Here is a 72,089-nt window from a genome sequence, read left to right as displayed (position 1 = left end):
CATGCAGTATGCAGTGGTGGAAAATGTCAAAGTATCAATACTGGTAAATGGTAAATGGTGCATTTATATAGCGCCTTTATCCAAGGCGCTTTACATAGATTGTGCATTACATTCACCCATTCATACACAGATGGCGACGGAAACCATGCAAGGCACCAACTAGCACATCGGGAGCAAATAGGGGTTCAGTGTCTTGCTCAAGGACACTTCGACAGTAACTCTGGGGGAGCCCGGGTTCGAACTGGCAACCTTACGGTTACCATCCAGGCACTCTACCCCTGAGCCACCGCCGCCCATAATACTATACCTATACTGCAATATAGAACTACGTTGTTACAAGTAAAAGTCCAGAATAAACAAATTACTTGAGTAAACGTACAACAGCATTGGTATCAAAATGTACGTAAAGTATCAAAAGTAGAAAGTACTATTTATGCAGAATGTCTCATTTAAAGTTTTCAAATGTATAAAAAGCTTTTGATAATAGCAGATCTACAAGCTCACATCGTGACACATTGTGAGCTTGTAGATCGGCAAATGGCCGAAATGTATAGGGCTGAGGTGGTTACTGTATGTTTTGCAATATAATAATCCAAATAGTAATCCAAATACAAAGTAACTACAGTAACTAGTAACTAAAGTGTTCAAATAAATGTAGTGGAGTAAAAGTAAAAAAATCTTGACCTGAAATGTAGTGGAGTAGAAGTATTGGAAATTGGAAATACTCAAGTAAAGTACCTCAAAATTGTACTTAGTACGTAAGTAAATCTACTTAGTTACTTTCCACAACTGGCAGTATGTAAGCAGAAAAACAACCCTCCTGGTCATACTGCAGCGTTGTGGACATGATATACTGTATTCTGTACATACATTATACATGTACGTATGTCTTGTGCATCTGTGTGTGTCTGTGAGGACATTGCCTTATCTGTATGAGTGCATATATGCATGAAGACGTGACTGAATACATGTGCATGTTTAGTTTTCAAATGGTGTGTGTGTGTGTGTGTGTGTGTGTGTGTGTGTGTGTGTGTGTGTGTGTGTGTGTGTGTGTGTGTGTGTGTGTGTGTGTGTGTGTGTGTGTGTGTGTGTGTGTGCGCGCTCGCGCAGGCGTGCGTGCGCAGAGAGAGCGAGAGATAGATTACATTTTATTGTCAAATTTCAGGAGAGTACAAAAAAAAGAAGAAAAACATGATTTAGCTGTGTATTTAGAGGAGGTAAGTGCCTATAGGCGGTAAGTGCCTCCATTATCCATTATCCAACATAGTGTTCGACATCAGCAGAAAAATGTAGCTAAAACCGTTCAACTCTGAAACAGACATGATGGCTATTGACTCAATGATGTGAAGCCTGCGTCAGGCAGGCAACCCTTGAGCGCGCCTACCTGATCAGGTGACTAGTCTCATGCACTCTTTACCTGATCAGGTGACTAGTCTCATGCACTCTTTACCTGATCAGGTGACTGGTCTCATGCACTCTTTACCTGATCAGGTGACTAGTCTCATGCACTCTTTACCTGATCAAGTGACTAGTCTCATGCACATAGGTGCTGCCACACTATCTAAAGAGCCGTGCACGTTCTCGGCTGTGCGCAGCTTCTTTTTCCGGGTTTTTAGACAGCTGGTGGATGGAAATTAAGCTCCACTTCCGCAGACGACTTGCGCGACGGCCAGATTCCCGGAAACGCTCTCCTCCGCGTCAGTCGTCCGCGGAGGTGGAGCTTAATTTCCATCCACCAGGTGTGGAAACAGTGTTTACCTGATCAGAGGGGCTATTTACTGTAAACCTACCTGCCTACCTGCTCATTCCTGGCTTCTCTCCTGCTGTGCGGACGTGCGCCGCTGCTGCTGCTGCTGTCTCCCTGCCTCGCTTGCTCATGAAGTTTTTGCAAATCCCAGCCTCCCCAGCATCCACCTGTATACAGGCTCTGTTTCTAAATCCCCCCCCCCCCCCTGCATGGGGGTCTTATTCATTCCCTGTAATTCTACTCGGTTTATAATTTAACTAAAATGTTAATGTTACAGGGAATGAATAAGGACAGAGCCCTGACGCCAATCTATGCTTAATATATCTATGCTCAATTATGCTCAATAAATATATATTCTAAATTCACTCTTAAGAGTTGTCTGACTGAACAACCATTTTCTTTCGTTTGCTCTCGTTAGACTCACACAACTGTACTTGTTCTGCCCTTTAATGGCAAAGTGTTACCAGAGCCACTTACTGGTCATTCAATTCATTATATAGAACAGTACAGGTGTGCTGTGTATTGCCCTGATTAGGAGAAGCACACAGGTGTATGTGCTGTTAATTATGTGTGTGCTCTGAAAACCCTCATTACACCACCTGTTGTTGTGCAGTCGACAGCATTGTCTGTAAGTGGGAACTTTTCATGTTCTTATGTCAGTACATGTAGTTTCTGAGTGATTTGGCATGCAACTTTATAATAATAATAATAATATTAATAATAATGGATCTTATTTATAATGCACTTTACATTCCTCTGAATCTCAACGTGCTACAGTAGGCATTAGGCAAAAATATGAGGCAATAGGTAAAATACAGGAAAAAAAACACGATTACACGATTAAAAGCATTAAAAGAAAAGGAAACAGTGTTATTGGTCAGGGAATAAAGTCAGTGGGTTTGGGGGAAGGCCTTATTAAAAAGGTAGGTCTTTAGTCCTCTCTTGAAGCGGTGGATTGACTGTGGCGCTCTCAGTTGTGCGGGGAGAGCATTCCACAGTTCAGCCGGGGCAGCTGTGGATATAGTAAAAATTAATATAATAATATAAAATGAATATAGTTATGATGTGTTCATGCATATTCGATTTATTTTTACTGTTTTGGTATGCAGACTTTATAGTGTGTTCATGCATAGGCCTAATTGTTTTATTTACACATGCTATGATAGATTGAGATTTTGTGTACCGGTAGATTATAGCTCAGTGTGTTCACCTGCTTGTTTGATGGTTGTTACAGCCTGTCTTTTTCTTTCTTTTTTATGGTTTTACTCCATTTATTGGTGATATGAAGTGTGACATTAAATACTGGAGCTTGGACGCTACATCCTGACTCCCATCTCATTTTTAAAGTTTGGCTGACTGTCTAACTATGTACACTAATGTACACGTAGCGAGGACAGTAGCCTACAGTACTTTCCCCCCTCTTTTTGTACCACTGCAGCAGTTTAATGTACACCTTGAAAACGTGTTATGTACGTATGCAATATTTATTAACTCATAAATCCATAAATCATGGTCAACTATAATACCTTGACCATGCTCTTAACATGATTCATTTCCAATTCCAAGTCTACGATAGCATTGAAATACATTCCCCAAAGCAGGTACAAGGCATCTTAATTTAATGCATGAAAGTACTGTACATGGAAATGCTGGTGAGAGTTCTCTGAGAAATGTGCTGGTGCCATTATTGAGCTCAGAAAGACTAATCTCACACACACACACACACACACACACACACACACACACACACACACACACACACACACACACACACACACACACACACACACACACACACACACACACACACACACACACACACACACACACAAAACATACATGCACACACGTGTCTGTCTGTCTCTCTCTCTCTCTCTCTCTCTCTCTCTCTATCTCTCAGTAACTTGAAGTGTCAGGCATATTTCAATGTGCCTGTCTCTCCATTTTATTAAGAAGCAGACTATGGTTTAATTAATCAGTCTCTGATTCTCCAGAGGGACCAGCATTCATCTTCTGCATTTTCAATTAACAGAAATAATTGCTGAAGGAATTGAGGGATAGAAATCAAACAAGAGTGATCTTGTGATCACACCCAATCTACTTCTCGGTCTACTCTTGGCTACATATAATATGCCTTTGACCACCCATAGGGAAATACATAAATATGTTAAATAGAGAGATATCTATTTCTATTTGTGTCCATGAAAACATTTATATAGGGTATATTAACAAATCATGACGACATTGATGGGTTTACAGGTATTTGAAATGGTCTTTGGTTAAAGGTCTGTCACGCCTCACTCCTCTGCCTTTGTATTTGAGCCTTGACTATATGGCTCCAGACCCTGAACTCTTATTATGGCGTAACCATTTATGACATGACCATTTTGTGTTTACTTCATGTTCTGTAATGCCTTGAATGTATTGCCTTGAACGTTAAAGAAAGCGCTTGTCATGTGTGTTGCCTTTGAACACTTATGACAGTCCTAAATCCTAATTAGGTTTTGGACTTATTCTGTATGTTCTGTATTTTGCCTTGTGGTGTTTGGTTTTGGTTTACTGTTACTCTGTTGTTGTTTTGGTTGTGTCTTGTTTTGTAGTATTGTTCTGTGCTTTCCTGCCTCCTCTTGTTGGTGTTTCCTGTTCTGTCTTACCTACCTGATTATTGTATCCTACTGACCTACTGTATAGTCACCTGTGTTCTGTTTGCCTTTTAGCCTATCCTGTGTTTGATTTTGATTTTGAGTTCACCTGTGTCCTGTTACCCCTGTCTATTTAAGCCCTTTGTTTGCGGTGTCCTTGTTGGTCCGTAGACCTATGTCGAGTGAGTTTTGTGTCTGATGTTGCCTATGTTTTTCCTTTTGGAATAAATACCCCTGATTTATAGTTAAATAAATAAACACCTTGAAGATAATCTACTCTGCATCTGGTTGCCTGCTTTTGGGTCCTACTCCGTAACTCATTCCTGACAAGGTCTTTGGTTAAAGGTCTTTGAAATGTATTTTCTCTACACGTTGGACCTTTGTAAAACAATTAACTCACAAGGATATATATCCTCCTTAGAAGATTATGCATTAACAATTAAAATGAAAAGACACAGTCTGTCATTACCCCAAGGACTACTGAACTCACCCTACAAATAAAAGAAAGGGTTTTGAAGTATATTTCATGCTAAAAGGAGACAGCTCTTTATGCTATGGAGAAAGGAAGCCTTTTCTAACGTATGAGGACTGCTGCATTAAATGAAGAAGAGGAAACTCCATGGATGATTGAAAAGCCATGAAATGTATGTTGTCACAAATACTGTAGCCTCGGAAACCCAGACGTTTTATTTACAAATACTGTGTCTCATGTACCGCAGCTTCCATATACTGTTTCTGTGGTAAAGTATTTAGACTAATACAATATAAAGATTCTATCAAATTACCAGTCTTACTGTGCGTGTGTGTGTGTGTGTGTGTGTGCGTGTGTGTGTGTGTGTGTGTGTGTGTGTGTGTGTGTGTGTGTGTGTGTGTGTGTGTGTGTGTGTGTGTGTGTGTCTTTCTTCCAAGACATTATTTGGGGCATTTCATGCCTATGATTTAATCGATAGATTTTAGTACAGAGACAAGAAATCCAGGGCAGAGAAAACAGGGGAAACATGTGACACATGACAGGAGTTGGATTTGAACTCGAGTCCTCACAACTTTATTATAGTTGGTAGCATGTGGTCACTGGTCACAGCACTAACAAACTGACTAGCACTAATTAACCTGGTGTACTCAATGTTCTCCTATAGCGCTTTCATTGTCTGACTTCTGTCTATTGTTCTTTTTTTCTTGTTATACAGTACATTTCCGTCCTCTCACTGTCCCTGTATTTTATCTGTATTCTAATGTTTAAGATCTGTATGTTCAATAATTATGATTGTTTTTTTCTTTAAACAAACAAAAACAACTATGAATGTATACAGTAAACATGCCTGGAGAAGCCACTTGCAAGCCCCTAGAGGGTTTTTAGGCTTTCTCCTTCTCCTTCACGTGTATCATTTCCGAAATATTTTTGTATGTGAAAATGAACAAACAAACAAACTAACTTACTGGCAGAGCCACAACATATTGTTGTTGGCCAGAAACCGCATACCTCCATGACCACATTATTGTTTTTTTTTTACTATACAATAGTGTCAACAACAAAAGAAAAGTATTATTAAGAGCTTTTGACTGAATATGATCCATTCCAACCGACAGTGACCATGTTTTAAGGTGATAAATAAACACAAATAAATTCCTTGGTCAAACCATATATTCAGAAATGTTTGTATTGTGATGCTCAAACTAACCATGCAACCACCCCATTTATGAAACAGAGGCTAAAATGTAGATTTCCTTGTGCAAGCACATACAGATTAGAGTGTCGTCTTCAAGGTGATGAAGTATGTACCTTCAAGGTGAGGGTATGACACAAGGAGCTGGGGTTAGGTTGTAAAAAGGTGGCCAGCTCCAGGGTGATCAGCCCTGAGCTTGCGTCGTTCACAATAGGCTCTATACCATAGACTGTAAAAAATATGGACAAAGCGTTCCCCGGGTCTAACATGGACGTAAAATGAAGCCTGTTATTCCTGCACTGTAAGTCGCCATCTTTCTAGATCCGTTTGGGCCCAGCTGGCCATTGGCTGGCTCCGTTTGGGCCCAGCTGGCCATTGGCTGCCCAGACAACGAGGCGGGACTTCCCCCCTTCTTCTCCGTTGGTTTTTATTTTGACTCGAGTGGGTGGGGACTCCCAATCATAGACTGTAATGGTAGCCACGCCCCTCAGAACATACGCAACTTTATGGTCATTTATTTTATAAATGGGACCATAATTTTCCAAAATTAGAAATGACTTTAAACTAGTGACTGGAAGCAGAAAGTATTCATGACCATGTTTATTAAGGTAATACAGTCTAGGTGAAGTTGGGCCCAAATACATGGACTTCTATTGGGCTATGGGTTTTTTTGGGTCCAGTGACAGCGACACAACAGGCCATTATATGAACTTTCAGGAGTTTCAGGCTTCACAAAATATCTGTCTGACTGCCCCCCTGCTCTATACACATACATACGCTATTTTGGAAAATAACTCAAGGTTCAAGGTTCTTTATTATTTGTCTCCAGAGGAAGAAATTTGTCTTGGCATGCAAGCGTAGCCCTTGTATCTGGCGCAGCGCCAGATACATCTTTCTTGCATCAAAGCGGGTGAAGGTGGCGTGTAGCCGTGTAGTGTAGGAGTGTGTGTGAAATGTCAAGATAAGTTCATTGTTGATGTAAGCGTATCCTGAGCAGCCCTCCCAGATTTGGGTCCCATGGTCGCGTTGTCTCAAAGTCCAGATAGTGAGAGGAATATTAACACAGCATGCTGTGCAGACAGTGCAGCCTTGGTTTTCAGCCTGGAAAGCACCCTCAGTTGATTGTGCGACCGCCTTGTTCAGAAGCCAGAAAGAACTCTTTTCTACTTCTCTGGTTTGACCAGAATGGAACAGACCCTTAATTAGTATCATCTGTAACACCTGTGAAGGAAGTCGGAAGAGGCCCGGAAGTAGGAAGTTATTTCCAAAATGGTGTATGTGCATAAAGCCTATGTCCTAGTCATGACAGTCGCCTTGAGTGGCAGACTTCTCATGGGACTATGCATGGCAGGGTGCCGGGGCATCCTTTTCCCTGAGGCAAGCCTAGGCTGACTGCATATGGCTCGCTACTTCGAGGCCCAGCAGGGCTCTTTCCTCTTCATAAAAGGCCACTGGCTCCTTCTTTTGAGTGCTGATCGACTCAGGTCTGCCTGCAGTCTGGTAAGCGAGGTAACTGGCCTAGCTCAGATGGTTTAGACCCGTTCCCAGGGCTGGACTGGCCACAGGTTACCGGGCATATTCCCGGTGGGCTGCCGCCATGATTAAAAAAATAAAAGGCAGGCAGGCAGGCAGGCAGGCCAATAGGCGGCAGGCCACCAGCAAAGGTCCGGGCGTGCTGCCATTCTGCCAGTGCCATCATGATAATTTCACTGTACCTGTATCACAGTGACAAATAAACCCTCTACAAAGGGTTGTGTAGTTGTCTGTTGGTTTGTATCATTTATGTTGTTCTGTAAAAGTGGTGGTATTAGGGCTTGTTTGTTTGTGTGTGCCTCGGCGGAGTGGGCGGTAGAGTTTCTGCTATCTGCGCGCTGGTTGTGGTGGGCCGGTCTGGGCCAAATTTACACGAAAATGATCGGGCCGAATTTTTGTCCCAGTCCAGCCCTGCCGGGCCTGCCCGTTTCTGGTTACCTTAGCCCCCTAATGTGGTTGGATGGTGGTGCTAGGGAGTTGGTTGCAGCTTGTTTGTCAACCAGGGTGGATGCAAGGATCTTTAGGACTTCATTATGAATTTATGACGCAGCTGACGCCACGTGTAACGTCCTTGGGTGAGACTTAACTTATCTTCTTATTTACAACTGTCTCAGTGGGGTGAATGGACAACTATTCTATAAAACTGATAACAAAAGAAAGTAAAAGAAACTACTGCTTACTACATAAGGTTTGGGTAGCTCTGGTCCATAGCCAATGCTTCTATGAATCATAGAAGCATTGGCTATGGACCAGAGCTATAGGTTTGCTCTCTCCATTGTTTTTAAACGCTGCAGGTCAAGTCAATAAACATCACAAGATCAATATACCACCAGAACAAACTCTTCCAAGAACATCAGTTTTCACAATCTCTCTTCAAACCCCAAACAACAGGGGATGATTGCAAAACATAAATCTGAATGTCAATCGATGTGTGTGTGTGTGTGTGTGTGTGTGTGTGTGTGTGTGTGTGTGTGTGTGTGTGTGTGTGTGTGTGTGTGTGTGTGTGTGTGTGTGTTAGGGCCTAACTGAGTGGAAGAGTAACTGAGCAGCTTGTGTGTGAGGGCAAGATCATGGTTGTATCAAAATCAATACAGTTTTGTTTTACCACAAGCAATCTCACAATCCTGACAATGCGGTCTAGATCTCTTGCTTGTATTCCTCTGCTGCCTCCAATCACGTGTTCACTTCATCTCTCTTGGAGAAGCTGTCTTCGTTAAGCATCAATACCCTGTTTTCCTGACAGCTTGCTCATATGAATTGAAAACAAACAACTCAGACATTCACACATTTAGAGCTGACAACCCTTAGCCGTTGCTGTGAAAGTTGAGGGTAACATCAATGATTTAAAGAAAGTGAGAGGTGGGGGTTTTTTTTTATGAGAAAGCAATGTTAAAAAGTTGACATAACAACATCTGGTCTTCGTGCTTTTGGGCAGTGGTGAGAATGCAAATAGTGTAATAACTAGTGTGAGGGAGGACCCTCACGCTAGTTATTTTTCATCACACCCGCTGGCGGTGGCTTACTAGGTCCTTTATTGCATTTCTTTCCTAAAGAAGATAGGACATATTGTGCTGCCTCACACAGCCATCCGACCCAGCGCACACCCACCCACATCCACAATGGAGAGAGAGAAAGACAGACAAACAGAGACAGACAGGCACACGCACGCACACGCACACACACACACACACACACACACACACACACACACACACACACACACACACACACACACACACACACACATTCAATATTGTTGCATTCGCCCTGGTTTCTTCTGACAGGAAATGAAGAAGGCCCTATCAGTGCAGTAATAATGCCACACTGGTGATGAATCTCTGATCAGGGATACTGGGAGATGGAAACACATTGTCACAGAAAACACTCACAATCCAATCAATATAGGCACCTACTGTATGCAGCTATGCTACTACTGTTGACTACACCCAGAGAAGCGAACAGTCTAATGTACTATAAGCTTTCATTCACTGCTCACAGCGCTCAGTTTTCCCTCTCCTTTCACCTATGATAGAGATAGCCTATATAATATAGAAATGGAAATTACATTTTACAGCAACATCAATTTGACTACTTTCATCCCTCAACCCTCACTTAATTCTCTCTCCCCTCTCTCCATTTTCCAGGTGCATTTGTGATGAGTAGGCCTACCAATTTAATGTTTTCTTATTTTATTTTTGATTCCTCTTATTCATATTGTCGTTGTATGTTGTTGCACAACATCGTTTTGAGGAAACGATCGACTCGCCCCTTTACCAAAGTGAAGAACGCATCCTGACTCCTGAGGACCTCACACAGCCTGTCGGTCGATTGTAATTGCAGGAGTAATTAAGTGACATCAATGATCTTGATTCTTGTATTAGCCTAATTTCCACCATGCAGGCTGCTTAGATAGACGGTTTCCTTCAGTAGGCTGCATGATGTTTAGTTCAGGAAATGTGATTAATGAAATCAACATAAAACCTAGAAAACCTGAAAGCATGTGCATTAAAATGTGCAACAGGAGGTACAGCAACAACAGTTTGAGAAACAGCTCAAACTTTTGAGCCACTGACTCTAAAGTCTCCTTGTACGTTAGTTATACAACTAGTTTAACACCTGAAACTTGATAAAAGTTAAAGAAAGTGGGCTGCATGCCTTCTTCTAGAAAATCCCTCAAGGGAAACGTAACCCTTAATTTAAAATGCATACAGCAGTGCCACCCTGTGAAGATCAGCGTTTATCACAGCCACAAACTAAAAAGTCAACGCAGTAGGCGAATATATTCCGACACCGACGCAACACCGCCATCTTGTGGTAATGTATACACGTTGCAACAAACGCCAACTCTTAAACCCGGAGAGGTAATAGCTGAAAGTGTGCTGTATGTATGGCATTGTTGGCAGTGGCTGTGGCACCACTAAGTTGCTTACACAGCGAACCCTAATCCATAGTTTCGGAAACTAACAGCTGGGACTAATACACGAAAGCGTGTATTATGATACGCACCTATTACAGAGGCGCTAGGAATCTGGTGAGATCGCCTTCAGGCTGAATGGAAGGAGGCAAGGAGCTGTCACATGATGTGGGTAAGCGGTGTGAAACACACATCGCATCAGTGACAGACGAGGCTTCCTCTATCAAAGGGCGAGAGGAGGAAACCGGGAGCGAATTGTGTGCAAAGTATCTCACCGACAGGCCTATCCTGCGTGGGGGTCCCATCTCAGAATGCCTCATAAGAGCAAGAAAGATAAGGTAAAGTGGGGTGGGCCAAGGCTTATTGTACTTACATAGTGAGCTGGATAAAGAATCTAGAGCAATGTTTCTTTTACGTTCAAATGTTTTATTTTGTATTTTGTGTTATACTTGTACAGGATTCCTCCAAGTCTGGAAAATCGAACAGATCTGGAAATAAAAATGGACTCGACCAAGAGGTAATGAGTTTTTTTAAATACTTTTTATAGTTTCACTTGCCAACAGAGTAATATAATAGCCTTTACTAAAGCAGCCAATTTTTTTCGGTTTGTCTTAATTGCAATTAACTAAAGGCTTTAGTTGCAATTAAGACAATTGGTATCTGGGTGGTAACAAAACAATACACATTTTTGAATATATTGAATATTTGTAGCCTATAGCATTATTAAGACATTTGGCCCAAATTCCTATATTGACAAATATCAGAAAGAGGCAACAGATGTTGGATATAACAATATTTGTATTTTACTACTGTTTTCTTTGTATTTTAATAGATAATTTTTGTTGTTGTTTTATTATACTTTGTTCTACTTGGCGACCTTTTAAGCCCCTCTCGCTCCCGAGTCCCATGCAATCATTCACTCAATCTCTCTCTGAAAAGCCTTTATAACCATGGCCAGTACTTGAGATCAAATCCTATTTTAACCTCACCTTAAACTTGATCCTATAGCACTATGTGTTTTTAACCTTTCATGGACAGGGTTAGAGTTTTAAAATATAAAGTAGTGGAACTCTATCCATCTTAGCACACACGCACACACACGCACGCACGCACGCACGCACACGCACACACACACACACACACACACACACACACACACACACACACACACACACACACACACACACACACACACACACACACACACACACACACACACACACACACACACACTTCTTTTTGCTATTGTAACCTCAGCCAGTGCCTAATGCTAAAACTTAAATGCCTAATCTAAACCTGACCCCAACCTGAATCTTTTATTGTAACCGTAGATCTACAAACTTTCTTATAGCCACAACCTGAAGAATACAAGGTGCATTTTCACAGTTCTTACTTTCCACGTAGGATTGTTTTGTCCTCCACACACAGATTGTTATGCACACGCACGCACACACACACACACACACACACACACACACACACACACACACACACACACACACACACAACACACACACACACACACACACACACACACACAAACACTAGGGCATTAAGCAACTAGTCGACTACTAGTCGACTAGTAAATCCACTAGTCGACCTTGCTGGTAGTTGATAAGAAAAAGATTTTGTAGGCCTCAAGATCAGGTAGATTATAGTTATAGTCACCAATGTACACAGTTTTGTGTATTTCTTTTACATAATAGGTGGTTAAACAACTAGTCAACTAGTAAAAATGACTAGAAGTGAATGCCCTAACACACACACACACACACACACACACACACACACACACACACACACACACACACACACACACACACACACACACACACACACACACACACACACACACACACACACACACACACACACACACACACTGGAGACCAGTTTATATTGGTTTGTCTGACAGGGCACATTCCCTGGGGATGTATTGAGTAGGAGTTTAACATGGCATTATTCGATTTTCAAAAAAAGAATCCTCACATGGACCACAGGACCAGTAAATTGCTTACAGCAAACATAATCTGTATTTTTGGCAACTGCCAGCTGTAGAGTCCTCTTCACTGCTCTTTAGGACATTTAGATAAAATGTAGTCTTTGTTTTCTCTGTGACATTACAGAACATTCTGCTGTGTGTGACTCCTCTGAATAGCAGTAACTCCTAGCTCTAAATACATCTTCAATGTTTGTGCTACTCTTTTGTACTTTATACTTGTTGCATACTGTATCATGTATGCTATCACTGACAGGTTGTACCGTACGTCTTGTCCACATATTGTACTGTACAATACAATACAATACGTGGACAGTTCATGACGTCCAACTGAGATGGATTCTGTTCACTGCTGGACTTGCCTCCCAGGCTCCGAGAGCTTTATCGCTCTGATCTGTTCTCAATCATTCTTTCCATTGAATCCCATTAAATGTGCTGTCAACAGAGACAGTAGGGTACGCGGTCGGATTGGGATCGGGTTCCCTTCCCGGGAATCACCTGATCTGATTCGGAAAGCAACGTGACCCTTAGCCACACAGCAATGACATCTCTCCTGTACTCTTCTTTCAATTTGTTCACTCTCCAATCCCCCCACCCACCTCTTCCTTGCCTCTTTAAAGTATTTTTGTCACTGAATCCGGGGACCATCTGATTCACAGACGGCCTCTCTACCCATCCAGCTATAGCCACCCATAATGTGGTCTGGTCTAACTTAGTATCTGCTCCAATGTAAGTTATTGACAATGTTTCAAGCCATCGGGTCAAACTCGAGATGTGTGTACCTCACCCACATAAATAGACACCCACAGGTCACGTTATCAATCAGTGGGTGGTACAGCACCCACAACAAAGATATCAGTCAATCAGTGTTTAACATTTACACATCCACAACACAAAAGCATGATTAACTTGGTTTTCCCACATAAATAAAAAATCAATCAATCAATTAATCAGGGGCAGGAAGCATATACGGTATACTCTTTCTCTGTTTTTGATCTATTAATATTAAAATATGCACATTTCACAGGCCTTGGGCCCTGCCCACCACACAGCTGGCCAAAGCAAAGTTTCAGCTTTCACCAAGTGGCTAATTTGTAGAAGCTCCCTGGTCCCCACCTTTAGTGAGAGACTGAGCATGCATGACTTTTGCACCAGAACATTTGGCAACCAATCCCCGTTGCTGTGAGTTTTCTTATCCCTTGATAACAAGGCAGGCACAGACAGCGAGGCCTTGAGGGTCATAAGGACGGAGCGCCTGAGTGATCCGGTCGACGGCAACGCAGAGCAGCTGATGGCTTGTGTGTTGATGTGCACGCCTTCTGACATGCACACATTAGTGGGCTAGCCAACTAGCTACTTAATGTAAACAGACTGGCTACAGTATGTGTGTGTGTGTGTGTGTGTGTGTGTGTGTGTGTGTGTGTGTGTGTGTGTGTGTGTGTGTGTGTGTGTGTGTGTGTGTGTGTGTGTGTGTGTGTGTGTGTGTGTACGCGCGCACCTGTGTGACTGTGCGTGCATGCGTGCGCGTGTGTATGTTTCGCAAAATCTTCTTTTGCAAAAGGCATACATGACTCTAGTGAAAGAATGTGAAAAGGTCACTCATGGTGGCAAGTTCTGCACATAATAACAACCTGTTTGAGTGGAAAGCAACTTGGATCCTCTCCTCTCGCCATTGTACTCTAAAAGGCAATTTGAGTAATTGTGAGTCCTGTGCGGTTTCCTTGGGGCAGGAACAGCCTTGCCCTCAGCTCCAGTAACGGGAACCCTTCCTCTGCGACTCTTGTTTCTGCAGAACTCCAATAAGAAGGTGTCGCCCACAGCTCAGATCATGAGGGTAAAGCAGTCGGGTGGGAAGAAAGAGAAGAGGTTCAGCACTGCCATCTTCCCCCTCAGTACAAACCGAGAGCTGCACAAACTACCTGCGCTAGCCGGTACAACTCTCACATACAGTACACTCTTTAGTTACACCTCTTCTCTTCTCTTCTCTTCTCTTCTCTTCTCTTCTCTTCTCTTCTCTTCTCTTCTCTTCTCTTCTCTTCTCTTCTCTTCTCTTCTCTTCTCTTCTCTTCTCTTCTCTTCTCTTCTCTTCTCTTCTCTTCTCTTCTCTTCTCTTCTCTTCTCTTCTCTTCTCTTCTCTTCTCGTGCTTTTAGAAACAATCCACATTGTATCTGCCTCTCTCCCATCTAGCAAACAGATACGTAGCCTTTTGCTCTGCTGCTATTGCCCCCTCTACGCATGCTATACATTTCATCTCACCTCGTGAAACTGTGAACTGTGAACTGTATCCTATAGTATACACATAACCTGAGCTTCCTATTGTAACATCCATGTTACGGTAGTATGCAAACAAACCTAATTACCATATGTTATAAATTGAGTGTTTACTGACACTGTGGGGAAAAAAAGATAATAATTAGGTCATTTGCACAAGACTGCATGTTTTTGGCCTGTATGGGTGAATAGGGTCACATTAATTATTAATTGCCTCGGTAGATCCTCATAACCGCCTTTTTAACCTTGAGGTCATGGTACACTATATAATTTATAAAGCCCCATGGACTGCCCAGCAAGTTTATCTGGAATGCTAATCTTGTGCGTTCAGCTGTATCTCCAGTCTTAATGCCCTTGCACAGCGTCCGACGTGTTTTGTTATTGGCCAATCATGTTTTAACGCATCCGAAATACGCAGGATTCAAAATTGGTTTGATTGGAAAATAAATGACGCTCCGTCGCAATTTGGGAGTAGGTTTGCAAGAGGTCATTTGGTCATGTGTTTTAAAGCATTTTAAGTTTTCATGAGCTATTCTTTTTGTCAGAAAAGAAAATCTTGGCTGTAACTCTGACTCAGGTACACAGCAAAAAACCCTGAGTGATAATTTAACAATGAGAGTGTGAAAAGTTACCCAAGGGAGTGATGGGACAGGTTCATTGATACACTCTTAGTTTGATTAATACTTAATTCAATTATCAGGATTTTTCTGTGTTCAAGAAGCAGAGAGGTAGACCATATAGAATCTACATGGTTCAATTATATGGAATGTAATTATGTATTTTGATTGTACAATCTATATTATAGATTGTACAATCAAAATGTATTTTCCCCTGGATTCTGGATTGGATCATGCAACAACGTATATAGAACACAGCCATTCCTGCCTAACTAGATTTTCTGCCATTTTGTATTTTCTACACAATACACTTACTTACTTTACTACTCCTCCCAAAGATTTTATCCAAAACTCACACACATCGCTACACATTATCTCTGCAGTCATGGTCTATTTCAGTTGGCTATAATTGCTTTCTAAAGTTTGTGGGAGGAACCTATTTAATTGCAAACAATGCTAAAAATCATGGTTTTGTGTCCAATCGAACTCAAATTTGAATCACTTATAGAGCGTCACAGTCCCGCCCATGCAAACACTGATCAGAAAACTATAACCAAATAACAAGCCATAATTTCAACTACATACTGTATTTACAGTGTATAGTATAATACTATAGTAACGCATTTATTTTTGTTTGAATACAGTAAGTATTGTATTGTACTGTATTCATTGTGTTGTGCCCGAGGACCCCCTCTAAAACGAGATGATGCATCTCAAGGAGCTATCCTCTAAATTAAATTAAATTTCAATATATATATATTGATTTTTACCAGACTACATTTATTATGCCCCATTTACCTAGCCTTGCATAGCCAGCTTTCATCTGCCTTTGCAATGCATATTGCCCAACGCAGTGATACAGTATTAGTATATCGCTACGCAAAGCTACCCAATTCCTGCTGTAATTGGTAGTTTTTCCACCAGATGCTAATGATATAAACGGTTGTTGTTATTTATGGTTCCACATCGCTGGCGATCATGCAAGGACGAGACAACACAGTTGAGGTTTGCACGTTTACATTAATCTTTCATAGGTTCTTTGTTTACATGCATGCATTACAGGCAGGATCTGGTGTAAGTGGTTTCCTGTAAGCTATACTGTGGCATGACGTGCTGACATGCCGTTATACCTGGATGTGTTGGATGACGCCACTAAAAGCCAAAAGTCTTGAACAGATGAAGGGCTTTGGGTGTTGGAGGAGGGAGATATGGAAGTAGGAGACAACTTAAGATAATTGAGGAGGTGAAGGAATTATTCATGCTTGTCATCTGTTCTGAGTGTAGATTACATACTTCATCTGTTTATATTTGTCTTTTGAGTAGAAGTGGACGAGGTATAGAGGACTAAAAGACGGCTACTTTTTTTGACCAAAGGAGGAGGTCAACAGGAACTGTCTGAGTAAACATGCATCACACAAATGTGCCTCCTCATTGCCAAACCGAGGGCCACAGAGCCAACCTATAGTGGCTTAGCACATGTGTTGTCATGTGATGTTCTAATTGGCTCGCTGACAAGCTCCGAGCTCTTTTCTTGGTACATTATCTGATCTGAGCTTTGGGAGACCGGCATTGGGGGTCAATAGGGCTGGCTATCGTTTTCCTGGTACTGGTTTACTTGTAAAATTGTTGCATTTATCAAAAGTTTGGAGACACTTTGATACATTAATCAGTGGTAAATTACAAGCATAACACACAGCATTTTAATAATAATAATAATAAAATAAAAGCTCACTTAGAAACACAATACTAAGCCAGATCCTGGCCCCCTTGTCACCTCTGATGTGTGCTTCTTTGGCAAAGAGCCCATGTCTTGAACCCAATGCTAATAATGATAATGATAAATGAGCTCTTGGCTCGAAAAACAATTGTTGAGTGACGTGTGCGCACTGTGCCATCGGTGGTAGTGAGATGCCTATAGTCTCTTAATTCAAACGTTGAATAGGCGGCAGAACAACATTTTAGATGAGAACTAATGGAGGATATCGGTGAGCAAGCTGGCCTTGTACCTGTATGTGTAATACCACTCACCGGTGTTGTATTAAATACTAGTGTGAGAAATGGATCAGGTGTAACATGCAGAGGCAGCAGTGGCTCCGGATGTAATGTGGCCACCGTTGAACCGGAGGTTTCCTGGTTTGATTTTTAACTCTTTATTTTAGATTTTCTGAATTTATGTAAGACATACAAACAAATAGTACAAGAAAATATAAGAGACAAGAAACCAGTAAGACGCCTGAGGTCTCGTTGGCGGAAGATTCCTTGGGCGAGCACTGGTGTTATTTGGTATGGGGGGTCAGATCAGGTCTTGAGTGTACAGGGTTTGATGAGGTCAGATCAACATATGGAATGTCAGAACAGGTCAGCTCCATACACTATATGGAGATCTAAGGGTGGTAGCGGGGACATTCTCTTGAGTGTACAGGGTTTGATGAGGGCTCAGGTAGGGCCGGGCCCACCGCTCACACAACACATCTCTCTGTTTTTACTAACCACCTCTTCACCGAAAACTGGACAATGAATAGGCCTTTAGTCCATCTAGGATTTGTCCAATGATGTGAATGTAGTACCGATTCTGAAACCCAGAATGTTTGTGATAAGTGTTGCTTCTTCCTTCCAGAAGCGTTTAATTTTCAGGACAGGACCTTATACATTATTAAGGATAACTCTAAGCCTTTCCATTCAACAATATAGGATAGGTTACACCAATATACCACAGAATGTTAAAGTGTCCTTGAGCAAGATTGCATGGTTCATCCAGGTGACAGCCCACCCATTCCACTGACTGGACTGGATTCTGTTCAAATGTCGATTTGTTCACCAGTTCGTTCAGTGCTTGGGTCTTGGCTGTCGCACACTCAAAATATGCTTCATATTGAGTGGACCAAACTACACAGTTTATGGAGAGGACCGGATACGTTGATCTGTTGTGATTGGTTTATGGTTAGGGGAAAACCATAAACCAAGGCAGCGGACTGACCTCATGCTCCCTTCTATGCATGAGGAGTCCAAGCTGCTTCTTTTCACCTGACAGGGGAGAGTTTCCCCAGGCCGGACGTAACGCGTGGAAGGAACACGTTATTCCTACCGGTTCCTTTCCCCTCCATCAGGCACCCCCCGGCTGGTCAGGGGGGTGCATGTTTTTTGTGAGGGTACCTACCCTAGGGGACACGGGGACTCGGGAGAACATGCAAACTCCACACAGAAAGGCCCTTTCGCCAACCCCGACTCGGGTATGGGCACTGATGACGCGGAGGAGGGAACACACCCCCTGCAGCGCCAACCAACAGCCTCCCCAGCGCGAATCGAATTATTTAAGCTGGAACCAAGCCATGCAGGCTCCTGGTGAACCATGACCATAAAACATTTAATTATGTGTAAAAGGGATATTTGATAATAGTAAATACCCTTTTTTCAAATAATGTTTTAACACAGAATAAAATGTTTTATGGTCATGATTCATCAGGAGCCTGGAGGGCTTGGTTCCAGGCTGAACATAATTAATACAAATATTATTTTTTATTTTACAAATAATGTTCTATAGGGCAATTAAATTAATGGGCTTTCGATCTGTGGCACCACAAAATGGCTGGCACGGCTATGCCCTATTCATGAAGTAAGTGTATGAAGCAAATTATAGCCAATGGTATTATTTAGCCACCACAACATTTGTATTTGTAATTGTCTTATGGCAACAAACATTATGATATCACTATACTGTTCATGACTCTGAAACTAATATATTTCGTAATTTTTGACTGGTTTCTTTGAGCACGCTGGTTCTTTTGATTGATTGAATAGTTGTTTATTAGTCGGAAATGAGGTTCAGTCAGACATTTAGGCAGCATAACAAAAAAGTCTTGTTTCCATTGTGGTCCTAAATGTATTCAATTAATCAACATAGCATAAAAATAACAAAAATACATATCATCAACAGATATGATACACTATATGATTATGTACAAAGGAGAAAAAGGGGGATATAATTTTTATCCCACGATTTTGTAACCCATTTTTCACCCCTGTGTCAATTATCTAATGTGATCCCGGGCTCTACACCCCCTCCGCCAACCTAGTCCCCATATATGGGGGACAAGGGGAGAGCAACGGACTTGAACTCATGCTTCCTTCATGCATGAGTGTCCAAGTTGCTCCTTTACACCTGACACCTCGAGTCCTTTCTATGTGAATTTCCCTCTGATTGCCACTTGTCATCGCATGTTGCATCTGATCCATTTGTCATATCAGACAGCGGTTCTTCTAGCAGGCTTTATTACACCAGAGATATCTGCTTCTCACGTTGATCGCCATATCGATTTGGTGTGTTAGAACTCCTTTATCACTATGCAGTATGCACATGTAACATTAATGCTATGCGTTTCACGTCATTCACACAATTCAAAGAAGCTTTAATGCAATGTGTCTGGTCCAACTGCTCTGTCCTTATTTCTGATCAGAACAATGAAAAACCCAAATCCATCTATAGGCTTCTCTCTTTTTACCCTAGTAATAGAGAGTAGTCCAGCCAAATACTAGCTTTTATTCCAGTCTTGTTTGTATTGTCAGTGATCATACTGGAATATATGTGCTGCCATCTTCTGGTTAAACGTGGTACTGCTGAGTGGTCACCCCAAGTGGAAAAGAGGAAATGGTGTCACTGAATATTTAAATTAAACCTAGTCAGAAGTATTATGTTTTGTTTTTATGATGAAAACCTTTGGTAGAAGTCATGCCCCCCCCCCCCCAACCAACACACACACACACACACACACACACACACACACACACACACACACACACACACACACACACACACACACACACACACACACACACACACACACACACACACACACACACACCAAAATGTTATGTTGGCAACCATCAGAATCTTCTCAGTGTGTGTGTGTGTGTGTGTGTGTGTGTGTGTGTGTGTGTGTGTGTGTGTGTGTGTGTGTGTGTGTGTGTGTGTGTGTGTGTGTGTGTGTGTGTGTGTGTGTGTGTGTGTGTGTGTGTGTGTGTGTGTGTGTGTGTGTGTGTGTGTGTGTGCGCGTGCGTGCGTGCGTGCATGTGGTTGTTATGGCTATGGAATGTAATGGCACCTCTTTGAGAGGGCTTGGCCTCAGCAAGAATGCCCTGAGTGAAAATTGCTCAGTGATAAATTTGGTTCTCTCTCTCCTCTCCTCACCCCAGTTCCAATTTTGGTTGCTCCCTTTTTTGTGTCATCACTTTCAATTTCAATTGTTTATCCTGTATCCTGTAGGACAGTGGGTTTCAACCCTTTTCATATCAAGGGCCATTATCTATTCTGTATTTGAGTCACGGACCACCATGATGAGACACACCATTCGATCTCGGACACAAAACAATTCCATGCTGTATTATGGTACCAGATAGAGAGAGATAACAGGCAAACGTTTATCAAAATAACAATTCTTCTAGAGTCTCTAATTGTGTAGACTTCTTGTAAATTAAGTAATGCAGATGTTTTAACAATAATTAAAAAAAATTAAGCAAATGGATTTTACGTTCTCAAGAGTTAAAGATCTAATAAGAGTATTTGGTTAGCAACTCTCCATCATTTGTTGGAGACCACCTGGAACCCCTCAAGGACCACTGGTGGTCCGGGGCACTGGTTGAAAACCACTTCTGTAGGAATTCACTCTCCGGATTGGATCAAATTAGTACCTCAACCTTGTTTACTAAAGAGCTGTAGAGAGTCAGACAGAGATCTGTTAGTTAGTTAGTTTATATCTATGACTGCTATCATAATATAGTTATTTAACCCTTATTTAACAAATCTATCTATCTATAAGTTTTAAGGTACAACATTTCAGACAGCACAGACTAATTGGTCAGTGCTTCAACCATTTCCTGAGCAATGTTCAGTCACACATTAATTTCCTTCCTGTTTATCATTAGTGTTGCTGAGCACATGTACATTACCCAATACAGGATGCTATTTTAGTCCTGATAAGGGTATTAACATCTATGTAGTTCTGCTTTGAATGTATGATATATGCTTGTCTGTCTCCTTCTGTTCCCTACGGAAACAAAAGGACCCTCCTTTCTGACCTTCTCTTCCAATTCCTTTCGAAAAAGAACCAAGCAAAGAGTGCACAAGGAAACAATCAAACACTTTGAAGATGCAGCCCCTCTCTCTTTCTCTCTCTCTCTCTCTCTCTCTCTCTCTCTCTCTCTCCCTCTAAGCACACATAAGTAAGTTACTCCTAGCCTCTTATCCTGGATCAGATCATGTTTTAAGCCCCGCCAGTGGTTAACATGTGAAATAGTCTTTAGTAAAGCTGATCTAAGATCTGTAGCAGACAGTCAGAGCGTCATCAGAGAGCAGTGAGTGAGCTTTGAGGAGGCGGAAGGGGGCAAGTCCAAAATTCCTCTGCATGTCCCGCCCTGTCCGTGTCCTCTCAGCCAATCACCCTCCCCCTCTCTCAGCAGCCCTTGCCTGTTCTGCTCAACTCTATGGTTCTGCTCCTGCTCCACAGAAGCCTTGCGCTCAGCCAACCAGCGGGCTGCCTCCCTGCTGACATCACTAACTAGCCAGTTCCCTCCAGCAGCAGAGAGCTTCATTTTCTGATCTGCCTTTGTGCTAAAATGGAGGCTGGCCTCTCGCCCTGAGTGGATCGCCTTCCTGGTCGAGGTTTAGATGTTGACATGCAATAAATCGGGGGACAGGATGGTTGTGGATGCACCTAATTCCAATGGGCCTTTTCAGCCGGTGGCCCTTATGCACTTCAGAGGTATGTAAGCACAATGTATTCTCTATTGTCCCAGGGAATTAGAGGGAAAGAGAGCTATGCTGCTCTGCTCCTCCTGTTCCCATCCACTGGTTACTGCCTGGTTAGTCAGCAATCAGGTGTTTGATGTCTTTTGTTTCTTAGAGGACCGGTCGATTAAGCTCTTATATATTGTGCTTTAACTGTAACTGGGGAATGCTCATTCACAAGGCTTGTATGCGTAGCTGTGAGGACAGGGAGCTGCATAAAAAGCTGGTTTTACTAGCTAGCTCTCCTCTCTGTGCCCATCCCCCCGCCAGGCTAGTGATGTCAAAGGAAGTGAGGTCATGGACTAGGGAAGGGTTGTCTCCCCTACCTTTTCATGTTAATGTTTGTGTGTCTTGTCTCGTTGGTGTTATGTCATTATGTAGTGCTTGTAGACAAATTAATCAGACAAATCCATATTTCATATTTGTCTTCTCTGTCTCGCTGGTAGACTGTTGCCCTGGGGTTTTTCCACACTCCTGTACATCTCTGCACAAATCAGTCTGAGTCTGAGATAGATAAACTGTTGTCGGTCGAAATGGATGTTACGGCCCAGGTCTCTGCTGTGCAGAATGTGTTTTATATTTAGGGTTCATCTAATGTTCTTTTGGCAGCAGGAACACTGCCTCTGATACAGGTAGAACAGAAGCTAGCTTGTTGTAAACTGTAAAGGACATGCCTGCATTTTACCACTGTAGTCTGTGGTGCATCCCAGTGTTGAATGTAGCCATGGGCTGTTATTGATTAGGCTCTTGATTGAAGCCAGCATGGACCACTGCATTGAATGACATCCAGTGAACAATCAAACTCTCTCTTTCTCCTGCTCTGATGTGATCTACTTCTCTATACAATTTTAAGATGGAAGGCGTGATAATGGTAAACAGTATTTCACCCTTTTGTTTGAAACGTTTGTTTTGAGGTGTTTGTTTGGGGCGTTAAAGTGGTTAATAGTAAGCTGAGTTTGGAGCTACTTCATGTACCTGACTGTACACAAGATGTAACGATGAAGTACAACCTTGAACTTGAACAGTATCAAAAACAGCCCATCATCCATCCCGTGCTGTCACTATAACAATACAGTGCTGCCAAATCAATATCAGCCACAGGTGGGACTGGCATTTCAGTGTGACTCCTCTATTTTTTATTATTATCTTCCTTCCATAACGGGGACAAGAAGCTAAATCATCCTTCTGTCCTCTTAGGAAAACACACACACACACACACACACACACACACACACACACACACACACACACACACACATCTTTTATCAGGCTACTGTGAATGGTATTAATAGGATGTCGGTCACCTTGTGATTAATGTCAATATTGGCATCACAACAACTGTGGGCCTTTTAGCTGTTCGTTACACAACCTAGTCTACTGGATATGTTAGGTGTGTACATACACGTAACACACACAGGCAGGGGAAGCAGAGGGTTGTCGTGGTCAAGGTGTGTACGAGAGTGCAAGTCACCGGGACACATTCCAGTCCAGTTTCAGTCCTAGGATGAATAAACGAGACCTCTACAGACCGTCACCTTTTTGAGAATGATGTACACATTTGGCTGTATTTGTTGCCTTTGCCAATCATCAATGCAAGGTTGAAATTGAAAGCAATTCCATTTTCCTGGAAGAAGGGAGTTATCTAAAGATTCCGTTCTGAATGGAGTTATCTAAAGATCCCGTTCTGAATGTAAATACACATTTGAAATCACATGCTGGTTGATATTCATTACGATTCCAGGCATATTTAGAAATACTATATCATAGCTGAATTTCTTTTGTAATGTCATCTAATAGTGGTTCAGATAAACAAGTTGCCCCAGTGTCCATCTACTGTAATTGTTGAAAAAGTATAAAAGTATTTGTTGCACAACAAAGTTGAAAATGCAGTGATTAATTACTCGTAAGAAGCATAAAATTTGTTTTACATGATCACTGGTGCTGGAACGTGATGGCAACTTCTCCAGAGCCTGTGTGGATATTCTGCTGTGGTAGGGACAACACCTTTCATTGTCATACTTAATGAAAATTACAAAAACGTACACTCGGCCCCCCCCTCACCTCTGGAATTCCCAACCTCTCGCTGTCATCAAGATAAATTGGCAGACGTGTGTGTGTGTGTGTGTGTTGGTGGGGTGGGGTGGCCAAGTCTCCGTTGTCTTTATAGGATATCTCCACTTACCCAGAATCTGCCCGTCTGCAAGAATGTCAAGGAGGAGCATGGGTGTCCTCTATTCTGTCTTATAGTGTTTGCCAGTCTTTGTGTACTAGGCCTCTGTGAAATCAGGGCATTTGTAGTTGGCACTATGGCTTTTATTTCCTAGTGTGTACGTCCAATTCTTTCTGTAGAATGTTTGCCCTCTCATATTATATTAAGTTCAACACTGTGTGACTTTCCACTGCAACACCATTTTGTGTAATTATGTGCAATATGATGGATCTTGGCTGGTGGTGATTGTTTTCTTCAGAGGCAAAGTTATTTATCGGAGGTGTTATAGGCTAGCATATGTGGTAAATTACAATAAGAATAAATGTTGCACCTTCATTTGTCAATGTCCTGTTGTTGCAGCCTTGTCACTGTTGAACTCTGTTATAGTCTCACTTGGTTATTAACTCATTGATTATGTCAGGACCACAGGTCCCAGCATAATCAGAGGAGCTGTATGAAACGGCTTCATCATTCTGATGTGTTTAGCCATTTTGTTTGTGTTTGCAATCTAATTTGGCCCAGGAGTGGCGCCATGATCTACAGACTCAGCCTCAGGGCCATGCCAAATGATGAGGTTCAGTGAACACAGTCCTCTGTGCACTGGGTTTGTTGGTTTGTTACCTTTTTGAAACCACAGACCTCAACCTTTCTTAAGAGGAAAGAAAGCGTTGCATGTATTATGTCAGCTAAGGTTGATGCAACTCTGAATGCCAGTGTCCTTACTTTGAGCTTTAAACCACATTAAATACTATGGCAACATTTCATCTTGGTTGATTTTCTCAACAATGCTGTCAGTCCATTTTGCAGAGAGATATGTCTCAGCCCCAAATTAAGCATATGTTTTTTTCTCCTGTGGGCATTTTAGGGTCGATGAACATTTTTATATTAAATCACATCTACAGTCCACATTTATGTTTGGACGACTAAGGATGAATACATTCTATATATCTGAGTCAGTGACCAATGTGAGAAACATTCATATTATTATTTTAATTAATTGATTTAATCATTGCTGCCCTTGGCTCCTTGCTTCCACACCCATGACCCACTCCACCTCACTCACTCGGCTCAAACAAGATATTGACCTAGTGGGTAGTGGGTACCAGTTCTAATTGAGAGGCCTGAGTGTCCTGTCATGTATCAACACTCCACACAACCATACCTGGACACACTCTGGAAAGGGGAGGGGGGGCTTGTCAGGGCTCGTTGCCAGGCAACAGACAGCGGAGCCAAGGAGCGCATGTTGATTTGACAGGCCTTGTCTCTCTGTGCCACATGCAGCTCCTTCTGTTTGTGAATGAACCGAAGCTATGCCACACCCTGATGTAGTTCTACAAATCTACACCCTCCACCTGCCCGTTAAAGGCTTTGTGAAGAAAAGACATGGCATTCCTTCATCACCATATACTGAAAAGAAAAGTTTCTAATGTTGACCTTTTTTATTTAACTGGACAAAAAGGGGTGGGTGTCCAGCATGTTTACATTTAGCATTCCTCATAGAAACCGAATAGTATATTGCTAGGTGTAAGCTAGTTCATTGGCTAGCCACTATCGGCACCAATTCATTTGACAGATTGGCTCTTTTAACGGGGCAAGAATGAGCTTTTCCTGTGAAGACAGCCAGTGGACTCAAAACACAGCGAGACACAGTACTGGCAAGTGTTTGAGTGAGGAAAAACTACTGCACTGATGTCCTTTTGCTCATTTTATTATAGTGTCACACTGTACCACAGCTGCACCACATTGGGATGGGATGGGAACTGCACAAAAACCTTTTTACTTGTAAAACTGATGTGACATGACAATAAAGCTTATTCATTGAAAGTAGATAGGACTTTTCAGAGCAATACGAGAGGTTAGTTGCTCTTTGCGTTGTCTTGTGAGAAGTGGCGCTGAATCTAGATTGTCAGTGCATTCTGAGCACTTGGAAACGAGAATGAGGAAGTGTTTAAACCACTGTGTATAAAAATAACAATGTGGCCTTTGTGGCTATGTTTTTATATGCGCTACAAAAATATATTTTCTTTTTTGAAGTTCAAAGGCATTGGCTATTCCAAAAGCTCGACTGTGATCTCTCACCTACTTCCACAATTCCTCTTCTTCCCATCGTCGTCATCATCATCTTATTTTTAATCTGTTCTTTTCCTCCTCTACATCCATCATCCTCATTCACACTCTGCTCTTTACATCTTAGCCTTTGTTTCTTCTTTCTCCTAATATTTACATGAAAATTCTGTTCCTTCCGTCGGCTGCTCATTGCTGCCTGCAGTTCTGTTCCATTCTTCCTCTGTCTTGGATGCAGCTTTGAATACAGTTCAAGCACGGAACTTTCCCACCATTTTCATGCCCACAATCCATCAACTCATTTCATTCTTCATATTATAATTGTGCTCCCTACAGCCTGATTTATACAACACATATGGTGTTGCACAAAGTGTGCAACACCATTGTGTGACGAATTCTAAATCGGGTTCCTTTTGGTCCGTTCTAACTGTTCCTCTCTACCTCCTCAGATGGCGGTGGCTCAGGGGTAGAGTGCCTGGATGGGAACCGCAAGGTTACCAGTTCGAACCCGGGCTCCCCCAGAGTTACTGTCGAAGTGTCCTTGAGCAAGACACTGAACCTCTAATTGCTCCCGATGTGCTAGTTGGTGCCTTGCATGGTTTCAGCTGCCATCGGTGTGTGAATCGGTGTGTGAATGGGTAATGCACAATCTATGTAAAGCGCCTTGGATAAAGGTGCTATATAAATGCACCATTTACCATTTATTCTAACTGTTCCTCTCTACCTCCTCAGATGTGGCCCCGGCGGAACAGGAGAAGCTGTTTATCCAGAAGCTGCGGCAGTGCTGCGTCCTCTTTGACTTCTTGTCTGACCCGCTGAGTGACCTGAAATGGAAGGAGGTGAAGCGTGCGGCGCTCAGCGAGATGGTGGAGTACATCACCCACAACAGGAATGTTATCACAGAGCCCATCTACCCAGAGGTGGTGCACATGGTCAGTAGAGCTACTCTATACGGAGCTGCTTTTCAGATGATGAGATAAAACGCTGTTGACGGCAAAATGTTTGCCGATTAACTAATATTATGTGCACACTTTTTGTAAATAGAAACGGACCGCAGAATTGATTATCTTGGTACAAATTATCTTAAACGGGAAAACTTTTGTTCTCTTTTTAAACATCCAGGATTTTAGCACGTATAGAGCGTCTCATCAAAGGTTAGACTCTTGTAAAAAATAAGACACAATTTCATAACATTTAAATGTTAGAATGAGGGAGAAAAAGCAGCAGGTATGCTATGCACTGTGCAAGCTGCACACATGTAGTGCCAACATGTGTGCAGTAAGTTGCAGATCATGTTTACAGTATGACCAATAATACGTAGACGGATCAAACCGTTTCAATTGTGTTTTGAGTGCTGCAAACATGGTTAAACTATGTACATGTATGTCCTTGGTACAGTATGTACTCTACAAGCAGATAAGGATAAATATCACTGGAAATGTTAAAGGACCACTTTTCAACATATCTTCATAATGTTCATGATAAAATACCACAATTGTTTTCTACTCAGTTTGTTTCTCATATGAGGGCTGTGGACAGTTCAGAAACCCATATTTTCCTGAATGGAAGTAAATTTCCTTGATTCAATTCCCAGACAGGTAAAAACAAAAGTGGGTAAATTAGCCAATCTACAAGCTCACAGCATTTCGTAGGCTATAAAATGGAGCATTCATTTATTTAGATTTTAGAACATAGATAGAATCCATCCTGTGAGATGGACTGCTGTGGTGGAGTGCAACATCTACATAATAACAACTTGGTTATCCAAGCCATGATATTTAGTAGTACTCATACAGTAGGCTGAGTTAGCGGTGCCCGGGATTGAACCCAGAACTCGTGTTCAAAAGTCGGTCCGACTAAGAAACCTAAACCTGATGTTAAACTTCGCTTAAGTGCAAGCACTTGCATGTTCCTATGCAAAAGGAGTGGACCAAGTGGAGCCAACTCTGCTCAGGTTGAGCAAGAGAAATGGGTTTTACTTTTAAGTGGAAGCTTGTCAAGTGTTCATGTGACATGTCCTTGACTAAGAAAGGAAAAGAGGCCGCACAGCTCGTATAGTCACGATGCTATAAACTTTATTAAACCAACGTTTCGGCAAGTAGGTTGGCCTTCTTGAGGGTATCAAATAATGCACAGACAAGTATCATAACTACAGCCTGTTCAGAGTTATAGACTTATAGTACATCATACACTATAAAATCTACCTAGAAGCCCTTCTTTACAAACAAGGGTCCTAGTGTTTTTTAGTAGGCCACCTGCACTGTCCCATGATCTGTGTGACTGGGAATAGCAGCCCACAGGGGAGTCAGTTGACACTGAGAGAGGCCGAGAACATAACGCACACTTTGATGATTGTGGGGCAAAGCCCGTGTAAACCTAAGGGCCAGTTGCCAGGATGCAGAGCCAGAGGTACGATTTTTTTATTTGGTGGATGGCTAAAGATGGACCATTTTGAAACATTCATGAACATGAAAGTTGGCGTAATTATTTCAGTATCAATCAATCATGCATTGGGAGAAGTTATGACTGATATTAGAGTGTCGGCAAAGAATGAACACAGGAATAAGTGATTTAACGTAACGCTCTTCACATCTTTAGCGATACTAAGCTTTTCAGTGCATGCTCAGTGGCACAGCACTGTTGGAGGTGTCTCAACAGAGCAGATGCTGTAGCTTTTGCTAGCATGAATGACACAATTTACAATTAAGGCATTTAGCAGATGCTCTTTATCCATAGCGACTTACAGTAAGCAAGGTAAACACATATATCAAATGCAGAGATACAGTGTAGTGCCTCAGTAATATAGGATCAAGGTAAATCAGACTAAACAATATAATGATATAAAAAAATAAAGAATCTATACGTGGAAAACTATAGGATGCCAGAAAAACCAATGAACCTAGCATCTGTCTAAATAACATGCTAAATTCCCTTGACCAAACGTCAGTGAATAGCTCGGCCCAACCATGCGACCACTGCAGACCAGAATTTAAGGAAAACTGGAGATGTCTAGTAAACTTTGTAAAAACGAATAATAATTCATCTAATGCAAGTCATCTATCATGCTGGCATGCACAGTATTTACTTTTTCTAGGCAGAAGATATTTGTGCCCTGAGAGGAAGTTACTGTATAATTAGCCATATTAAATTCAAAACACTATTGCTTGCTGGAGGATACTTTCTCAATTTGCCTTAGTTCAAACTATAGGTGCTGACAATAAAGACCTAAAAGTATTTTATTAGGACATATTCAAAATTAGCAAAAGAGGCAAAAAAAGGTATGTAAGATAGCATATTATGTAGACATTCAATTATATACTGTATATTTATAGTTTAATTGTACAAATATTGTACTGTTAGACGGATGGTTCTTAGCTTACTTACATGATCCTTGATGACTATGTATTTGTATTTGATGTATTGCCATGTGTTCTTGCGTACTGTAAGTCGCTCTAATGCCTAAATTGTAATTCCTCTCAATTCTGATTGTTTTTGTCCCTTTCCTTTCCAGTTTGCTGTGAATATGTTTAGAACGTTGCCTCCATCGTCCAACCCCACTGGAGCAGAGTTTGACCCTGAAGAGGATGAGCCCACACTCGAGGCTGCATGGCCACACCTACAGGTTAACCACATTAAATTCAATTCAACTTTATTGAATAGGGATACATACACGGGGTTAAAATACAAGAGATACAACGGGCAATACAAATCATAATTTTACATAAGTATATAAGTTAACCCACAGGCAGAACATACAGGCATTTTAGCCAGTGTACCCTTAATCTAGATGTATAACGTGAACAGCTCACTGAGGGGCTTGAAAGCCTTTTCATAAATTTAAACATTAGATTTCTTAGAAGTGCTTTAAAAGTCCTCACTCCAGCAGTGATAAACATCTGGCTTGCACTGCCTCCTCTGGGTTGTTTAAGGAATATTAATATTAATGAGCCATCACTATTTTGGGCAATTCTTCAAAATGATAGTTCAGTCAGACAACTCACGAATAGATTAAACAATATTTATTGAAGAATGAGTAATGAGTGTGCATATGATATTTGACTTGGCGTTCGGCTCTGCTGGATTTCTCCCTGCTCGGCATGATTAAGCAACATCATAAAACATAAGAGCAGGGAGATAGATATACAATAACCCCCCCATGGGGAGCATAGATAGCAGAGCCCACCGGTGGTGCTGGGGTGGTGGTGGGAGAAAACATCACATACAACCGGGGAACCATGAGCAGAGGAAGGCAGGAAGAGCATGGAGTCTAGTGAGCTTAAGTAGCCTGCCCACTTAGTCAGCTGACTGCCGCATCAGCGAATGACGTGAGAGACTTGCACACACGTATACTCCCACATAGTAATGCAGCATGTTAACCCCTTGAGCATAGTATGGGCCTTTGAGCAAGCAAGAACCTCCCTTGAGGTTGACTGACTGAACTGACTCCGCCGCTCCGCGTGCTGCGTTTGATTTCAGTCAGACAACTCACGAATAGATTAAACAATATTTATTGAAGAATGAGTAATGAGTGTGCATATGATATTTGACTTGGCGTTCGGCTCTGCTGGATTTCTCCCTGCTCGGCATGATTAAGCAACATCATAAAACATAAGAGCAGGGAGATAGATATACAATAACCCCCCAACACACATACCTTTCGGTGAACTCTCACCGTCGATCCGGGCAGGTGACCCACTATGAATGCACAGTGACGAAATGCAAATATGCATTTCTGGAGCCTGCACGGATTTCTAACCCCCCCAACAAAGCAGAACCGAGAACGCCCTACGGGCAGATGTCCCCCGCATCCGGGCAGATTTCCCACACGATAGTGACGAAATGCAACGGCTATGCATTTCTGGATCTTGCGCGGATATTTTAACTTTACGTGAGCTATGTGTAGCCATGACTGCGAGCCGTGAGGCTTATCTGTGAGAAAGTAATGTGTGGGGTGAAAGCCGGACTCAAAACCCATTGGTTTGGAGTACAAGCATATACTAACCTTAAGCTTAAGCTGAAAAAGGCCTGCATGGCTGCGCTCGCCGATAGGCCATTCCTCTATGCCACTATAGAGGAATATTCTACGCTGCTTTCGCAGGGCTTACGTGTAGTGCAACGCCAATGTTCCTCTACTGCCAGTATGAGGACACACCATTGGCCCAATTACGCCGACGTTCCTTATGAGGAAACGCCATCAGCCTACGGGAATTCTCAACCGATACACATCCGGGCAGATGTCCCACTCGATAGTGACTCGAGAGTGCAAGCTATGCATTTCTGGATCCTGCACGGATACACGTGAGCTACGTGTAACTATGGCGCATGCCATAGCCGTGAGGCTTACCTGAACTATTTCACAGATCTTACATGTAGTGCAACCATTTATGTTACCCCAACTTTCCTCTAACGCCAGAGTGAGGAACCACAATTACCCCGATGTTCCTTTAATGCCACTGTAGAGGAACATCAACAAACCATTATTAACATTAGCTTGTGACATGCCACCAATTGAACTACCCCCAGCGACCACCGTATATGAAGGTAATAAGATTACCATTCCTGATCGAATACAGTACTTGCACTCATTACATCCTGAATAAACAACTGAAAGCTCTTCCGATTAGATGCACATGATGATTCATGGGCAGATGAGGACCATGGCCTGAGTTTCAGGTGGCGACTGGTGCATCAGCGTGGCAGTAGAATCGGGAGTAGCCAGGGAATGTGCTGAGGAGACCGATAGCCGATTAAGCAGGGCTTACGCCACCTTACGGAATCCGGAACGCAGCCGGAGCAGGTTGCCCAATGTAGAACTAAAAGACACGAGCAGAGACAGAGTTACTTATACTTCATCCTGACTGAATGAATTAAAGAGTGAATAGGGGATCCTAAGCACGGAGAGACTTCCCACACCCACGAGCCGAGATACCAATACTTAAAGAGAAGCCTTAGATCTTAATCCTAAACTATTTAAACACCCAAGGATAATAATAATAATAAACTTTATTTGTATAGCACCTTTCATCCATAAATGCAGCTCAAGTGCTTCACAGGGCAGGACACAAAAATATAATACAATAAAACACAAGTAGTTAAAATGATAGAACAATGGCAAAGAACAAAATTGAATATAAGAACATAAAATAAATAGAAACAAATAAAAACACCACATGCAGCAAATCAGTCAGGGCAGGGTAGGAACGTGCATAGTAAAACTCAAGTAAAAGCAAGAGTGAAGAGGTGAGACTTGAGTTGAGATTTAAAAATGTCTACAGAGGGTGCGTGTCTGAGCTCGAATGGAAGTTTATTCCAGGCTGTTGGGCCGTAAAAGCAAAAAGCTGCCTCTTTTTGTGCACATTCTTTTAGGCACTTCAAGTAGGCCAGCATTGGAGGACCTGATAGAGACCCTTTATGAATTAACTTACATGAGCGGCATATGCTCTCAAGCGGCCTTTGAGCAATTGATTCTGAGCTTTAAAGAAGTTAAGCTTCATGTCATGCAGACCCGAGAACTGTTCGATACCACTCTCGTCCAGAACTAAGATGAGATGACCCATGCAAGCAATCTATAATGCTGGAGGATCGACGGCGCTGCAGCCTGCACATGGGTGATGGTGATGGACTTACTTCTTCGCTAGATACTAGAACCATCACTTCCGAAGAAACCCCAACCGGCCCACGCCGGCTGAAGAAGCATTGGTGAATCTCCTGACTGAGCGACCCGGGACATCTGTGATTGTGCTGAAAGAAAGCTTAGGACCAAAAGATCTGGGGGTCATGACCTGATGAACGAATGAGCCACAAATAACAGATAAAACATGATATGCTTTGAGAGAAAGCATGCCTATATATGTGCCTGTCCTGAATAGCCACTTTTTTGTATTAAATATTAGTTATTATTAATAATTAATTAATATTATTAATTAATTTAACACAACGTTAACAGCTTCTATGAAGAAGCAATGACAAAGGCTACAGTTGATTGACAACATCTATGCAAATAACTATGAATTGATTACTGTCATCCAATGCCATTAGTTGCAATAACTAAGATGAGCAGAAAAACAGCCTTGCCGAGTCATGAGGCCCGAGGGCAGGAGCCTAACTCTTGTTTCAGTAGAGTGAGCAGATGATGTACACGTACAGCCCCTGGACGTGACGCTAGTATGACGCAGGGACTTACTCCATTCCGACCATTGGTGCCGAGTGCAGAGGATCGAAGGAGGCACTGGTTCCCATTTTTTTAGTCTTTGGAATGACCCAGCCGGTGATCGAGCCGCAACCTCCCAGTCCGGGGGCGGACACGTCTAACCACGAGGCCGCTGAGCTAGTGCCAGAAAAAGTAGGCTTACAGTAGGATTCCACCTGATAAAGTAGCTACCAAGCAGCCCCAAGAGAATCTGCCCCATCCCTACTAACTGCGACGTTGAATAGGTTAACAAGATATACTGGCCATCTTGCACGACTATAGACTACTTAACATAGACGTTTAATGAGCACCATGAGCCAAACATTTGGATCCGTCGTCCTGATGACACACTGCATGAGGTCACACAACTAACCAGGGGTGGCCTTAGGAATCTGGAGGCTCGTTTCGAGACCAGATATGAGGCCTCCATGTATACCTATGACATAATTATCCTGTTGGGTTAAGGTTAGGGTTAGGGTTACATTTTGGTTACATTTTCCTAATGCTGTTACTCAATACTATATAGTGGCACTGAGCGACATCAAATCAATTACTGATCTGAATACAACTGGCAGAGTACATTCCCCAGACTGCACCGGGGAAACCACAACCGATAGGTCGCACAAGCACTGCGACACGGAAGCCAAGCTTGCTGCGAACATAGACATAGTCTATGGCTGCCTTCCTTCAACCCGGATCCTCTCACGGATAAGTGATGAATTATTGCTTAGGAGTTTCAATTTAGAGCTCCTGGCAGTGGATGTTAGCTGTGCAGAAATGAAGCAACGCAGCGAGCTGCTAACCTACCACCTTTTGAAACATCTTCAGTCCCACGAAACAACTGCCATTACCTAATCCCACTCAAGGACTGATCAACAGAACATACAATATGAATCTGAGACATTAAAAGTGACAAATGGGCAATGGGACGCACGGTGACAAGACTCTATATACGTATACGTATATATTGATCTGAACTTCTGACCTCAAAGAGAGTGAGGAGGGTATACACTAGACTGAGAGACTAGACCGACAGCTAGATAGGCTTGAGGGGCGGACGGAGGCAGCAGTTTGTTAAGGCTTTCAGCTCTTCTCCAAGACAGCTCAACCCGTATAGAGAAGCTGAGACATGATACCACGACAAAGGAAGCACTAATTAAATGCCCATTAAGAAATACATCCAAAATAAACAGCTAGAAACAAATCTTACAGAAGTAAATAAACTAGACAGAAGGCTATGACACTTGACATGAGATTACTGCAAATGCAATTTGCAATCTTAACCTACTTTAATATGACACTGCACATAACTGAATCGATTGAGATGAATTAACAATAACTTATGTTATGATGTCCTGAATGGAACATGGAAAACTTTAAGAATAATAACTATGCCACATATAAATTCAAAACTGAAACATAATAAATCACAGGGAGAAAGGGTGCTAGCTTTAGCATTAGTTTAGCATGAACAAACCCTCATGGCAATGAGGAAACCTCAACAACCACATGGCTACAAAGCAGTAAAGCACCAATCTATAGAGATTGCCATTAAGGTAGTTAACTCACGGCAATACTTTCAAAGCACATATAACGTGTTAAGTAATACTAGAGTAAGCAGAGTGTGACTGAAGTCTTGCTTCAAAATGAATGAAACTGGAGACAAACAAGCAGCAGAGTTGCCAGATCTTGAGAAAGAAAGCAACTAGGTGTAGAACCATCCCATACCTAGGACTCACCACGTGAGAACTTAGTTTACAATATATATACCCTAATGACTACAATGACTTGAAACAATACATTTCATGGACAAGGTCATTTGGATCTATGACAGAACCCCAGAATAACGATTAACTACAGAAAACAAGCCCAAAGTTGCTTATAAAAGCGCATGTGGCAACCACTGCACATGAGTTGAGGACCCATAGCTGGAGGGGACAAACACTGCACCTGAACTGACTTGGCAAAACATCAGCAAAATGAAAGCGTGGCTTTGACTGTAGACACTAGACACGTACCACATTACAATAGAAGCTGCAGCACTGTCTGTGCATCTGGCTTAATTACCAGAACAGGCTATTATGAAGCTTGTTGAAGCCAGATAATCGAGCTCAGCAGCATTAGCAGAATAATATCAAACTTAATATTTTGCATACAACCTTCAGGCCCTTATCACAGCATGGACAGAAGCTGAGAAGCATAATTTAAGCAGCAGTAGCTGCACACGCGGACAGCAAAGGCAGCAGCAATAACCACGAGGAACAGAAAACATCACATACAACCGGGGAACCATGAGCAGAGGAAGGCAGGAAGAGCATGGAGTCTAGTGAGCTTAAGTAGCCTGCCCACTTAGTCAGCTGACTGCCGCATCAGCGAATGACGTGAGAGACTTGCACACACGTATACTCCCACATAGTAATGCAGCATGTTAACCCCTTGAGCATAGTATGGGCCTTTGAGCAAGCAAGAACCTCCCTTGAGGTTGACTGACTGAACTGACTCCGCCGCTCCGCGTGCTGCGTTTGATTTAGTCAAATGATAGTTAGTCAACAAGCTCACAGCGCATTGCATCGCGACATGTTGTGAGCTTGTGGATCGGCTATTCTCGCTATTTGTTGTTTGACAACGTGTGTACGGCTCAAGTGATGAATTGATCTGCATCAGTGGAAGTTAATTCCAATCTGTTTTAGAGACAAACGGAGCAAATAGAAAAGCTGTTTTTAGTTGTAGTCCCATTTGCAGCATCAAAGAGCAACTGCTGTTCCTAATGGTTTCTTCTTTTCTTTTCTTGTCTCATTCTCCTCCAGCTCGTCTATGAGTTTTTCCTTAGGTTTTTAGAATCCCCTGACTTTCAGCCAAACATAGCAAAGAAATACATCGACCAGAAATTTGTAATGCAGGTAAGAGCCAAAGGTTCAGTTTGCCTCGTTTAGCCAGAACCAAAAGTAATTAAATACTTTATATACCATCACCATGGCCGCAGGGAATACTTGATCCTGATTGGATGGAGTGTGTGTATTTGTGTGTACTGTGCATTATTTTCAGAGAACCGCATGGTATTACAAATTTATACTTGTAATAAACATTGTACTATATTAATAGTAATTTAGACAAAAAATCCTCAATATGGATTTCAATATTTTTTCTTTATATATATTTTATTTCTTTGGGGGGGGGGGGATTTCAATATAACTTTAAACCTTTTTATGAGGAAAACAAAACCTTTATGGGAACACAAAGCCTATTTTGTTGTTTGCTATTGTAGTAAACATGACTATTGTAAGCCGACAGTAATGTTTAGAGGACCATCATGGATCTAATCCTTAGAGTATATATTTCTAGAGAAGGCACCCAGAGGAAACCCTGAGGCGAAATGGACATAGTGGCCGGATTTGGTAGTGCAGCTCGAGCCAGCGCTGCTCCGTTGACTATCATTGCGCACGTTCATGTGATTGGGGCCATGACACGTGAACGAATGTTTCATACGTGAACGGCGAACGCGCACAAACGGCACAATGATAGTCAACGGCAGCGCGTTCATGTGTTTGTAACCAATCAATCCCAGAATGCACTCTGTTCCTACCAGGAAGGAGGAGTGAATCCGCCTCATGCGCTTTTGAGCAACTCAATGCAAGTGGATGGAAGGAGAACTCGGGTGTCTTCTCTATAGATATATAACTCTATGATCTAATCCCATTACAAACTTTCTTCCGTCTTTGTTTCGTTATAGCTTCTAGATCTCTTTGATAGTGAAGATCCCAGAGAGAGAGACTTCCTAAAAACCACCCTCCACAGAATCTATGGGAAGTTCCTGGGCCTGAGAGCATACATCAGGAAGCAGATCAATAATATTTTCTATAGGTGAGTTCAGCCCTTTGTTTATAAACAACCAGTGTCTCATTGTTTACTTAACCCATTTTGACCTGAGATCAGATTCTAAAAATGTCTTCTTCTACATCCTGACAGTTTTCTGTGTCAGTCTATTTTTCAAAAATAGCAGACCTACAAGCTCGGTCGCGCGCTATGAGCTTGTAGATCTGCTAAAGCATAACATAATGCTAACACCAAAAGGGGTTCCTGACAAAATGGGTTTTAACTAGTAAAAGTATAATGCTGCAATGTAGAAATACTCTGTTACAAGTAAAAGGAATTCAAATTTACTTTAGTAAAAGTACAAAAGTATTGGCATCAAAATGTACTTAAAGTACCACAAGTAGAAAGTACTCGTAATGCAGACTGTCCTGTTTTCAAATGTATAAAAGTCATTTGAAAATGGCCGATCTACAAGCTCACCGATCTACAAGCTCACAAAACGTCGCAGCTTGTAGATCTGCCAAAATGTATATATTTTGTAATAATAATCAAAATCTACAAAGTAACTAAAGTTGTCAAATAACTGTTAAAGTACTGAAAATTGCAAATACTCCAGTACAAAAAACGGACCTCAAAATTGTACTGTACAGTACTTTTGTAAATGTACGTAGTTACTTTACACCACTGTAGACAACACAACTTAACTTGACTTGACAACAACTTGATTAATTTGCTTCTCTGAAGAATAAAGTCCTCATTTGTTCTCCCCTGTAGGTTTATCTATGAGACGGAGCACCATAATGGTATAGCTGAACTCCTGGAAATTCTTGGAAGGTATGTGGAGCAATGTAATCACGCTATTAATAATTGAACAACATGGCCTAAATGTCTGCACGAATGATGTGTATTGGGTCTTGCAAATCATTCTACCACCGTGTCACATGTGGAATAAAGTCCAGAGTGAGCCATGAAGCCATGTCTTTGTTTCCCTGAGGTGTGACAGCTTCATAATTGTCATAATCTGCAATTGATATTTCAATATGATGAAAGCCTCAGGCCTCATTCACACGTACCAAACACCAATCGAGCAATGTTTGGTCGTTTCTTTTTTTTTTTGTGCCACCACAATGCTTTTCCAATGGGAGTCACATGGTTTGATCAAACATTTGTGTTTGATTGATTGCTGATTGCGCCCCGCTCATCAAACAGATGTTTGGTCAAACCATGTGACTCCCATTGAAAATGAATTGGAGCCGCAATCAGACATTGCACACGGACCGAACATTTGTTGTGTAGGTGTGTACGAAGCCTCAGAATGCTAGTCGGATCATCATTTTGGATTTCTCTCTGAGCATACAGTACAGTATATATTTTGTTTCTCTTGCAGTATAATCAACGGGTTTGCCTTACCACTAAAAGAAGAGCACAAGATCTTCCTGTTGAAGGTTCTTCTGCCTCTGCACAAAGTCAAATCACTCAGTGTCTACCATCCACAGGTAAGAGGTCTCTGGGTATTACTTTGGCAGCTGCAATTGTGTATTTGAAGAACTGAAAATAGCAGATATACAACCTCACAAGGCGCAACGCATTGAGTTTGGCAAAGATATTTTGCATTGAGTTAAAACAGAATATCTAATATACTTCTGGTCAACTGTGTGCGTGTGTGTGTGTGTATTTTGAAGCCATTACATAAAATAATTAACAATCAATTCGTATTTTCGGCAAAAAAAATGTAAATGAAATAAAAAAGGTAGTGATCTACAAGCTCACAACACGCTGCGACACGTCATACAAAAATTGTGAATGAACATGATCACAAAATATAAAATGACACTTATGTGGTTACTCTTTTTGTTATGTAAAACAACACAAAAATATTGATCGAAAAAGTAATGGACAGTTGCAGCCCTATAGCCTTATTTTAGAGAGAGCGGCAGACCGAGAAGGCGGTGATATTGGACACCTGGCATTCTGACGGCTGAGTTAGTAACTATGGTTACAACAGTTACGCCAGTCTGTCTCTCTGTAGCCCGGTGGAAATGATGCGTCAGCTGGCTTATCTCATCCTGTGTTACACTGACTTTGCTTGTGTGTTCACTCAAACACCTGATCAGTTAACCCAGTAGTGGGTTTTTTCATGACGGGGACCACCAAATGTACAGTATTTGACCGTGGGGGGGTCTCTATTCCAGAGTTGTTAAAATGTTTAAAAATGTGTGTGTATGTTGATTTATTGATTGTTTATTTATTTCTTTTCGTGTGCCCAACCCTCATGGGTTTATAAGACACTATTTCACAGTTGCAATTACAGCATGTTTTACATTACATAATTTATGCGTTTACAGCATGTTTACATTACATAATTCATTATATTACACCTCAGATGTATACATAATTAATTATATTACACCTCAGATGTATACAGAGTACTCTGTCTTCTTTCCCAAGCTTGACAGATATAATCTGCTACAACGAAAGTCCCATGTCTCCATTTTTACATGGTCATTTAAATCTAGGAAATCCCCACATATAGAAGACATCTTATTAACCAGAATATTCCGTATGTCATCGTATTTAGAGCAGTAAAACAAAAAGTGATCTTTGTTTTCAATTTCATCTAGATCACAGAACAGACAATATCTCTCATCTTCAGGGGTATATAGGGTTAAATAAGTTAAACTGATGTTCCAGATACAAATAGCTGGAACGCCCTGGACCCTCACCACCCCCCTGCTTTAACCACGTAATCTTATACCCTTAACATCAGCTAATTTCACCAAATGTTCCACCCACAGTTCCCCTACTATGTCATGCCAAGAATAGGGATGCTATCATGCTAGGGTTCGTGTGGTTAAATGCTTCCTGATTTTAGTGTGTAATGTATGGATGCTTTTTACAGCTGGCCTACTGTGTGGTGCAGTTTTTGGAGAAGGACAGCACTCTCACTGAACCGGTATGTCAGCTTAATTACACATTCAGTGTGACTATACTGCAAAAAGGATGCACTGATGGAAATTCAAAATGCATGCATCACAACAACGGATACAAATTGGCTTCTGCAATCGGTGAATGTACACTTATTTGCAGATATTATGTCAACAAGGGGAATATTGTCAGAAATGTACTGTATACATGGCAGATATATCGTGCATCCCAATGTAAACTCTGTTTATTGTTCAGAACTACTGATGATGAACTGCTTGCCTCTATTTATCCCAAAATACCACCTTTTTCTTTAAACTGTGATTAGCAAACCCCATCCGACCCCATCATCTTAATTTGACCGTCTGGACAGGTGGTGATGGCCCTACTGAAATACTGGCCCAAGACCCACAGTCCCAAGGAGGTGATGTTCCTCAATGAGCTCGAGGAGATCCTGGACGTCATCGAGCCCTCCGAGTTCGTCAAGGTCCAGGAGCCGCTCTTCAGACAACTGGCCAAGTGTGTGTCCAGTCCGCACTTCCAGGTAACTGACAACTGACAAACGCCACATTGTCACATCCTGAGTGTTCATTTAACTCTTGAGAGTGAATAAATTAGGTGCATGGCATGCAACTACTGTAAATAAGGACATGCTGTGCTTCTTTCCCTCACTGCTTGTCTAACTCACACGGCACCAGCAATTCCAGCAAGTTCTTGAAATGCCACCTTATTGTTGAGTCTTTTGTTCAGATCGAACGATTTTGATTGCAATCAATGTGTGCGCATTGTGAACCCATGGCACCTTCAATGCACTTTGCTTTCTAAATAACAAAATAACAACGAAACACCTGTGTTTCACTGTGCCATGCGATAAGACCATCTCCAAGCTGGTCTTAAAGACATAGTGAAATAAAAAATACCTTGGTGTTTTAGACCATATCCGTGGTCATCATATGGGCATACCTAACAATGGATGCCAAAACAATTTCAATTTGTGTAATTTTTATTTTTTTCTAAACCCAATTTTAATTACTTCCTTTGAATGAAAACGTGAGTCCCTCATGAATAAAAAGTAATCTTGATTTCATTCACCTGTTTGATTCCCATGGTCATCCAAACACAGCTGATGTCCATTACATAACTACTCCGTTTTAATCTCATTCAAGATGACATCCAGAGAGTGTATTACTCATTTTAAACTTAATCGGCACGCTAAAATATGTATCTGAAAATATTATCGTTTAGAAATAAGCCACGTAGTAGCTGCATGCTCTGTATCTGACTTGTAATGTTTTGTAAACTAACAACTCCAGCGTCGCAGAGTTGTTGTCCCATAGCCTGAAGGGAAGGGAAGCGACGCTCTGATTAGTTCAGAAGCGCAGTGTGTGTCGGGATTCGACTCGGGAAGACATGGGCTTTGCGCTGGCCCTATGTGGCTTAGTGCCATCTTAGCGCTAGCCCCATATGGGGCCCCCAGAGTTAAATTAACACATTTTAAAGTGCACTTTGCAGTGTGAAATTGCCTAAAGTTGAAGCTGCTGCACATAACAACGTGTGTATGTGTTGTCTCTCAGGTGGCAGAAAGGGCTCTCTACTACTGGAACAACGAGTACATCATGAGTCTGATCAGTGACAACGCAGCGAAGATTCTGCCGATCATGTTCCCCGCCCTCTACCGCAACTCCAAGACCCACTGGAACAAGTACGTTTGCTCATTATGCTTTAATCTAGAGTCTAGTACATTTCACACTACGGTGGACATTATTTGCTGTATCCTCTCCCCGAACTGTCATTACCAAGTGTCCTGTTACACACTATGGCCACCCTGGGCAAGACCTAAGCTGAAAAGACTATCAGCGGAAGTTGCGGGATTTTAGCGGAAGTGAAATAGTTGATGCTTTACAAATCAGTTTACATTCTCCGCGAATGAAACAAGTGTTGTGATTGGTCGGGAAAATATCGTATCCGGGGGAAATACATTTGACGGCTGTTCCGGAGGATACAACCGCCGATAGCTTCTCTGCCTTAGGTTGTGACCAGGCTTTTCTTTTCGCAGATAAGTAAGCCTGGGACCGAGGCTACACTATGGCAGGGTTCCCCAATAAATTTTCCTCAGGGGCCATATTTTGACTAGGGTACCAGGCTGGGGGCCGAGTCTGCACGCGCGAGGTCGAGGTCTTGCCCTGAAAATGTATGTTCAGGGCAATACCCCATTTGTAAAGAATGCCCAGTTTGACATGCATAGGCTACTGACCCCCATTTAATGCCATTTTATATCACAAAAAGTATTCTTCCAGGGGCCACAAGGGGGCCGCCTATTGGGGAACCCTGCACTATGGCCACTTATTATGGTCATCTGACAAAATGTTAATGTTCTTTCATTGATGTGTTTTCCTTTTAATATTTGTAAAGTACTCCCAAAGAAGTTTTCAAATAAGTTACTAAAGTTAATAGTGATCAGGTTATGAAAAATAAGTTTGTTCTGCCTGTAGCCATGTGACTTGGCTTTTCATTTTAATACCTTTTATGCACAATACCACATTTAATTCTTCACCCGTGTGAAATTAATAGCCTACAGCTTACACACGCATATAAGGGTTTCTGCATGTTATTGAAAAACCTTAAAAGTACTACATTTAATAAACAAAGACTGAATTCCATAAATTGTTCGTCTTTCCCAAAAAAGCGTGATTAGGCTATAATTATTCGGCGATTAAAATGTGTCGCCCCCGCGTTCTTGTGATTTTGTTTCCACAAGCAAATGAATGTGACTCATTTGGTTCAATAAAGTCAAACGTGGGGTGTGTATTTAAGTAGTCGGAACGGTTAGAGACGGCTTTTTGCAGTTTTTATCTTGCTTGAAAATACCACAGGGAAACGGGATCATTGTTAGTCCTCTAGTGAGATAATGAACTCGAAGCTAGTACCAGTAGAAATATAGTTTGTCAGACAGTATATATTAGTTATAGACAGTGGGGGAAGAGATGAGGTGAGAGAAGGAAGGAAGGAGACTTGGCAGACAGATGAAGGACAGGTGCTGATGGACAGATGATTCAAGATCTACAGAAATGCAAGGCAGATGATAAATCTATTCAGAAGCAGAACAGATGTCAAGTGAATGCAGTCATGAATTCTGAGAAGACAGTCCAATCCAATCCAATCCACTTTATTTATAAAGCACATTTTTATACAACAAGGTTGAAACAAAGTGCTGTACCCTTGTCGATACTTTGGGAGTTACAAGTTCCGAAATATAGACTGGTGCCAACCCATTTAAAGACTTAAAGCAAACATTAAAATCTTAAACTGGATCCTGTAGCGCACAGGAAGCCAGTGTAGGGAGGCAAGGATCGGGGAGATGTGATCATACTTCCGTGTCCCTGTTAAGAGGCGAGCGGCGGTGGCGCGCTATGAGCTTGTAGATCTGCTATTTTTCAATAACTAAAGCATAACATAATGCTAACACCAAAAGGGGTTCCCGCCCAAAATGGGTTAATATAGTACAATGTTTATTACAAGTATGAATTTGTAATGCCATGCGGTTCTCTGAAAATAATGCACAGTACACACACATACACACTCGATCCAATCAGGATCATGGCACCATGAAAAACAAACACCAAACAGATGGATGGACAGACAGATGAATATCTCAAATCAACACATTGTTACTCGCATAATAATTTACATTGTTCAGTTTTTGCTTGCATTGTATTTACACTTTTTTTATACAGTACAAGCAAAACAACTTTAATCTTGGATAAACTGGGACAAATGCCCTGGTTAACACATATCTTTTATATACTATACAGAATCTGTGCAGCCATAAGCATCGCCAACCGAATCCTGAAAGTTGGCATCCTTGCTTTGGCATTCTATGCTGTTATGGATGGCTGACAGTTAACAAAGACTCGTTTTGATGTAGAATTAAACAAAAACACTTTGTGTTGCTATGATGTAACCCCTAATATTGGGGAGACATCTTCAATAGTTAGTTTTTAGTTTGTTTAGAAAATAAATAGTCTCCTCGAATTACATTGCTGCAGTTCAGTTCTTCAAATGGCAAATTCAACAGGAATTTGTCATATACTGTAGAAGTTGTTTTATAATGTTACATTGGCAGAATCCACTTTGTGTGCATTTTTAGTTTACATGCTAAAAGGGTGTTTTAAAATATACATTTCTAAACAACAGCGAAACTATATATATCTATGTGGTACAGTATGTGATAGGAATAATTTTGTCCTTGAGAAATTTTGAATTGCCAAAAGTAGAATAATTGCTTTAGTGCTAATGGAAAGTCATTCCAGGAATTTTAATTGGTATTTGTGCTGGGGGACAACATTGGCCTTTGCCAGTAATGTTTAATGTGTGTGTTGGGCTCTGATTCCAGGCTGACTCATGTCACGTGTACGTTTTGCTTGTGTTCATTCACAGGACTATTCATGGCCTCATCTACAATGCTCTGAAACTCTTCATGGAGATGAATCAGAAGCTATTTGACGACTGCACACAGCAGTTCAGGGCTGAGAAAAATAAGTATGTACTATACTCACCTAGTCTGTATGCAGAGTCTAGCAGTTGATGTGACTCTGTCTGCAATGACACTGCCTGTTTCTACGCAATTGACAAAGTTTGGCATTTCACGGCTGAACTATCCACACCTCTAGGTTGCTCTTTTTCATATGCAACCGTTTTATTTCCAACATGTTTGTTGTGATCAATTGTTAAATCAATCTCTCATTTATCTAACTTGGCAAAATTGTGACAATTGACTGCTGTACACTAAAATCCTCAGTGTTAAATGCATTTTGTTAATGTATCCATTTTTATTTCTGAGTGCACAAATGTAACCAAATTGACACATTTAACCTCTGTTAAATTAATACTACGGTTTTGCTGTGTTCAACAGAGAGAAGGCCAAGTCAAAAGAACGAGAAGAGGCTTGGATCAGGATCGAGAGCCTTGCCAAATCAAATCCACAGGTGAGCAATGTGTGAAATCTTTCAAGGACTTTTCTTGCCTCCTCAAGGTCCAAACCCACCAGACGCCTAAGCGCAGAGACACTCCCATGTTAATGGATGCAGCAGTTCTCATTGGCCAGCACTAGCACACATCACACTTTCTGCTCTATGCATAACAATAGTAGCCTGGTGAAACCACTCCCCCTGCTGGACAACATTTGCGTTCTGCCAGAAGGGTGAGTCTGGTATCTCTCGGGCAGAGACGATGTACTAGTCTCCGGACCAATTATGGCTGGAGCGATATGTGGCTGTATGGGGCGATATGTGGCTGTATGGGGCCGCCAGAAGTGGGATCAACACGAGACTTAGGACATATTGAAGCTGTGCCACAGCGCAAATGTAAACTCAACCTAACAAGACTACAACTCGAAATTATTATGGAGATATCAGATTTTTGTCCCGCTGCTTCCGGGTTCATCGTTTCTGCTTGAGAGAGCCCAGATGCAGGCAGGAGGAGGGAACTTGTGAACTCAATACTGCTGCAATCTGGCAATGTCGGGTTATAAAAATAGGACTGTCTGCCTGCATATTTTCACAGAGATACATACATATCTACATCACTTCAATCGATGTTAACATGGATGATCACCATTGTAGGACGATTGATTGAATACTTTATCAACAGTTAGGGAATTGTACATTGGTGGTAAAAGAATAACACAAAAAGCTTATTTCCCTTGTGATCAAGTCATACATTTTGCATATAACCAGTGTTCCTGTTTGTATAATGCTTTTTCTTGTAGTATACAAATACATGTTCGATTAATGAAGACGATGATACTGATTTATATCGCTGGCAAACAGCTCTTCATGATGCAGACTGCATACTGTAGGTCGAAACGTTAGTCGTTCTGTATACTAGCACCTAATAAAAGGCTTTAAATGTCCGTGCTGCTCCAGTGTCCTCTCCTCCTTCTGCAACTTATGTCCTTGTTTCTGTGATGGAACGGACCAGCCGCTCCAGGCTTAAGGCGTGTTGGTAGACTCCCTTTGTTCCTTAACCCATTCTGACCTGAGATCAGATTCATATGAGGTTTCCGCCGGACAAACACTGGGTCTGATGAACCCATTCTGACCTGAGATCAGATTCTAAAAATGTCAGTCGCTCTTCGATTTTTCAAAAAATAGCAGACCTACAAGCTCGTATCGCGCCACTCGGTGGCGCGATATGAGCTTGTAGATCTGCTATTTTTCAATAGCTAAAGCATAACATGATGCTGACACCAAAATGGGTGCCCGTTCAGAATGGGTTAACTCTCCGTTGATATCAAGGGCACTAAATCATACCAATAAGGAACACTCACAGACGAGACTAGATGGCCATGAAATGTTTTAGAATCATGACCGTGTCAATTGACATTCTTGGCGGACTACTGTAACCCATGTGTAGGTCTACCATGTCAACTGCGGTGCATTTGCCACTTACATTCTTAACCAAATTCAAACCTAATTGCACAAACAGTTTAGCCGTTTATTGTAGCTACTCCAATCCTACTAATGTTATTAAATACATTGGCAAGTTCAGGATGAACTCCTAAACCTATCACCAGAATCTGAAGGTGGAGCTTGCCGTTCCAACAAGCTACAGAAATTATAGCCCTACCAACCATGATGGAATGCAAAATTATGAGTAAAATGTTACTTTCCCTTGACATATAATTTTGATACTGGCTTTAAGACAAGAAAAGAGAAGTCAGTTATGTGAATAAGGATAATTGAAAATATGACAATTCACTGTCTACTGGGCTGCTTTCTACAAGCAACAAATGCACTCTGAAAAAGGCAAAAGCTACTAGTGAGAATAGTCGCACACAACAAGCATCTGGTGGGTTTGGGGCATGGGTGGGTGTGTGTGTGACATCACTCCCAATTTTTTTGTGAATTGCTCATCAAGAAGCCATTATTGTTCCTGCAATGCTTTTGTCTTTCCATCTGCCCAATTTGGAAATGTATACCTTTTTTAATTTAGACCAATCAGTGACTAGTATTTTCCAGTAGAAATTCAAATATGCTGCAGCTAAAGTTAGAATGTCTGAATTTGTTATCTTGTCCTCTTACAGTGTTTAGTTGTGGTGAACAGTAAAACCAGAGATCGTAGATGGTCTCTGGCTAATTTGGTTTGTATCATTGGATCCCAAATATTTGATTAAATAATAAACTAAACTATTTTGACTCCTAATTCAACTTCCAAAGACCTTGTGACTACTGCACATCAATCACCACACCTCAACTATGCCTTATTTATTTGAATATATTTCTTATGCATACGATAATCCAACTTGCTTGATTTATTATTTGGTGTTGCATTTTCTCCATCCATTCTTTGCATGCAACTGAAAGGTTTTTCCATTCCTTTGTGCTGTTTTTTGTTGTTCCTTTCTTTTCAACATAGTTCCTTATATGTGTTGATTCCTCTGACCTCAATAGTCCTGTTGCAATGGAGACGGACGTGTCTTTGATAGAAGATGTTCAGAGCTTAAAAAAGACAGTTGAGGAAGGAGCCACTCAGGTAAAACTGACTTCTCTCTGTCCCCCTCCACCTGCCTAGTTTAGAATGCTTCCAACCAAAACAAACGTGCAGGATTATTATACTAGGTATATACTTATTTTTTTATACCAGCTTAGTGTGTGTTAACAAGACCTGGGGCCTGTTTCACGAAACTTGGATTAGGGATTAAACTGGGATTTAACCCATTTAGACGTTGAAATAAAAGAAAACGTTCTCTCTGAAAGAATATATATTCAAAGATATTGGTGCCCTTTGAGAGCGGTTTTTGAAGGAGTCAAGGGATTCGCATGTCTTAATGACTGTTGGTATGTGGTTCCACATTTTGGTGGCATAGGAGCGAAAATAATTTAGTCCCTTGTTTGTGCCGAATCTGGGTTGCACTCCCTCTAGAAACGGTGGGGCCAACCGGACCAATGTTAAAGGCTTCCGTAGGAATCAACCATTATATAGACTGAGTCCACGTTGGGGTACGTATGTATACGGACTTGGGATATGACGCCACCTAGCGTCGACCTACGTATATATATGGACTTGGGAAAGAGAGAATTAAGAAGAATCAGATGCATCCCGTTTATTTATTTATTTTATTTATTTATTTGTAAAAAAAAAAAAAAAAAAAAACATTACTAAATGTTACCATTACTCATTGTTATAAAACATATTACCATTGTAACATTTCACCCACCAACGGCCAAGAAATGCATCGCCCCTAGCCAGGATTGAACCCATGACTCATGGTTCACCAGTATGGGCAACAACCCCCTTCCCCAAAGGTAGCTCCCTCAGAAGAGGGAATCACAATATCATTATGCTTAAAACTTCATAATGAAATCGCCATAATAAATGTAACAGAATTCTTAATAGTGTAAGGTAAGAGTAGTGGTCAAATGTAGACTATATTTTTGGGGTAGTTAATCATTCAGTCTATCCACTGTCGACAGTATTTTCTCTTTTATTACAGCAGCAGTATTTGTTTTGGAAGCTTAAGTCCCTGTATCGGTAAGACTGGAATAGATTAGTAAAGATACTGAGATTGATACGGAGAACTGCCATAATACCCCACAAAGAAGAAGGATCAGTAAATCTGTATTCCACCGAATGGGTCTGCATTCAGGTTCTGCATTCAGCCAGGCTTTATGATCCTGGCTCGATAAATCCGCCCATTCTACACCTTGCTTGGCTTTAGTGGAACGGAACAAACCAGGCTGTACGGACCAGGATTTAACTAGCCTGGTTTTGTCTTAAATCCTGGATTGGTTAATCCAGGTTTCATGAAACAGGCCCCTGGTGCTTTAGCCAAGGGCCAAAGATTAAAGTCTGGCCGTGGACTGTACTCTGCAATCAGACCTTTCTTTAGATCTTCTGATTGTTGCTGGACCTTTGTTTTAGTATATTGTTGAATGGCTCATAATAACAAATATTGATGTCGCATGAGTGGCTGGCTTAGTATCCTATGCTGCTGATCTTGTTAACGTGTATATTAACATGATATGGTCAGTGTGAGGATGCGTAGGACGGTTATGAAAGTGATGACATTATGAAATATGTTATATAATGAACCCTAACCACTATCTCCTCTGCCTGCCACCCTTCCCTCCCTCCTGCGTTGTTCCGTCTTCTAGTTACAGCGCGACCAGTGGAAAGAGCGGCCTCTGGTGCGACGCAAATCTGAGTTGCCTCAGGATATTTACACCGCAAAAGCCTTGGAGTCCCACCACCGAGCCGACGGCATGTTGACCACCCACGATGGACTCTAGATCCTGTGACCTGTTGGCTCTTGGTTTAACTGGCCCCCCCATTTCCACATCCAGAAGGGCCTGAATAATAGGCTCTGAACTCTGTGCATTCCCATCTCGTCCATGCCTGCTGCAAGCTGCCCACGTCATAATTGTCCGCCAATGACGGGCTCCCAATTTCCCCCTCTCTCTCTCTCTCTTTCTCTCTCTCCCCCCCATTGCCCTTTACTAAATCCTTAGTTTCTCTTCACATTCTTGCTGCCATTCCAGTTATCCCCTCCTGGCCCTTGCGTATCGCTGCAGCACATTCAGCACAACTAGACCCATGGCCAGTGCAGTACAGCAGTCCTGTATCCCACCACCACTTCCCTCAGATTACGACTTTTCTCAGGAGTTTGGTTGGAAAAGAGTGTTTTTGAGGTCGTCTTGCAGCATTCATGGTGGTTGTCTTTTTTTTTGTTTTTTTGTTTCCGCCATCAGCCCCTCCCCTTGAAAGACTACGTTGTAATTGGTCTCCTCTGTTTCCCACCCTCATCTCTCCCATCTTGCCCCTCACTGAACTGTGGAAAACTGGGAGTTCAGATGCCATGATGACATTCACTCCTTCATTCCTTCTTGTAAGTGTGTCTGGCGGGTTGGATCTAGGACCGTAGAAACTAGGTGAACTCCACCATTGGAGGATCCTCCGCGGGTCGACTTGTTTTCTTTTCTGTCAAAGGGAACAACGAACTTCGAAGAGACTGTGGGTTGAATGAAAAGACGAGACTCTTTTCTTTCTCCTGTTGTATTTGTTGTTCTTTTCTTTCACTCAATCCCAGGGACATCTTGTCAGTGCCAAGGCTGTTATGATGTTTATGTTTTTGCTGGTTTGTTTGATGGCTATGTCTGTCTGTGTGTCATCATTATGGACACTGAGGTTAGGCAGCAGTGTCTGCTGACTGCCTTTTTGGTCGCTGATGTTTCAATTAAGCTTTTTCTAGTTTAGTGCTCTCTAGACCAACACAAGGCCCATCTGTAGCCTTGCAATGTCCGGCAAGATAACGGAGAGTGTGGTGAAGTTGTCCCATGGACACGTAACACTTTACATTTTCTTGTGTTGTGCCATATGCAGCTCTTTCATCTCTTATGATTTCTTCCTACTGACTAAGACATTTCACTGTCTATTTGTGAAACGGAACAAGACAAGACAGTTCAAACAATGGTACTTATTGATTTACAATAATTAGAAGAAGCTATGAAGCATGAGTTATTTCATTTGTATCCACTCGTGTGAATTATGTTTCATCGTTTTAAGTTCCCTTTTCCAGCAACCGGCTAGCAAGGTGGTGTAATAAAATGGTAGCTTGATTAAAACTTAGATTATGACATGGTCAGCCCCTTGTCACGGGCAAGCACAATACTCAATAGAAGCTAAGCCAAAGTGAGGAGAGTGATCGCTGCTGGGGTGCAATGAGAGAGAGAGAGGTGAGCACAAGCTTATATATTGAATAGGGATGTTTCACATTCACTAAATGAGTAATTGGGAAGTATCGGGTTGTCTCCTTTGGTGAAAGGGAGAAGTGACACAGAGCTGGTCTTTGTACTGACATGCAATTTTGTGTGCTCTGAGGCGAAGGTCAGTTAACTAAATGCATCTCTCATCTCATCTACATTAAAACCTCCATTCAGCTTTGTTGGCTTTTAGGACACTATAGGTTCTGTGAAGAGTTATTGGGTCCTTTCTCTCTTCAGCGGGTGACTGTCCCCCTCCTCAAAGCATCCCAGTAGATTTGTTTTGAGGATTCTTTAAAATATGTATATTTATTATATACATCTGGAGTACAATAATTAGTACTGGTTTCATCTGAGGTGTAGCAATCCATGCTATGATGGTGTCAGCAGATGGATAAGTGGTTTGGTGATGATTGCATCTTTGCAAGATGAGTCTTAAATACCCCTGGTCAGTCTGGTCAGGTGCTCCCAGTTGCACCGATTAACCCACCAGGGACCTGCAAGACAGTACACACAGCAGGCTATGTTAATGTGGAAATGAGGGTTGTCCTAATGGAATTATGGATTGCTTTTACAAAATATATATTATAATTGGTGCATCCTGGTTAGGAGTTAGTGGGCACCTATTAACGTCAATCAGTACTCTGTACCATTGTTTGAACTGAGGACATATGGTAGGTTCTCTCTCTCTCTTTTAGTTTGTTTCTCCATAGCTTCTTCATTGTCTTGTCCCTGGAGGGTAGTAGCCTAGATGCCAGTTGTTTGGTATTGTCTTGGTCAATAGGAATGCCCAATGCTGTAACAGACTGGTATCAAGTGGCCAATAAGAATGCCAGATGCTGAAACTAAACTGGCGTCAAGGCTTGGCTTGTTAACTGTATTAATACTGTATTTGCTTGAATGCAACGAAAAAAAGAAGAAAAAAAAATGATGTAAATTAAAACTACCATGTTAAACATGTACCGTTTCTCCTGGAGGAATGAGATTCAACAAACAGATTTATTTCACCTGTCGAGATCTATGCTTTTATAGAACAGCCCTGCTTGCTGGGAGATATGTTTTATGGATTTTATGAGTCAAAACCCGAGGTGTAATGTTTAAAAATAAAGAATGCATAAATACAGGAAATTTTAGAATCTGATTTGGGGCTATTTTTCTTTCTGCGGCACCTTTGCAGAACTTTATAGTTTTAACATAATTTCCAAAACATGATAATTTAACTAAGTGTCCTTTTGTATGTGACCTGTACTATATGGCTTCATTTAATATTGTATATATGATTTTACTTTGTTTCATGTAGTGTTATATATCTATATATATATATATATATCTACATTAATTTTGTACAAATTGTCCCTCTGTACAGAATAAAACATCAATAGCAAGTGAAATAAGTCAATCCGGCACATACAATACATTCTTATTTTCCCTTCCTGGCTGTACTTTCTGCAAAACATTAGGAAACGTTCTGGTATATATATATTTTTCTGTTTAAATTTGCAAAGATTCCTCTAAATAATTGACAAATGTTCATACCCATTGTGTGCTCCTATCACTGTCTTTAGTGGTGTATAACTATATAGAATGAATAAAGAGATTATTTGAATTTATATTTTCAATCATACATCCGTTTTGGCTTTACTTCTCTTGATGGAAGCACATAAACTTATAGGCAGTCTGTATTTTTGTTTCCATACAGGAGGAAATTATGACCAACTCTAAAATGTACTTCTAAAATGTCATCAAGGTTGATTTTAAGGTAATGGACAGTTTTGAACACAAGGGGGCGCTACTACTACTTGTAAATTGTGTGTGTGTTAAAATAATGGAGAGAGAGAGAGATGTTCAGTGTGCAGAAGCTGGGCGTGGAGGGTGATCTTTGTAACTGCAAGGCTGTGACGCTCTTGACAACGGGAATGTTGAACGGGAGGAGTAGGACCAATTAAGCCACCATGTTCTTCCGGTGGCGGCTCCTCACTGGCAGGTGAACCAGTCCGGTAGGGTACAACAGCTGTGGAGGTACTAGTTGGAATGATGATATTGGAAGAAAAATGGGATACTGGCTTTTTGGCAGAATGGTTATGAAGTGAATACTGTGAATCCCCCTCCTCCCACTACAAACCTATCCTCTATCTGATGTTATGAAAGTGTATCTTTGTTGTCATGCATGCATTTTTAATTTTTACAAACCAAATTCCAGAGTGGGCCAACGACGACAATGTAAACCATATGGGACTAGGTCAACAATGAATACAAGATATTTTGAGAACATACACAAAATAAATTGGATTCAAACCTGGTGTACAATTCCACGTAAGGCAATTTTTTAATCTATTTAATTTGTAACAAATGAAATGATGTAAAAGCGAACAAAGCATGCATATTGTAACACTACTTAGGAAAAGTGCTGTTCCATTTAATCATGAATGGAATTTGATTTGGTCTGGATGATTTGATGAAATCTCTAGTTTCATGTAAATACCTAACAAACAATTACTTATTGCACTGTATCTGGGTTGAGAGAAATGTAGACCAGTTTTAACATTTTATTTGCTTTTTCTTAAGCAGGATGAAGAGGATATTCTCATAAGGGCACTAGGGTGAAGTCAACAATCTTCCTGGACAAGTTAAGTCAATTTTAATCCATTATAGTCCATTTCATACAGAGTATACTCAAAGTGTCTTAGCGAAAAGAGGGCTAGAATAACTACCGGTAAGTAGGTTTTGGATGTGTGTGTCTTGGCTGTTTTCCAGCCCCTCTTTCAATTCGATTGTCAAATACGAAACATAAATAAATATAAATAGGCCCCCGTTCCGGTTGTTTATTGTTCTAATCTTTTGTCACTTTACTTGACTAAACTGCAGTCGAATTGGAGCTGAATCATCACTCGAAGCAACAAGATTACAAATGCAGACCCTGCAGAGGTGAGTGCCTACACGCAGGGAGTTTCCATTGGCATCATGCACGTCATAATACCATTAAGCACGATAAAAGCTAGTGTGACGTGGTGTACCAGATGTAAAGTGAAGTTTGTTTGTGAATGTTGGAGTGTTCCTTATGTTCTTACAGCTGGGGGGGCTGGGAGGTGGTTGTGCATCTGCTAATTGGCTTAATGTAGACTGCATGTTATAATGCGCACTGACCCCAGTGATGATAAATGTCATACATTACCAATGCTGTCCCATCCCTCGAACTCTACCCACACGTTAACTGGTACTCCAAGAGGACCACTGACAGGATCATATGATGTAGTGTGCAGTATCATATTGACAGGGAAAACCCTAAAACGAGTTAAAAGGGTGTATACCAAACGTCTCTCAGTTGATCCTTATGTGATTTTTGCTGTAGAACACATTTCTGCTTGATGTATACATTTTTGTATAGTGCATATTTATGTATACGTATACCTACGTTACCTTTTACCCACCCAACATTGAAACATATCTTAATTACGTCACCGTCAACAACCAATTATAACCATGCATACCACTATTGTTCCAGCCGACCACAGTACTTGCGCGATCTGCTTGCGAAAGTAATTACAACTTAAACATTTAGGCATTAGCAGATGCTCTTATCAAGAGAAAATTGCATGTCCCTAATTTGCGCGAATGTAATTGTGGCAGATAGAACAGCGGGGAGTATACCTGCAAGAAGCCAGACGACTGTGCAATAATGAGATAAGAAATAACTTTACCTCATACTCGAAAGCTCATTTGAGGCTTTAACATTTCTGTAATGTATTTGTCAATAACTATGATGCTTTCTGATTCGGGTCATGGTTCAGCTTCCTACCTTGAATTCTGTAGCATCTCCTAGGTGTCTTATAGTGTTTTGTAGCCAGGCTGTCCTCACCTGCCATACCTGACTCATGGGTGGCCTGGAGCCAAGACTGACAGACTGTTGGAAGGAAAAACCTGACCTCCTGGAACAGCACAGAATGCCAATAACAATCACTGCCAACTCAACATCCCCTAGCTGTTTTGAAGATGCACAGTCAAATCCTCATTGTCAACTGAGAGTATACAAATGGACAGATAAGGGTCAATTTGTAAACTTTTAGAGTTTACTAGAGAGGTGCACGCCTCTAAAGCGGGGCCCTTTTGGGCACTGGCCTACTTGGAATGATGCAAGTTGGAAATGCATGCCCCACCCAGATATTATGTCTGTGTCCCTTTTATGCCCATATATAGAGTTCTTTGTCAGGCATGCCCAAATACGGAGTATATGCGACGTCAGAACAGGCCAGCTCCATATATGGACCCTGCGCAGGGGACGTGTGTGTGTGTGTGTGTGTGTGTGTGTGTGTGTGTGTGTATGTATATATATATATATATTTTTTTTAATAGCAGATCTACAAGCTCTGAGCTTTTAGATTGCCTATTTTCATTTTCAAAAAGTATAAATAGGGTTAAAGTGGTTAAACTGATGTTATATTTAGGCTTCTCATTTTGGGGACCCCCTCCCCTCAAGGACCCTCCACTTTGAGAACAATCAAAGAGGGAAAACGAACTCATTAAATATATAATTCTCATCAGGAAAGGAAGAGCATTGGATTTTCCTGGAGAATTTGTGACGAAATCTTTAGTGATGTTTAGTCGCTATTTAATTGGCAAGCACATTAGAAATGTTTTGGCTAGCAAAAGAGGCCGATTATCCCTTGATGTTACATGAGGGAGTCACATTAGATAAATCCTGTACGCATGTACAGTACACTTACATGCTCACACACTCGCGCACAAAGACATTTTGTGTTTTTGATGAACACTGTATTGAAACTAATTAGAAAATGCTGATTTATTGTCAATCAGTTCTTTTTTCATGTTCTATTCATTGTTATGTCATAGCCATGGAAATGCATATTCATACATTGTGATAATTAAAGCCATTCATGAAATGAGGCCATGTATGGTCTGGGTACATATTTGGACACTGTGGTTGGCGTTCTTGTCTGGTGCATTCTTGGCTCAAGCCAACAACTCTTTTGACTACTGTATAGACCACCTCCTCCTGCTGTGTTCAATTCACTTTGGCCAAATTTGTAGATAATTAAACTAACATAAATTAAAAGTGCAGTGGAAATTTGGAGGACCCAAGCCATCCCAACAGCAGACTGTTTGAGATGCTGTTGCATGGAAAATGCTTTCGTAGTCTCAAAGCCACCGGAAATAGATTGCAAAAAAGCTTCTTTCCCCGAACAATCAGATACAAGAACTAAGAACCCCACATCTTCTCTTCTCGCACTATCATGCTCAAATTGCACCTTTCTAAACTAATCTTATTGTATATAAATATGGAACTTATAGCCTCAATTGCACCTTCTGAAACTAAACTGTGTTGGATATACATCATTATTCCACTGAAATGTCTGGATGTAAAGAAAACATGAAAACATCAAAGATGGAACCCATTATGTGGGGTTTTAGACTTTAAGGAATTAATAACAAAGACATGGGAGGGAGAGAAAAGGTGTGAGGATGGGGGATTTTCAGTATTTGTATTTGTAAAAAATATTCCAAAATGATGTCTGAAAGGTTTGTGGCCAAACCCAATTATCTGCTGACCGTGCAGGTCTTGGTTGAATTATTAAAAACATTTATATGGGAGCTTCCAGTCCTCTGCACTGTAGTGTCCTGGCGGACACATATTGAAGCAGTCCGTACGTGCTTTAAACTGGCAGACCACTTAATTTCTGTCTATCTATTGGCAGCGAATTTAATGAGCCCACTTTCGCCGGGTGGTTAGAATACACGTTGGGGTCAGCCAATGCCAAGCATTCAGCACACGTTGTCCACTGTCTGCCACTGTTCACTCCACTGTGGATTCTGTAGAACTCCATCAATCAGAGGGAGGTAGAATGATGAGGGCATATGGAAAAACAATATACTGTACTAGACTACAGCCTTTCTCCATCAAGCAAATGATGAGAGGTTGCACGGTGGGCCTATATAGCCCAGCTCTGTCATTGCTGTTTGACCCAGCCCATGCTAAAGGGATCCACTTTCATTACTCTTAGCTTTAACTGAGAATCATCACATATAAAACGGCAGTCCAAACAGATTAGTGCATGTAAAGAATTAAAAAGAGTACAGTTATCTCCTCAGTTACGTTAAAGGACCACTTCACCACTTTTCAACCTATCTTCATATAATAGGTCCTCACTAATAATCATGATAAAATGGCGCAATTTTTTTTCCTACTCTCTCATAGGAGGCCTGTGGGCAGTTCAGAAACCGTCCTCCAGTGACATCTATGGAGAATACAAGCTAATATAAACTGCATACTGCAAACTGCTTTCTATTCCTGAAAAGTTGCAATGAAGCCATCGTTCTCACGATAATCTAAAAAAAAATGTAAAAAAAACCTTGTTTAAAAAAAATCTGCCTAATGAAGTCACTGGAGGACGGTTTCTAAACTGCCCACAGCGCTCCTATGAGACACAGACTGAGTAGAAGGAAATCGTGCCATTTTATCATGATTATTATTGAGGACCTATTATATGAAGATAAGTTGAAAAGTGGTGAAGTGGTCCTTTAAGTTATGTACTGTATACATCCTGTTTTGCAACATGTGTGAGCTTAGCTGTCTATTTTGTTTATAGGAGGGGAGAAAAAAAATATTAAGAAGTTATGCATACATCCTAATGCTGTTTGAATGTTTTGGTTTGTTGTTGGTAAAGTTAAAGGACTGCTCTACCGGTATGAAACTTTCATCTTCTACCCCAGATTTGAACCTGGTTTCCTGCTTTGTCTGAAGTGGAAGACCTATAATTATAGTCTGTCTAGACCTGTATGTCTAGGCTCTGCCATTCGTCTGCCCTTCCTGGTCATCCTCCAGAACTGCTCCGCCATTCGATGCCCTCCTGATCCCATCACTTATATTACTTACTTGTCACTTCCCCAGGCTATACAGAAAGCCACCTCATTGGAAGCCATTTCCGGTGTGGTGAAATTTGTTGCTGGTAAAGTTAAAGTCCATAATCCATGTAGGCTACACAGCGTGGCTGGGTCCTCATGTTTGGTTTTCTGCTTTGACATTCTGCCCATCACTGGCCTTTGTGGCATGTGTAGTTTGTATGCTGTTTGTCTGGACTCTGCAAGACCTTTGTTACGGTTCGGTTACTGTACTGACACTGTATGTCTCGTCCCAAAATGACTGGTAATCTGTCAGTGAAGTTATTGGTTCCTTTTTCCTTGTATGCTTATTCAAATGTTTTGCAGCCAAACAATCAATTTGTGCCGCAGCCTCAAGGCTCATACAATAGTCTGGATTTTCGGTGGTTAGGTGACCACCGAACTACAACATGACGCCACCGCCACCGCTCCAGCCCTTCTCTCTGTTTTTACTCACCACGCTCAACGCTCAACGTTATTTCAGCTCCGGTGGTCAGCTCACCACCGGAGCGGTGGTCACCTCACCACCGAAAATCCAGACTATGAATAGGCCTTCGATCAGTTCAGTGTCACTTTCTGCACCTCCGTTGCTCATCTTATCATGATGACCACCAGCCTGTATCACATCTAGCCAGCTCACCAGAGAGGTCCCCTGACCTCGTCCAAGCTGGAGGACAGCCAAGAGGACAACCAGACATGCTCCTGCTCGTCCTTCAGCTTGAATGGGTATGTCCAATTTATCTCTGAAACTGTGTATGTGTATGGTGTGGTGACCTTGCAGTTAGTAATTATGTAAAATGTGTAAAATGTCAGACACAATGGCACATTGAAGCAGTCTGTCTGTGCACCACACTGGCAGACCAGTTCATGCCTGTCCAGCTATTGGCAGTGAGAATAATGAGCCATGCACACACTCTGTCCACTTGGTTACAGACTCAGAGTACACACAGTGGTCGGCCATGTCGCAGCATACCGAACACATTAATGGCATCAATGAGAGGGAAGTATAATAGAATGAAAAACTATACTGTAGTAGTACATAACACAATATGGCACCGAATTCTGTGAGGTTGCCTGTCTATTTACTGTACGTGTCCTGTAGACTTTCCACAGTAGCCATTTTGACATGAAATAATAGGTTATATAAAACACGGATGTTACCGACGATACTACACTAAATGGAATATGGCACCGCGGTGCCACGAGGCACCCCTCAGCTGAGAGTGGCAGTACATACATACAAATTGTATACAATTGTCTTGCATATTAAATTATCATTATTTATTATAAAGCCTTCCATGCAACTTAATAAAATGAGTCTGCTATATTTAGCTGAGTGTCTGCTGCTGACCATTGAGACTACTAGACCTGTAAGTGCCCGTCGGCCACCGGCCTACTTGAGAACGATGCAACTTTCAACTTGTCAAAGCACCCGTTTTAACTATATCTGTCTGTGTCCCACATGGAGATCTCTGTATCTGCCAGTGTCTGAAGAGTGCAAACTGACTGAAAAGTGGAGCGCTTAAGTAAACAATTTGCAGGTGTGGGGTTGCCACGGCAATAAATTGGCTGAGGCAGAGGCTAGAAATTGCACAGGTGAGGGGACTTTGGCTCATTAGGCCCACTGGCAGAGCCTGACCAGAGCCTTTTGTGGTGGTTCTGGTCCGTGGGTCCGACCTACTTGATACCGGGCACTGCACTCCCTGCCGGGGTGTGGAATGCGTGTGTTGTATTTGAAGTCGTTGGGGCAAACGGTTCTTTGAGACTGCAGTAGCTTGGAAATTCCACAGGGATTTCCACAGGGAAATGTATGGTAAATCTGCTAAATAAATGCATACCACTAGCTTTCTTCACAAATGTGTTCATAAGGTGTCTATCGAACCGGGAACCTCCTGGTTCCCATCCGGCCGCTCTACCGGCCACTCAGGATGTCAGTGTTAATGTCAAATGTCAGTTGTACCAACTATAACAGCTGCTGAAAGTTGGGGTAGCTGTAGCCTACCATTAATTAACAACAAAAAATTACTACATTTCATTGTAGCCTACTTTAAGTAACGTGATGCAGGGTCAAACTAGGGGGGGGGGGGGGTTTCATGATTCTAAATCCTGCAAGCATTTGTTTTGCACAACAAAACACTCCTTGGTCAAAACCCTTTTTCAGAATTTGATGACCTCAATATTTGTTTGCCATGTTGAAGTGATTTTCTGAAAAATTGAGAATGCCCAAGGGGTCCCGGGCACCTCTGCTCTACCCATCTCCTATCAGGCATTATCTATCCTTTTTGTACAATAATTAACAAGGATGTTCCATGCATGCGCACAAGCTACTGAACACAGCTGTTTTCAGTTACTAATTATACATCAAGCTGGCTTGGAGGTGTCTGTTCAACCACTGTTTTATGTTCTTATCTGCTGTGGCTATACTTTATTTTATTCAAATTGTTTTGTGAACTAATTAACTGACGCCTGGAAATGCATTTTGAATTTGTTTGGGAAACATGTAATTGTGTGTAGATAACTAACGGGACATGGTTAGCCTTATTGTTTTGAGTTAACTGATAGCCTACTAATTGGTTGGTCTCACCTGTTAGCCTATTGGGAAATGGGGAGGCAGTTTAACTTGGGCTGCCAGCGCCAGGTGATGCACACTACAGAACTGTTTTATAGGTGGTTTTGGAGGAACTTAAACACCAAAGATCTTTGTCAATTCTTTGGAGCCTCGTTAAACATGTTCTTATTTGGATTCAAGACAGCAAATCCATCAGCATAATCCGTACGGCGTGAGCGAAATTTGTGAGAGCCCATCACAGCTGGAAATGCTTTGGTTGCAGTTCCAACTTTAGGCTACAGGGGGTGCTGCTGTTCTGCTGGGACAAGGCAGCAAGTGAGAGACGGAGGGAAGCAGAGCGATGACGGAGAGAGGTTCAGCTGAGGTGAGCATCAGGGTGGCAGGCAGCAGCCTCGCCACCATGATGGCTCACCACAGCCCCAGCAGGGTAATCTAATCATCTGTTTTCAAAGAAACTCTGTTTTACGTATCATGACAAGCACTGTGTGTCTTACTCACTTTTCAGAAAATGGAGAAAACGCTGTTCCTAATTTTAAATTGATGTGCCATTGTGCCCCACCTCATTATCTTCAATCAGGTATGTAGCCTATATGGCTTGAAAAAACACACACACTGCCTGCTTTTCATTGTGGGATAAACATAGTTTGGTGTGTGTTTGTTTATTCTGGTATGGATGGACGTATTTTGGAGTATCTGACTATACGTGCTTGTCTATGTGACAATACCTTCATGTGTAAAAACTGCAGCCTACTAGTGAATGCCTCCCTCCCAGAAGAACATGGTGTTGAATAGCATTACAGAGCCTATCAGATTAATAATAATAATAATAATAAAGATTTTAGTTCAGGCTGCACTGTTTACACACACGTCTCACACAACTGTACTGTTAGTACGCTGTAATAAGCTTGACAGACCCTTTTCACATGGTCATATAGGGTGAACAGTAAACACAGGTGTTTCTAATGATACTAATTAAGGTCCCATACTCTCATTCCATTTATTGTACCAGCCTTTCCAGTGAGCAAACATGCACAATAGCAGCACCATTGACTCTGACCTGAATTGGCGCAGCCTTCATCAGGGGTAGTATCAGGGGTAAGTCGTCGTCATCATCGTCATCATCATCGTCGTCATAGCCTTTATTTATACTCGGGAGTACAATTGAGGACAAGCCCTCATTTTCAATGTAGCCGAGGTTACAAGTTAAGTTACTATTTACTATTACATCATATATTATGTAAACAAATATATGTCAAATATAGGCTACAGCTACAGTACAGGTCTATTCTGTACAGCAGTAAATGTGAAAGTTAGCTACGTATTTTTGTTACTTTCACTTTTGGGTTTGATGTCATATACTGGCTATGCCACATTTTTGAGCTAAGTTTGACAGCTACTGGTGACAAGAAGTGAACACATACCTAACCTGTTTGCCATTAACCTGTCGCCATTTCGCAATTGGAAATGTTTAAATTGTCATTACAGTTGCTTGCTATACTATATACTGAATTGTTACACTGAGTTTAATTTTAATTTAAACGTGTATGTTTAAGTTACGTTTTCATTTATAAACTGCTTGACAGTTTGAAATCTGAACAATCAGTGCCAATTAGAAACACTATCTTTTTCAAAATGCCATTACCCTTCACTACATCTCCTCCTATGCTGCTGTAGTAGGCATACAGCTCTAGTCCAACATTGAGAGTTGGGTGGAATTGATAATGAACACAGTTTGCTGTGCTGGTAACATGTTCTTACAACTTATTTGATTATAGGTATTGTAAAAACTCAAAGGGATATAGTTCTATTGAGCAATGGGAAATTCCCTGGGAATACTGCAACAGGCACGTACAAGAAGGGATCCACATATATGATCAACTTATAGTTTCTAGATAGTCTCTCTCTCTCTCTCTCTCAACAGAGAGAGACTGTTGACTAAGAGGGCACTGTTCTTCCTTTGTTTTGCCAAAGGGTACCCAGATTGGTTTCTAGATGAACAGAAGCCCCAAAATACTGGGACCAGCCATGCAACGTTGAAGAAATAGTCATGCTCAGCTAATCGCATAATGTGATAACTGAATGTTCCCTCTGTTACAATGATTGCCACGGGGAGTAAGGAGTGGACGTTTAAAAACATATATAGAAAGATCTGTTAATGACCCAAATGTTGGTTTCATGGCCATTTTGTTGACAACAATCAAAAGGCAGAGTAGTGGTCAACCACTTAAAATATACTGTATACACATTTTAAACATTTGAAATATATGGCGTTTGAATTTGTACCTGAGGGAGATCTGCATGCCACTCATATGTACATTCACATATGTGAATAACATCAAATAACTTGTGTATGTGTGACGTATTCCATTTACATCAAAATAAACAAAGTGTGGAGCGGATGTGAACATCACAAACAGCTGCAGTCAGTGCAATCATGACCACAGTGGGTGTATTCCAATTGTTCTGCTCAGAAAATCTTTATTTGTACATCACTTAGTGCCAATGACGCCAACAGTCCCTGCCCTGGGCTTATCCTTAATGCTAATTCTGTTTTCTGAACTGCGTAATGGAATAGCGGATTTATGATGCATGTGCAGTGCCTTCCATTGCAGCTGCATCATGTATTACATTGATTAACTATAGATAAGCGTACTTAAACCTCTCCAAGATGGGTGTTTATGAAAATTAGCTGTGAAATACAAATAATAAGCGCATCGGTCCCCTCTATTGCACATCATTTCCAGTAGAGTTGGGGAAAGTGTTCGATATATGGTTTATCTGGTGTGCACTCCTCCCCCACACAAGCTTCTGGCCTGTCCACTTTTTCTTACTCATATCTCCTGCTCGTCGCTCCATATGGCTGATATGTCTGAGCTGCTGCGCATGATCTGTGCATTTGTATGTGATCAGTCACCAGTCACACTTACCGCCCGCCCTTCATCAGTGTGAGATAAAAGACCATCTGTGACATTCGCTCAAAAAAAGACACAGCTTTGAGACCTCTTAATGCAGATCAGTTGAATGTTTCAACTTATCCCAAGGTAAAAGTCTCTGATCAGATAAGACATGAATCATCTGAGACGTGTTACCCACTTAGACCTAGCTTAGTGCAGCTAATGGTTTGAGATAGCAAACATCTCATTGATGGCATTGCTTATGCATGCTGGCTAAATCTGGGGAGACAATCGACAAGCTGAATTCTCATTTGTCATGTCAAATTGCCCCCCCACCCCCACCCCCACAACCACCGTTTGATGTACCCCAGGCTTTCTGTTATTGTCTTATTGTATCCATATCTTGTTGCAAAACCAGGCGCCCTCTGGGAACAATTAAAGTTGAAGTTGATTTACCGAAAGGCAAGAGTCACATTAACCTCTCAATCATCACCGCTGACTTTTATTTCGCACTAGATCAGAGTGCAGTTGACAGTTCCAAAAAATATTTAAAGCTCTTCGCATAGATATAAACTTTTATAGATAGGGCATAACTTCGGTCCTATACTTCCGTGTCCACAGCCACGTTCCATAACCAACATCTTCATATTGAACAATCTTCATGGTGACCCTGTGGAATTATTACTTCTTACTTCACATGGAAGCATGCACAGCATTGCTATGATTGGGCATTTTCATTCTGTACATGTAATGTGCATTTTGTAATCCTGCACCGGAATGTCAGTGCTTTGTTTGTTTTGTCTCGTAACTGTGACTATCTGAATAAAGTATGAAAATGCCCCCCAAAAAGAAAAGACTACAAGGATTCCATTATTTGATTAATGGTCTAATGGTAATCATAAAATGTAAATTAACATTTGACTATGATCAGTAAAATATTATTTCCAAGCCTGGCTGCTTTTTTGGAATATGTTCAGGGGAAAACAATTCTCTTGTGGTCAGTTGTTTTATAGTCTGATAATCACACAGGTATGTTATGATTATCAAGTAGTTATAAAGCTACAAGCTACTGTAAATTGGATTATAACAAGCTGCTAACATCATAATAACACACTTGAGAATCACAAGGCAATTAGAAAAGACAAATTTTGATTTAAAGGCAGCAATGCCTTGCGGGTGATCAATGGTGAAGCAAAGACAGACAGGCCTTTTCTCAATTGTAAACTTGCTTAACTTGGAGCGCCTGCCAAGCTACGAATGTTGAATTCTATGTACCGATTGTTGCAGAAAAATAACACAGTGACACTGTCTCACTTTACTTTTATTGGTGGTGGCATGACAATGATTCCACCATGGGTTAGGTGAGGTAAAATGAGTCATATGCTCTTGAATAATAAAGTTCAAATCGGGTCAGTTTAGAGAAGACTCACTTGACTAAACTACTGTGGATTTAGATTTTTAATGGCAGTTATCCAGCCGGCTTGATGTTTCCAGCCAGTGTCACATAAGTATGAGTACATTTTAGGCTTCAGAGAATAGTAAGTGAATCTTCAGAACAGTTTTTTGGTCAAAAATCTGTATTTAATCGTTTTAGCAATAGTAGTAGACCTGTTTAAAATGAATGCTTTGTTTTTAATGCTTCATAATCTAGTCGGTTAAGGGGTTTAAATGAATCTGCCAATGAGAACTTGTATCGATCTTTATTTTGCAGTATTTCTGGAGTATAGGCAAATTGACTATTCCCCCGTTTCATAAGGTAGGACTAGGTAAGGCTATACTCGCCTATTCTTGCATAAATGTTCTGTCTGGATTTACTTTGAACATTAGGAATGCCAGGTGCCAAAAACTCCATTTCATGCTCTCACGCCCCATGGGTTGGGGTAATGTGAGGTCGTGTCCTCATGTGTCACTGTCAGTTGGTAAAAATGTGGCTGTTTAAAGATGCTCATGAGTATTTTTATGAATGTATATCTTTTCTTCTTTATCAAGTATACGGTGATTAACAAAAAAAATCTTTCATCAAAACTGTCACCAAGAATGTACTGCCGTTCATTCATTGAATGTTATCAAATCATTTCAGGAAAGCAGACCATTTGACAGCTATGAAGACAGATTTGGAAAAGCGTAACCGCAGCAGTCCAAACCTTAGCAGTAATTACTACTCACACATTGTGCGGACTGAAAAACACAACAAACCTATACAAATGTGAGAGAATAATGCTGAGTCACAGCAGGGGGTACATAACCGCCTCCGAACTGCCTCTTTATTATAAATGGTTGTTTGGAATGTGACACGATGCATTCAGAAGCAAAAGGTCATTTAAGGTAACTTGTTTGCAGAACCTGTAAGTCCAGGTTGCTGCTTGCGTATGTCTTTAATCATTTCCTTATGTGTTTGTATTACTGTTCAGTCATCGATTTTATAGGGACGTGATCTACAAGCTATTTTTGAAAAATCGAAGAACGACTGACATAGAAACATAGGTTTTTACAGAAAACTGTCAGGATGTAGAAGACATTTTTAGGATCTGATCTCCGGTCAAAATGGGTTAAGAAAAGCAGTAGTCTGTCTACCTGTCAGGGTCAGTGAATTGTTCATTACGTAAAAGTCAAAATCTTTATCCGTGTCTTAATCTTCCCAAACGTTAGACATTGCTCATTGGCTGAAAGTTCAAAGCAACCTCTATGCAATGGACCTATCACTAGAACAGCAGGGGTATTGAACAGACATTCACTCTAATTAGAAATCAACCTCACATTTCTCTCTCTCTCTCTCACTCACACACACACACACACACACACACACACACACACACACACACACACACACACACACACACACACACACACACACACACACACACACACACACACACACACACACACACACACTTCATCTGTTTGCCATTCTCTCCCTTTCTCTCTCTCTCTCTCTCTCTCAATCCCTCCATCTCTCGCCCACGTCTACCCGCAGCCAAATACTTTGGTTCATCCAAGGTAAATCGGAGTCGGATAAACAATCACCACCGCAGGGAATACAATTTAGAAGAGGACTCCGAAAAGTCTAAAGTCCCACATTTAAAGGTGCTGTGATATATTATTTTGTTAAAATAAGAGTTAAATAGCATTATTTTCCCATATAATAGTAGTAATTGCTGTCGTTCTGCTGTTGAGTTATCTTTTCAGGTCTTTAGTGAACAGAAAATAAATGTTCAGGTAATTGTTCAGGGTACCAATTTCATCCAATTGGGAGAGAAAACTATTGAAACAAAACAAAATGAGCAGACAAAAGGCCTTGAGCCATCTAGTCTTTATGTCTATGGGAAGAGTATGCAGTATATTAACCCCTTGAGTATATGAATGCGCTCGGCATGAAACCCCTCGAGTATAATCTGACTGAACTAACTGCAAGGTACGTATCATTATGATCCATTATGGGTTCCGTTTCTGTCAATTACAGCATTAATACTGTAGTGATCGAATGTTTTTACCAGTAACTCACTTTGATTTGATCCATACCATCTTCTTTTGGAAAGACAGACCGACAGACAGACAGACCCTTATTGATCCAGAGTTGCCATGGCAACAAAGTCACTATAGAATAACACTAGGTTAACACTAACTAGGTATGATAACAATATAAACGGATCACATAAGAGACGCCAATGGTAACATTTCTGTCCCATTAAGACAGCATTTCTGGAACAGATGTTGAAAATCCAGGCGCGTGCGTGCGTGCGTGCGTGTGTGTGTGTGTGTGTGTGCTTTTGCGTGCACAATATGGTGCAAAACTTCTCATATGCCTTTCTGACTGTCCTCAACCCACTGAGTCCAGAATGGCGACGGGGGGCCTTAACATTGTGGCGGCTGAGCTTAGGATGGATTTAAAATCTACACTAGTTAAAGGCTCTTAACCCGGGTACTGATACAAATCCTGTTGTGGCCAGACAACTAAGCCCGCCCCGTACTAGGAACCTGGTCCCCAAGCGTGCACATGTGGACTGGAACATTTGCAGCAGAGTTTTCATCCTTCATAGCGTGTGGAGGGGAGGGGGTGCAGGGACGGACGGACGGACGGACACATGAGCCAGTCACAGACTTGCGCAGTGAAACATTCAGTCAGGAAACTGCAGTGCCGTTGCTGGCGGCCATCCATTAATTGGGCCGCCTCAACTCCACGTCCACATCCACTCATCCAATCACAAACGCATTTAATTCTCAGAACGCTCTATTTAATCTGGAAGTTTGCACTGTTCATTCCTGCTTCCTTTGCTGCTGTCATGCTGCCCACCACTGCTGCTCACCCTCCAACCACCCCACCTACCACCTGTTGTTTTGGACCGGGGGATTCGGTGTCCCTATGGTCCCTATGGTTGGGACTGATGCACTTTATCAGAGTACATACAGTATAAGCAGTTCCAATTCATCGCCAAACCATAAATAAATGTATCGCTCATTATACTGTATATTCAATAAAAAATATATTCTATCCATTGAGGAGTTCATTTAAAAGATCTGTACTCTTTTGTATTTATTTGATCAGATTAGCTCCAGATTTGCCTTGAAATTCTCTAAAAATCTGTCCGTCTGCCCAAAGTCGGTCCCCCCCCAGTTCTGAAATGCCCTCTGTGCCCCTGCTTCATACACTCACTAACTTGAGTCACTAACTTGCCTAGTCATGGTTCATAGTACATTCTTTGTCTAACTATGTCCATTATTCTTTGTCTCGGATTCTGTCTGACTGTCTGTTCGCGCTCTCTCTCTCTCTCTCTCTCTCTCTCTCTCTCTCTCTCTCTCTCTTTCTTGTAAAAAACATGTCCTCATCAAGTTGTCATTCAGCGGAGCTTGTCTCCCACCAACCTCAAGCATGCTTGCTAGAGGGGGCTCTGGGTAATTTAGTGTAATTGCTTTTAATCATCACAAACCTTTCATGTGTGGACAAACCATTTTTCCTGGTTCCTAAGAAAATCTATTGAGATGGAAGTATAGATCATTGTCACAGTCGTGTGTGTGTGTGTGTGTGTGTGTGTGTGTGTGTGTGTGTGTGTGTGTGTGTGTGTGTGTGTGTGTGTGTGTGTGTGTGTGTGTGTGTGTGTGTGTGTGTGTGTGTGTGTGTGTGTGTGTGTGTGTGTGTGTGTGTGTGTGTGTGTGTGTGTGTGTGTGTGTGTGTGTGTGTGTGTGTGTGCGCGCGTCAGGGTTGACGTCACGACTACCTAGTCGTTACGTCACCTCCTCCTGTTATAAGGCATCGTGCCAGAATCATTCTTTGTCGGATTATAAACTACAGTCAAGTCCGTATAAGAATATAAACCTAAGCCATAAAACGAAGCTTATCTTTTAACTTTAAACCCGAAATCTCATCTACTCGACAAGCCTTTAGTCAATACTATACAACCTCCCGAAGCTAGGAGTTACACCTGGTCAGCACTTCCGCTCTTGTGACCTCAACCCTTACAGCGTGCGTGCGTGGGCGCATGCGTGCGTCACACCATGTTTTACCATTGATTATATTCACACAGCGGCCAACTTGCTCTCGTCATATTTGCGGGTTGAGAGGACCTGCCACCCCGGGTGGCACTTTTAGTATGAAGCAAAATGGCCACCATGTGAATATGATGGAATATGGTGACAAGTATTTAGTAGTCAATTCAAGAATGGAAGCAGATACTGTTGCATGCTGCACTTCTGAGGTACTAAACTTAGAGGATTAAATTGTCAGTTCAGGAGTGATAGCTATAGTGCACCCCCTATACTTTATTGGTGTGCTTTATTGATACGGTCATTATGTTTGTAAGAGTGACTGGTACCGTAAAGCTTCATTTTCAAATGAGTTTTAAAATTGTTTTTTTTTGGATGACAATATTATTGCCATTGATGGAGCCTAAATTATGGATTAAATACAAATATGGGAACTTGCACAGCACAACAGAGATCCTTGTGCTGTGAGCCACTGTGTGTCCAGTGAATATGAATAATGTGACTGCATTTGGAATATATGAAAAGAGACATACAGTAATATCCTGTGAAATGTGCAAGTTTAAAATTGTTTGAGTGTAAAGTGTAGTCTAATAAAAGCAGCACGGTTGTTGGCTGCCCATCAGCCAAACAACATTTACACGGAGAGAGGTTGCAATTATTAGAATTTCCATCTTTGTGTTTTTCCTCCTCTGGTCTTTTTTTTGGTTTTCCATTTTAAGGACAAAAATCTAAATACAACACAAACAAACACAGCGTGAGAAGTGAAATTCTTTATACCGGGTAATTGCCCTGCAACCCCTAGAAACAAATCAGCCCCCAATCCTTACTAGTGAGTGAGTGTAAAAATGGACTTAAACTAAGGTCACATTCCCACCTAATACTTCGGTAGACTCGATGTGAATGGGCAGAGAAGTTGGGATTCTTGCATATTTAATTTGCTGCGGTTTGCCTTCACACTGTCTTCCGCAGCAATTGGAAACGCAGCAGGGGGGATCAATGTGTTCCATTCACTAGCCTACACAGTGAAATCTATGGTGATAAAATTATACTCATAAGGTGTGCAGTGCCGTCTGGGACTGTCTATGACTATCGCGTTTCAAATGGATATATTCCTCCTTATTTCCTTCAACTGCTCCAATCCAGCACAAAGAACAGTCAAAGTAAATTGTTGAGTCCAATGTAGATTATGATCCCATTCCCACCGCCGCGGGATTCAACTTTTGCGTGTGTGCGTGCGTGTGTTTTTGTGTCGGTCGCGCGCGTGTGTGTGTGTGTGTGTGTGAGACAGTGTGCTAAGTTCTAAGTCTGTATTGCAGCTATCAGTAAAACTGTCAAACCATCAAAACAAAGTTATTCTTCTACACTGTTATTCATTCTGTAATTAGTATTAATAGCAGTGATTATCAAACTTTTTTTTTGACAAAAATGTCCACCACATGGCGATGGCTCCTGAGCAAGACCAGAGGGTATGAGTTGCGTTAACTGTGTGTGTGTGTGTGTCTGTGTGTGTGTGTGTGTGCATGGAGGTGTCTAATGCAGGAGGGCTCCACCACCTCTCTGTTCGGTCAGCACCTCAAGCTGCCCACGCTGCCCAACAGCTCGCTGACCTCTGCCCTCTCCGACGCCAAGAAGAGCAAGAGCTTCCACGGGTCAAAGGTCAGTCAGTGTGTGTGTGTGTGTGTGTGGGCGGGCGAGCGAGCGAGCGTCCAGCAGGTACATGCATGCAGCCCTCGGGCTGCATGCGGGCTGCATAGCCACACAACTATTCCAACATCTCCAAATGTATGACCAGCTGCATTTGAAAGTTGCAGGAGGCAACCGTCTGGCCTCGCGGGACTAGCCTCGGGCTAGGCCGCAGCGTTCACCTCGCTCGCAACCTTTCTATAATGGATATTTCACTATAGTCACAATAGGATATCCATGCAGAACTTTTAGTATTGAGTAAAAATTCTATTGATTTTAGTATTGAGTAAAAAATATTTTTTTTCCACGCCCTCGCTTCGCTTCGTAATTTATTGCAATGGTTGGCAGTTGTATTCCAGTGAAGTTGTACTATTTGCCTATACCTTATTGTGTTCCATGTGTTCGGGGTTGGTCGTGTCCACGCTATGGAGGGGGGGGGGGGCATTAAAAATGATCTGCACAGGGGCACTCATCGGGGTTAATCTGGCCCTGGCATGGAGGCACAGCAAGTTTCGAGATGAAAAGAGATGAAAGTCAGAGATGAAAGTCCCTACTCAGTGACAGCACTCCATGTTTACGGCACGCACAGACAGACAGAATATTCTGTAGGCTACACTGCAGTGTTTTTATGTGTTTCCTTAAGCAATTGATTAATGTACTCGTCCTCATTTCGATCAGGGCTTCAGTCTCCTCATTCGACCACGTCTATCCACGGTAACGGGACATCTTTGCGGCTGCGTAAAATATGCCTTCTCCGTCTCCAACTGTGTTCAGCTCCTCACCCGCCACATTGTTTGCTTCATTTCCTTTATTTGCTGCGGATTGCATTCCCATCTGCATCGAATCGAAATCAAGTGCGATTGGAAGTGAAGCGAAACCCTCGTTTTTGGTCAAAGTAGAATGCGGTTCTTTAATGCGCATTAGGGTTTGAATGAGGCTTCACACCTGCCAAACGAAGCGCAGTTTCTGACAATGCGTAGCAGGATTCGTTTTAATCGCAGTAAAGCTTTCTGGTGTGAATGTCACCTAACACTGAGGATCTCACTAGGATGTGTAGTGAGATGTATTTGTCTAATGTGGAGGAATATTGTGACTAACATTAAGAAAATATACATTTTATTAGAAGAGGTATTATGGATGATACTGTACGTACCCGTACCCTCACATAATTAAAACAAACATAAATGAGATATGTAACAAAACTTGAATAACGGACATCAATGAGGAATAGAATGTTCACCAATGAGGACTAAAACCTGTACAGTATGTAAGATGTTAACAACTCTGTTGGAATTAGAGTTTATCGAAAAGTAGAAATGCAATGAAAGTCTTTACACACGAGGACTCACCTTTTACACAAATGCACATTTTGGCATCTGTGCTCTCTGTTAACCAACCTCAGTCTTAGCTCAACTCGGGTGTGAGTCACCCTGCTGTCACTCATT

At 41.6% G+C, this 72,089-nt stretch overlaps 1 protein-coding gene across 2 annotated transcripts; it reads left to right on the top strand.

Moving 5' to 3' along the window:
* Positions 1 to 21,930: 21,930 nt before the first annotated feature.
* On the top strand, positions 21,931 to 52,750 carry LOC310878003 (serine/threonine-protein phosphatase 2A 56 kDa regulatory subunit gamma isoform). 2 transcript variants are annotated; one of them, XM_083792044.1, is made up of 14 exons: positions 21,931 to 22,143; positions 27,175 to 27,374; positions 29,954 to 30,064; positions 36,439 to 36,531; positions 37,362 to 37,492; positions 38,219 to 38,278; positions 38,832 to 38,940; positions 40,344 to 40,397; positions 40,740 to 40,910; positions 41,941 to 42,068; positions 44,804 to 44,905; positions 45,279 to 45,351; positions 47,783 to 47,899; positions 49,522 to 52,750. In XM_083792044.1, exons 1-14 carry the CDS (start codon positions 22,050 to 22,052, stop codon positions 49,654 to 49,656), a joined length of 1,578 nt encoding a protein of 525 aa, XP_083648170.1. In that variant the 5' UTR covers positions 21,931 to 22,049; the 3' UTR covers positions 49,657 to 52,750. The 2 variants fall into 2 exon arrangements, with proteins under 2 accessions (XP_083648170.1, XP_083648171.1); XM_083792045.1 differs by having other exon boundaries at positions 21,933 to 22,143; positions 47,818 to 47,899; positions 49,522 to 49,661.
* The last annotated feature ends 19,339 nt before the right edge of the window (positions 52,751 to 72,089 follow it).

This window comes from Protomyctophum parallelum, assembly GCF_964188405.1.
Source record: "Protomyctophum parallelum genome assembly, chromosome: 20".
Taxonomy (NCBI): Eukaryota; Metazoa; Chordata; class Actinopteri; order Myctophiformes; family Myctophidae; genus Protomyctophum; species Protomyctophum parallelum.
Note: the sequence above shows the minus strand (reverse complement) of the source record. Positions and strands in the feature narration are given on the sequence as shown.

Bases quoted from the DNA above. Each gene is read 5' to 3' on its own strand.
- LOC310878003 (XM_083792044.1), top strand. From the start codon at position 22,050: ATGTTGACATGCAATAAATCGGGGGACAGGATGGTTGTGGATGCACCT. The intron at 27,375-29,953 runs GTCAGTAGAGCT...TTTCCTTTCCAG, and splicing joins ACCCAGAGGTGGTGCACATG to TTTGCTGTGAATATGTTTAG. The intron at 37,493-38,218 runs GTGAGTTCAGCC...TCTCCCCTGTAG, and splicing joins ATCAATAATATTTTCTATAG to GTTTATCTATGAGACGGAGC.